Consider the following 65,569-nt stretch of genomic DNA (forward strand, 5'->3'; position numbering starts at 1 on the left):
GAGTACCTCGCACGGCAACGTCAAAGATTAGTAGATATATCAAGGACCACGACCTTAAAAATTTGTGTGCCTCCGACGAGCTATTTAAGGGATAAACCTAAATTATTAAATTTTAATTATTTAATTGCCGTAGTTTGTTTTTTTTTATTTCTTTTCGTCATCAACGGCCTACCGGCACACCAGCCAACCGTTTTTTTTTCCCACTTGATCAAATTTTTGAAAAAATTAAAGGAGCAAGAATTTCGCTATCTGAATAAACAAGCTATCCGGTCCATATGGAGGTTGAGTCGAAATAATTTTTTCCACGTCCGTAATTGGTGGTTTTCTTATCATTACTCGATAAATATTTTCAAAAAAAATTTTCAAACTCAGATCCAAAAACTAAACACTTAGAGCTACAATTTGCTTTTTATTTTTTTGCTGTACGACCATTTTTGTATAAGTTACAGCCTGTTGAAAATCCCCCAAAAATTTGGATTTTTTTTCTGCTCCCTTAATTTTTGTGCCTAGTATATTATATTATATATCTAGTGTAGTAGATTACGTGCGACTAATTAATTTTTGATAAGTGTTCAGTGCGTGTGCGAAGGAAATAACGGGAATTATGCGGGACAGAGAGGTACTTATAGGATGCGTTGGCGTATAGGAGTGAGATGGGAAACGTTAGTTTTGCGCGAACATAAGGATTTTATTAAAGTGAATAAGTCTAACTAAATAAAATTAAAACCCAAGTTTTTGAGTTATAACAATATGGCGCCCATAAGGCAACTATGACATGACAATTGACAGCAAACGTCAAATCGACTACTGCATTGAAAACGTCAACAATCCGCCATTACCCATAATTGAGTTGCATTTCTTGGCAGAAAATGAATATTATTTCGAAAGAATTAAAGTAAATACGTAGATTTGTATAATTAAAAATGGTAAAAAAATATTTTCTTTTATTTCCGCCAGGGTACAATGACTGATCCTGGGCTCCATACAATTTTGGACCATCTTCTTAAATATAAACAATTGTAGGAAATAGTAGTCTGAAAAGGATATGAAGTCGTTCAATCTCGTGTTGGCTAGTGCCGACACTAGGTGACGCGACTTGTTACCGTAAAGAGCGGGGAGTTAGTAAGGGGTAGCGAGCAGTTGGCGGGAACGACTTACGGTCGGCTTTACACGTAGGGGAGGTATGCTAAATTCAATAATAATTTTTCAAGATTTTATTTTACAACTTTATTCACATTTTTAATATGCATACTCATGCTAATTCGGCTTTCTACTAGTAAGTCTCTGCGCTAAACCGCGGACAGACATGACGAAACTATAAGGGTTCCTTGTGGACTACGGAACCCTAAAAAAGCACTAAATAAATGAGAGATTAACCGTGTTACTATCGAAGCTATGTAGTCAAATAAAACACACAAATAGTTAATACTATCATTTATTTATCATTATCAATAATAATAATTACATAACTAAAATAACTTAATTGCTATTCCTTTCTTTCTTTCTTTCTTGTAAGCGTGTAATAACAAAAAAATTAACTGCATTTCTGTACAGTTTGTGACGAAAAACACAGAATTTATTAGTGCAAGCAAAAAAATGCGTGTGAAGTAGTTTTTTATTACACTAGCGGACTAAATAAATTAATCGCTGATAATGTAGTTTTTATTTGTGATTTTTTTTTAAACGGTTTAATTTAGGCGTGGAAGTGCAAGAAACGTTACTCATTTTCACATTTTTTTAAATTTCATATAATACAATTTTTATTCTACTAATATTATAAACGCGAAAGTTTGTATGGATGTTTGGATGTTTGTTACTCTATAACGCCGCTACTACTGAAGCGATTTGGCTGAAATTTGGAATTGAAATAGATTTTACTCTGGATTAACACATAGGCTACTTTTACAAAACTTTTACTTTTTATACAAAAATATATACTTTTATATACTTTTTATGAAAAAAAATATGGTTTCCCGAGATTTGCGAAAACTGATGATTTTGATGATATGAATGTTTGTTACTCTTTCACGCCTCGACTACTGAACCGAATTAGCTGAAATTTGGTATTAAGATATTTTACAGCCTGAATTAACCCATAGACTACTTTTTATCCTGGAAAAATCCAAGGATCTGGAGGGATTTGTGAAAAACTAAATTCCATGCGTTCCAGGAATCCGAGGGATTTGTGAAAAACTAAATTCCATGCGGACGAAGTCGCGGGCGTCCGCTAGTTATACATAATATAGTGTAAGAAAAGAGTAGTCTCAGAAGGATATGACGACATTTGACTGTTTCGTGTTTACTCGTCCCGACGCTAGGTGGCGCGAGTTGTTTCCGTGAGCTGGTGATATAAGGCGCTCGCCGTACGGTCGGCATCAGTGTGCCTAGTGCGAGTTTTCAATATTTCCATACTGTTACTATCACGTTTACGTTAACCATTCGCTGCCCGCGAGTATTGTATCGGTGAGCCCGTCTGCGTTGAAGAAGCCGACAGTCAGGGAATGCGGTTTTAATCTACCAATCCTTGTAAGCCATTTAAAAAATCTTTATATTACTCTATCGCGCGGAGCGTGATACTGTGCTTCGTCTATTGCCCTTAGTTTACTTTATATTTTTTTACATGTCACGTAACGGATACGATTTAGGAGTCAAGTGGAAACTTATATGGGATTGAAACAGTTGTGCATTAGTGCCATTAGATGGCGCTGTTTCAATTTCTTAGAAATTCGCGTTTACGTTACGTGACAGTAACAGTATCAAACTGCCACTAGGACCTCTGTATTCCGCTGGCGGCCGTTCCGTCAACATCACATGTGGACAGTGATGTGCACTTCATACATGCAAAAAAGCACTGTCTACCTCAAAAGGACTCAATACAAATCTATCTTGGACAGAATACATAGTTGGACGAGGATTTTTCCAATTTTTTCCTTATAGTGCATACCCTAGTTAAAAACCTTATGCACGCCACTGCATGTGATCATTCTCGAATAACTTAGTGTTAGACTGTCTGTCTCGAACAGTGAACTCTATTGGCACTACTGCACAACTGTTGCAATTCTTTACCAATTCGCGTTTACGGTTACGCGATAGTCCATTGGAAACTGATCCTCGAGTGCGCCATTAAAATAGTTTGATGATCATGTAACACAGATCCCTAGTTATTATTGTGAGTAGTAGTCATAAATTAGTATTAGATGCGGGTGGTTAGTCATTATCCCATGCGCGGGCGGCCCATGCCTCGGCCTGGAGGCGGCATCTCCCCACCACCTTTCACATTCTTGATTGTCTCGTCGATGGAGAGGATCTGTCGATAGGAAAAAGTAATCAAAAATCAGTCTTATCCTATTTCATGAGATTAGATGAAGCAGAGTATGAAACGTGCATAACTTGACATTAAATCACTCGTGTCTCTATTATAAAAGTCACTTCGTTCGTTTTATAAAATGCAACTCGTGCTTTAATGGCCGTCATTATGCAACCGTTTCATCGTCGTCACCAACCCATATTCGGCTCACTGCTGAGCTCGAGTCTCCTCTCAGAATGAGAGGGGTTAGGCCAATAGTCCACCACGCTGGCCTAATGCGGATTTGCAGACTTCACACACGCAGATAATGAAGATAATCCTCTGGTATGCAGGTTTCCTCACGATGTTTTCCTTCACCGTTTGAGACACGTGATATTTAATTTCTTAAAATGCACACAACTGAAAAGTTGGAGGTGCATGCCCCGGACCGGATTCGAACCCACACCCTCCGGAATCGGAGGCAGAGGTCACATCCACTGGGCTATTACTGCTCTACTGCCGTTTCATAATATACTAATAGTAGGGGAGCCCGGGATGCTAAATTTGCAGTTACTCGAGCGTCATTGAGACCGATTACATTTGGTAGATTAAATTATAGGATGAATAAATGGTTATTTACTTTTTCCGCTTTTAGCGGTGGAAAAAAAACTACAGACTTTAAAAACAATTTTTATTACTTTGGCTTACTGAAATTGTAAGAAAATTTTAGCGATTAATTAGGAGATTATTTCCTTAAAAATAAGTAAAAAATTAATCGCACTCGTACCTCGAGCACTAAAATATAAGGGTTTCATTTTGTAATTTTGAAACCCTCCCATTCCATTACGTTACGCTCAAATCGTCAGATTTTCGAAATGTGCAGTTTTTAGCTATCAACTCACCTACCTTATCTTAATCTGACGTGCTGGTTGAGTATTTATGAAGTTAGTTTTTTTTGGTCGCCCTAAACGTACCCACCAATATTAAGGGCTCATACTCGGTGGAGGTACTCGACAAAGTGTAAGGTATAGTCCCTTATGTTTATCTGCCGCGCTCGAGTAACTGCAAAAATCCCCTCTTCGGCTCCTCTACTATAATATTATATAAGCCGACGCGAGCTCCTGCATACCTGCGCGGCCGCCTCGCACGCGGCGGTGATGGCGTTGATCTTGACGACGGCGGGCTCCCACACGCACGCCGCGTAGTTGTCCGCGATGTCCTCCTTCTGGATGTCCACGCCGTACCACACCTCGCCTGCGCACGACACGAGTTACTGCGGGTGCACGTCACGCGACGTCGCGTGAAGCTACGTTTGCCTATACTAAACGTAGCAATCACTACCACAGGTGTGGGAGAATCACTAGACTACCAGCTACCTTTGCTACGTCACGCGACATCGCGTGAAGCAACAATCACCTATACTAAACGTAGCAATCATCGCCACAGGTATATGGGTATCAGGGTGGGAGAATCACTAGACTTAGCTTTATGTAGCTTTGCTACATCACGCGACATCGCGTGAAGCAACAATGGGGATGATGACGAAATTTGAATATATTGATTTTCATGATACATTCGGGTAACTACGGTCAACGTTAACTAATTTATACATAAAAAGCAAAGATTGTCTGGATATTTGCAAAACAAATAATATTATAAAAATTTCAAAATCTGTTGAAAATCTTTTATCGCAATTAGAGGAAAACTCATACAGTTTTAGCTTCCTTACATTAAATGTGACATTTTTTAATAAATGAACTATAAACATAAACGCACAAAAATAACAAATCTTTGGACGCGCATACAAATGTAACGATCATTATACACCTACGACGTCATTAATTCCTGCCATTTTGTATGGGGCGTTTTTCAGGGATCCGCGTCAGCGCCGCAAATCTGACCCTTTAAATCCCTGTAGCTCCGAAAGTAAAGATCGCAGATACCTTGTTATTTTTGCAAAATTGATTAGTATACTCCAAATTCATATCCAATTTAAAAAACCGTCATCATCCCTATTACCTATACTAAACGTAGGAATTTCTACCACAGGTGTATGATGTCAAGGTGTGAGAATCACTAGACTACCAGCTAGCTTTGCTACATCACGCGACATCGCGTGAAGCAACATTTACCTATACTTCGAAACTTTGGACATATAAGATGTAAGAAAAGCAATTTTAAGATCAAATTACGTCGTGGCTTCTCTAGTGAGGTCGGTCAAATTACGGCAGGGTTTTTGTCGTGCAGGTACAGTGAGACACCTCCCTAGCACGACGTGTACCTTGGTGGTGCTTCTGGCGCAGCTTGTTGAGCAGATTGGTGGCGTCGAAGCCCGCGTTGTCGCACAGCTGGCGCGGGATGCTCTCGAAGGTACAGTGAAACACCTCCCTAGCACGACGTGTACCTTGGTGGTGCTTCTGGCGCAGCTTGTTGAGCAGGTTGGTGGCGTCGAAGCCCGCGTTGTCGCACAGCTGGCGCGGGATGCTCTCGAAGGTACAGTGAGACACCTCCCTAGCACGACGTGTACCTTGGTGGTGCTTCTGGCGCAGCTTGTTGAGCAGGTTGGTGGCGTCGAAGCCCGCGTTGTCGCACAGCTGGCGCGGGATGCTCTCGAAGGTACAGTGAGACACCTCCCTAGCACGACGTGTACCTTGGTGGTGCTTCTGGCGCAGCTTGTTGAGCAGGTTGGTGGCGTCGAAGCCCGCGTTGTCGCACAGCTGGCGCGGGATGCTCTCGAAGGTACAGTGAGACACCTCCCTAGCACGACGTGTACCTTGGTGGTGCTTCTGGCGCAGCTTGTTGAGCAGGTTGGTGGCGTCGAAGCCCGCGTTGTCGCACAGCTGGCGCGGGATGCTCTCGAAGGTACAGTGAGACACCTCCCTAGCACGACGTGTACCTTGGTGGTGCTTCTGGCGCAGCTTGTTGAGCAGGTTGGTGGCGTCGAAGCCCGCGTTGTCGCACAGCTGGCGCGGGATGCTCTCGAAGGTACAGTGAGACACCTCCCTAGCACGACGTGTACCTTGGTGGTGCTTCTGGCGCAGCTTGTTGAGCAGGTTGGTGGCGTCGAAGCCCGCGTTGTCGCACAGCTGGCGCGGGATGCTCTCGAAGGTACAGTGAGACACCTCCCTAGCACGACGTGTACCTTGGTGGTGCTTCTGGCGCAGCTTGTTGAGCAGGTTGGTGGCGTCGAAGCCCGCGTTGTCGCACAGCTGGCGCGGGATGCTCTCGAAGGTACAGTGAGACACCTCCCTAGCACGACGTGTACCTTGGTGGTGCTTCTGGCGCAGCTTGTTGAGCAGGTTGGTGGCGTCGAAGCCCGCGTTGTCGCACAGCTGGCGCGGGATGCTCTCGAAGGTACAGTGAGACACCTCCCTAGCACGACGTGTACCTTGGTGGTGCTTCTGGCGCAGCTTGTTGAGCAGGTTGGTGGCGTCGAAGCCCGCGTTGTCGCACAGCTGGCGCGGGATGCTCTCGAAGGTACAGTGAGACACCTCCCTAGCACGACGTGTACCTTGGTGGTGCTTCTGGCGCAGCTTGTTGAGCAGGTTGGTGGCGTCGAAGCCCGCGTTGTCGCACAGCTGGCGCGGGATGCTCTCGAAGGCGCGCGCGACGGCGGCGATGAGCAGCTGCTCCTTGCCGGCGATGCTCTTCGAGTGGTCGCGCAGGTGCTTGGACAGCTCCATGTCGATCGCGCCGCCGCCTGCGCACCGCATCGCCGATATTAAGTTTATGTAAGGGTGTAGGGTGGGTGTAGCGTAGAGGTAGCGTTGGGAAGGTGTAGGGTGGAAGTAGGGTAGGGTGGAGTAAGAATAGAATAGAGGTCGGAAACAAATCAAAGTGAAGCTTAACCAGGTTTGCCAGCAACAATTAAAATTATAGTTGTACGGCAAGTCGGTAATAATTATAGCCACGACACTACCTACCACCACCTACCACCACCTACCATCACACCAGTCCTGAGCCCAATCTAGAAGACCTAAACTGACCAAAACTATGAATCAAACCGTGGACCTCTTTTAAAACATCACTACCCACTACCCCAGAGAAGTCATCAAATCTAACTAACCAACATTGACACAGCATGGTGGGTCTACGCTCCATATCCTTTCGTACAACTCACCGGCGACGACGGCGTCGTTCTTGATGGTCCTGCGCACGATCATGATGGCGTCGTGCAGCGAGCGCTCCGTCTCCTCCAGGAACTGCTCGGCGCCGCCGCGCAGTACCAGCGTGCAGGTCTTAGCAGCCGGACAACCTGGAATCAGCATTTAGTTATATTAAAATACTACCGGACCCGCTCAAGCTTCCCTTTGACTTATTAATTTATTTATTTGCACTTCTTCCCTATCCCTACCTTACACTACCCTACTCCTACCCCTACCCTACAACTATACTACCGCTACCCTACTCCTACCCTTTCCCTATACCATAAACCTACCCTACCCCTACCCTACCCTATCCCTATACCATAAACCTACCCTACCCCTACAAAAAAAAAAGTATCCTATGTCCTTCTCCTGGCTCTAAACAACCTCCCTGCCAATTTTCAGCCAAATCGGTTCAGCCGTTCTTGAGTTATAAGTGGAGTAACTAACACGACTTTCTTTTATATATATAGAGACAAATAATTAGCAATAAATTAAAATTGCGACTATAATTTGAGATTTAGACTATCCTATCTCTCAAGTTGGATCGAACTGCACATGGTGTGCGAATTTTATTATAATCGGTTAAGTGGTTTAGGAGTCCATCGAGGACAAACATTGTGACACGAGATTTATATATATTAAGACTAGCAGACGATGCGTTTTACCCGCGTGGTTCCCGTTCCCGTAGGGGAACGGGAACCACGCGGGGATAATACGGGGATAAAATATAGCCTACAGCACACCGGGGATAGTGTAGCTTCTCAACAGTGAAACAATTTTTCAAACGGTAGTTCCAGAACCTATTCAAAACATATAAACAAACAATCAAATCTTTTCTATTCATAATGTTAGTATAGACTAGGACGACAACAAGCCTCAATAGCTCAATGGTTGGTGCCAGATTCATGATTGAGAGGTTGTGGTTTGAGCCTTGCATTCCGGCTACCCACTCCAGTATTAACGACTAGTTGGAGGGGAAATGTCATATTTAGAATGTGTAGCAATAATAGGGATGATGACAGTTTTTTAAATTGTATATAAATTAAGAGTATGCAAATAGTAAAGCAATTTTGTAAAAGTAACAGGGTATCTGCGATCATTACTTTCGGAGCTACAGGGATTTAAAGGGTCAGATTTGCGGCGCTGACGCGGATGCATAAAAAACGCTCCATACAAAATGGCATGAACTAATGACGTCGTAGGTACATAATGATCGTTAGATTTGTATGGGCGTTTAAACGAAATTACTAATATCTTTGTTATTTTTGCGTTTATTTTTATAGTTAATTTATTAAAAAATGTCACATTTAATGTAAGGAAGCTAAAACTGTATGAATTTTCATATAATAACGATAAAAGATTTTTAATAGATTTAGAAATTTTATAATCTTATTTATTTTGCAAATACAAATATCCAGTCAATCTTTGCTTTATATGTATAAATTAGTTAATATTGACCTCATTTACCCGAATGTCATAAAAATCAATATATTAAAACCTACTCACCATCCCTGTTAATAAAAAATAAACTACTCAATAGCTCACAGTTAATCACGAGAGGTTCAAGTAGTAGAGAGCATATATATGGCAAATATTTATTTTCAAAGAATGCTCATCTTATATATTTAACGTATGCCAGAGTTTATGTGAAAAATATGAAAAACTCTGACAAAGTACTACATCAAATTTATCTCTCTAAATACTTTCAACTTTAACTATAAATTTGTTGATCTATGTCTCAATATTACAATACATTTCATAATGTATGAATTTTTAAGGAATGTCCAAAGATAGTTCATAATAATATTTTATTACATACATTTAAATTCCAAAATAATATTTAATGAGAAATATGTCTACATGAATATGAATCTATTATTCTAGTGTTAGAGACAAACTCCGTAACTGAGTCCTGCACCGCGCAGCGTGAGCGTAGCCAGGATTGTATGTGGGGGGGGGGGGGGGCAACTATACTTAAATCATTGAAAGTTCTACCCTACCCTACCCTACCAAGTCTATATATCTTAGAAACATGCTAATTCGTAAGGAAAAATCCAGATTTTTTAAAAAATTAAATGAATTGCCACGAAAAAATAAATTACGGAGCGCGCGTAAATTGAACTTAGTACAGCCAAAGTCAAATTCAAAAATGCACAGTACTGGCCCGCACACAATGTGCCTAAAAATATATAATAAATTACCGCAAAACATTAAAGAAAAGGAAAATTAATGAGTTTTTATTAACAATAAAAAATTTTTTGCTTCAAAAAGTATATTATAAAATTAATGAGTTTTTGACCGAAAAACAATCAATCCACCTCTCTACTTATCTTATCTTAAGTTATGTTAAGTTAAGTTTTACTTATACTTTGTAGTTACAACATCCTCACAGGGTTCCATTTGTAATAATTATGACATTTTATCTATGACATGTGTTAAATATTATAATGGAAATGGAAATAAAGAAATACATTGACCGATGGGCAAAACCCCCCCCCCCCCCCCCCATAATTTGCTACGCCCAAACGCTAAACTGCCGGGTGGTTAGGGTAGGCTTGGGTCGGGTAAGGCCATTCCCCTTGTCCCCCATACAGTCATGATATCTATGCAAAAAACATTGCTGTATGGTTGGTTGGCAGGGGGGAACCCCCCCCCCCCCACCTCTTAGGGAAGGGAGTAAGTTACGCAGTCTGTCTAGCTACTATAGTATACATATTCATCTCACCGGGTGGAGCGTTTTCTTTCTCATAACCTGATAACAGGGAGGATCCATGTTAGAAGGATCCATGTTAGACTATGTATACACTTCGATTCATATTCACAGAAACACATAAAAGTGTGTGTGTGTGCCTGTGAATATATAATCTCTTCTCTCTTCCTGTTTGAATTAAAATTAGGATTAAGGTATAGGTACAGTCTATTTAAATTTTTCATACACCAAATCATTATTGGTAGAAAGTATCAGGGTCTTAATTATTCATAAGCTATCTTTGTAAACCTGCTTTCTAATGAATAAATAAATTATTATTATTATTATTAAATGTGTGCCATAAATACATTTATGTGGCGCCTTTGTATGAAGTACCAGGTTTTTAAAACAATTTTTTTGCCTATTGATACATGTAAATTAATTTTGGTCTATTGATTCATGAAAATTATTTTTTGGCTTCTTCAACGCAGACGGGTTTTTCGATAAAATACTCGCGGGCAGCGAATGGTTAACAAACTGGAAATGCGGCTAACCGCGCGGTTGACCGCTGGTGCGTTGTAGCGCTCACCGGTGAAGATGTTGTACCGCTCGCCGCCCACCTGGCGCTCGGCGAAGGCGGCGCAGCGGCCCAGCGCGGCGGGCGCCAGCTCGCGCACCGAGCTCAGCACGGCGCCGCCGCACGCGCGCTGCGTGCGCCGCAGGTCCTCGTCCGACACGCGCCCCGCGCAGAACATGTCGCTGCAACAACCAATTGTAATTTAATATTTTTTTTTTTATTCTTTACATATTTACATAGCATTTTTGCAAATCTCGGGAAACCGTAGTATTTCAGACGAAGAGTATCCTGGATAATACAGGTTATTATCTATTTTCATTTTAAATTTCAGCCAAATCGGTTCATTAGTTACGACATTAAAGAATAACAAACATCCATACAAACTTTCGCGTTTATAATATTTGTAAGATTTGTAAACTAGACAACAACGGGTGACAAAACTAGTGTTAATATAGATTGGAGAATCAATCGTTTCAAGGATAATATCAAGGAAGTACTGCAACAGGAAAGCAGTAAGTTATTTATCGTCACTATATGTTCCTACTTATTAATTATTTTGTCCAGTCATTGGTTTATTATACCTACTTATAAGTAGTCTTTACTTACCATAAAATTAACTGACTGACATAAAATACTCAGAGAAATACATACTAATATTATAGAGGTAGTTTGTGGTATTGTAAGGGTAATCTCTTTGTTTTATTCCCAGTTAGCCCTTGACTACAATCTCACCTGATGGTAAGTGATGATGCAGTCTAAGATGGAAACGGGCTAACTTGTTAGGAGGAGGATGAAAATCCACACCCCTTTCGGTTTCTACATGGCATCGTACGTCTTTGCCGGTAGGGTGGTAACTAGCCACGGCCGAAGCCTCCCACCAGCCAGATCTGGACAAATTATTAAAATCTCAATCTGCCCAGCCGGGGATCGAACCCAGGACCTCCGTCTTGTTAATCCACCGCGCATACCACTGCGCCACGGAGGCCGTCAAAACTTAATAAAGAATTGTAATTTAAGCAATGTGTTAAAAAACATTTACTTAGTCGAGGGTACTACAACATTGATGAGTTCCTTAAAGATAAAAGCGCTTGGAGGCCATTGGATCAGCTTCCACCTTCACACAGGAAATAAAACTATAAGAAATTGTAATTGTTATCAATAGGGATGATGACAGTTTTTTAAATCTATACTAATATTATAAAGAGGTAAAGTTTGTAAGTTTGTAAGTTTGTAACATTCTCTAAATGGGGTAATCTTCGGAACTACTGGTCCGATTTCAAAAATTCTTTCACCAGTAGAATGCTACATTATCGGGGAGTGCTATAGGCTATATTTTATATTGGTATCATATATATTAGCCGAGTTATCACAGTTTTTGTCATACAGGTCGGACCGAAAATCCTATTAAACAGACTTATTCGCGCTGCCTTAACTATTGTGTAAAATGGGTGGGGGTAGGGTATAGGTAAGGTAGGGATAGGTTTGGGGTGGGGTAGGGTAGGGTGGGGGCAGGGGTAGGGGTAGGGTAGAGGTAGGGGTAGTAGTAAGGTGACATCGAATTTGACGCGACGAAGTCGCGTAAAATTCGATGTCACTAGCGGACTAGTGAGATTATAAAATCTCAAAATCTATTAAAAATCTTTTATCGTAATTAGATGAAAATTCATACAGTTTTAGCTTCCTTACATTAAATGTGACATTTTTTATTGTTTGAACTATAAACATAAACGCACAAATAACAAAGATATTAGTAATTTTGTTTGAACGCCCATACAAATCTAACGATCACTACGACGTCATTAGTTCGTGCCATTTTGTATGGGGCGTTTTTCAAGGATCCGCGGCAGCGCCACAAATCTGACCCCTTAAATCCCTGTAGCTCCGAAAGTAATGATCGCAGATACCCTGTTACTTTTACAAAGTTGCTTTACTATTAGCATACTCTTAATTTATATACAATTTAAAAAAACTGTCATCATCCCTATTGTACTTGTAGGCGCGAGTGAGTTATTTGATCGGTCGGCTCGTGTCATGAGTCGAGATAGTACTAAACTAGGTGGGGAGTAGTGGGAAACCGAGTGCTGGCTATATAAGACCCCGCTCGGGCGGTCTAGCTTCTTGTCCACCAGCTTGGTACTCGCTCGCGAAGGAGAGCAACAGGCGGACCCTCAGAGCCAGGCAATCCCAGGCCCTGAGACAGGAACCGCACCATCGCCAGGGACCTGCGTATCGAGGACCTAGACTCGGAAATAAAATCCCAAGCCGTCCGAGTCTTTGCCAAAACAGACGCGTCGCAAATGACCTGAGAAAAGGGCGTACCCGAGGGACGTGCTAATTAAATAGCCCATATGAGGCCCCATGGCGAGGTTGCCGTCTAGGCAACCACACCACGAAAACCAAGAAAGGTCAAAAATAGGAAATACCAGAGGAAACCACAAATGCCCCCAACTGGAGGCAAAAGAGACCAAACTAGACCGCTCTATCTTCATAGAGCGAAGTAGAGAACCACGCGCAGAAAGCAAATGCTCTGGTCGCGTCTCCCCCCGCGCCTTACGGGCCCGGAGAGAAGATGTTCTTTAGTTTCTTGTCGAGACGTTAGATCCGTCCATGGATCTTAATAATTGTTTAATATTAAGATCCCTGGACTATTAATTCTGGATAATAATTCTGGGTTGTTATGGAATAGGTGGGGAGAATGATTTGAGTGGAAAAGGGGAGTGTTTGTTAACAGTCAAAGGCGCCTTTAACCCTACACACAACGTTCACAAGTGCGTGACTCCACTCAAGGTCATGCTCTGCCACTCTTGGTTTATGTGTAACATTCTTGGTGGGAATTGTTAGACCTGGCAGACTTAAATTTAATAATTGTGTTTATACCTTTTTTTTAAGATGTGACTCATCAAAACAATTTTTGGCAAATTGCTACTTGCAAACAAAACCTACTTGCGTTTTTATGTTCACATATTATAGAACTCTTTTCTTATTATTTAATTTAACGATATGCTTGCAAAATACGTATACATAAAACTTTGCCTAATGATGCATATGAACGTTTTACCTATCAATCGCACAAATTTTAGGCTACTATTTTTGTACACAAATTGTAACCTACTTGAGTTATTACGTTCACATATTACAAAACTCTTTTCTTATTATTTTATTACTGAATACTTGCAAAATACACATACATAAAACTTTGCCTAATGATGCATACTCAGACCAATTATTGTATAGGACCTGCCTCGCTAGAACTTACTTTTCTGTCGTATATGATCAACGATCTAATGCGATTATAAAAGCTGTCTCTATAGAATCGATGTTAAATTGTAATCGTGTTCGTCGGTTAAAGAGCTCCGTAAAAATACCTTTATGTGTAATTGAATTGTGTAAAAAACGGGCAAAAACTTCTAGTTTAGTATAAGATATATACAAAATCTAAGCTCGTTTTCCTCAGAAAATGACAGACAATTTTGTTCGTGACTATGAGTGCGATACAGGTCCTTCTATCATTGGTCTGAGGATGCATACGAACGTTTCACCTATGTGAACACACTGTGCCCCAGCACTCACCGGTCGGCGAAGTACTGCGTGGCGACGTCGCCGATGGGCAGCTTGCTGAGCACCACGTGCGCGCCGCTCGCGTGCAGCGCCGCCAGCTTGTCGTACAGGATCTGCCACTCCGCGTCCACCACCCGCTGGTACTCCTTCACGTTGTCCACTCGCACCTGAGCCAATCATACACGTCACGGGTGGAGGAAACATCTCGTGCAGGTACCAGGACTTGTGACATTGGGTGTAGGTTTAAGGGAAGGATATGTTCACCATGCCTCCGTGGCGCAGTGGTGTGTACGGTGGATTTACAAAACGGAGGTCCTGGATTCGATCCCCGGCTGGGCATATTGAGATTTTCTTAATTATCCCAGGTCTGGCTGGTGGGAGGCTTCGGCCGTGGCTAGTTACCACCCTACCGGCAAAGACGTACCGCCAAGCGATTTAGCGTTCCGGTACGATGCCGTGTAGAAACCGAAAGGAGTGTGGATTTCATCCTCCTCCTAACAAGTTAGCCCGCTTCCATCTTAGACTGCATCATCACTTACCATCAGGTGAGATTGTAGTCAAGGGCTAACTTGTAAAAAAAAAAATGCCCACACTAAACAATTTATGATCAACTAGCTGACGTCACACGGTTTCACCCGCGTGGTTCCCGTTCCCGTAGGGATAAAATATAGCCTTCCTCAATAAATGGGCTATCTAACACTGAAAGAATTTTTCGAATCAGATACAAACAAACAAACAAACACGCTCTTCAGCTTTCCGATTTCCGTCCGATTGGAAAAACTATGTCAGTGTTAGATAGCCCATTTTTCGCAAGCTATATATTATCCCCGTATTCCTGCGGGAACGGGAACCACGCGGGTGAAACCGTATGACGTCAGCTAGTTCTTTAATAAAAATTAATAAAAAATATTCAAGGAACATGTGTTCTACGATAAATATTTTCGGAGTAAATAATATTTCTATTGTAAATAGATCTTGTATCGCATTGGGCCAGCGTGGTGGACTATTGGCCTAACCCCTCTCAATCTAAAAGGAGACTCGAGCTCAGCAGTGAGCCAAATATATTGATGATAATGATGCTCTCACCTCAGCGTTGTCTCTCTCGGCCTTCAGCTCCAGCTCAATGTTGAGCAGAGCGATGTTGCAGTTCTCGTAGCTCTTCGGCTGCATCTCGAAGCCAGCGTAGGAGAAGGTCTTCTTGAAGGCCACCCCGGCCACCAAGAACGAGTCCTCCAGAGCGCCTCCGGTCACCTTCTTGATCCCTGGTACCAAAGATTTTTTTCTATATATTTTTTTTGGTACTTTTGTATTCTTTATTATTATTTTTTTTAATTCTTCGACATAGCCATTGACCTCTTAAAGGACGCACAATCATGTAGAAAATTTCACTTAAAAATGGCCAATTTTGCTTTGACAGTTTTAGAATTATTGGTAAAGAAAATTACACCTTTAAATATAGTCCAATATTTAATAAAATCCCAAATTCAACCTTAAGGATCGAGTTTAAGGTTGAATTTGCAAATGCAACGACTTGAATTGAGTGCCAGGAAGTTGTGTTTGGCACTCATTGAGCGGGGACGGTTTTTGGTCGCTGATTGTGCATCCACTTTTTAATTGGAGATAAATGGATATAGCCCAGGATCTGTATAACATTTTTACAATTGATAACTATCAAATTAACTTTCCGTGAGTAACTTCATCTTGATCTAGCTCAACTTTTTTATTTAAGAAAATTCATGATATGATCAAATCATATCATCGGTTTGTGATTCAATCACGCTGTTATCTCTATGAATGACGTCACTTACTAATGTGTTTTGTTTCGGCGGCATAAAATTTTACATAGATACTTTTTCGTTTATATTAAATTTATTTCTGGTTATCATTGACGGGACAAAATAAAATATAGCTTATAATACTTCCATAATTCAGTTTAAACACTGTTTACAAAAGAGGCAAGTAGACGGCCGCGTGGCGCAGTGGGTAGTGACCCTGCTTTCTGCATCCACGGCCGTGGGTTCGATTCCCACAACTGGAAAATATTTGTGTGATGAGCATGGGTGTTTTCCAGTGTCTGTGTGTATTTATACATTATATAAGTATTTATATGTAGTATATAATTGTATATTAATATTATAATATCAACTATCTTAGCACCCATAACACAAGCTACTCTGTATGCTTACTTTGGGGCTAGATAGTGATGTGTATTGTTTAAGTATATTTATTTATTTATTTATTATTTATTAAGTAGCCTACTTGTAGGACATTGTGGGTGTTGAGTTGTAACCAATGTAAAAATGTTCTGCAGATACTGGGCTAACAGTTTTGACGATTGTCATTCGTACGCCTCATATCTACTATCAAGCCCACATTCTTACATTCAGGATGACTGTTCTGTTATAATCATTGGCGTGCTGAGGTCATTATCTATTGCATTACATTTATGGTAGGCCATTATATGTACAGTACAAAATATAGCCTATGTTACCAGCTGACGATTTAGCTTTTTTAGATTGATAATGGTTTTTAAACAAGTTAGCCCTTGACTACTCACCTGATGGTAAGTGATGATGCAATCTAAGATGAAAGCGGGCTAACTTGTTAGGAGGAGGATGAAAATCCACACCTATTTCGGTTTCTACACGACATCGTACTGGAACGCTAAATAGCTTGGCGGTAGGTCTTTGTCGGTAGGGTGGTAACTAGCCACAGCCGAAGCCTCCCACCAGCCAGACCTGGACCAAATAAGAAAACCTCGGCCCAGCCGGGGATTGAACCCAAGACCTCAGTCTTGTAAATCCACAGCGCATACCACTGCACCACGGAGGCTGTAGCGGTGTAGAAACCAAAGGGAATGTGGATTTCATCCTACTCCAACGCTTCCATCATCACTTACCATCAGGTGAGATTGTAGTCAAGGGCTAACTTGTACAAAATTAAAAAAAAAAAATCTACTGACCAATCATGTCTAATGGCAGCAGCGGAGCGTCCAATGACAGTACAGCGTCCACCACCATTTTGGAGAAGTGATCCTTCTGCTGGTGGATCAGTTTCGAGGACATGGCAGTCGCAGCGCACTTCCGCAGCAGCTCTCTGGTTGGAACAACAAAATATTTGAGTTTCATCACAATCGGCTCAGCATTTACAGCATAGGAGCAAGAGCTCATTTGTTGAGGTTGTCCACAGATGTACTTTACGGAAATTGGATCCGAGTGTTTAATCATTGAATAACATAGATTGTATTTGGATTAATAATTATGTTTAAAATGTAATTATGTTTAAAAAAAAAATAAAAAAAAATAAAAAAAATATTTAAACAAAATGTATTGTATATAATGTTGTAATTTCTTAACACAGAATAAAGGGCTTATTATTATTATTATACATGCATTCTACTCTCACGCCCGGTACAAAATAAATATATATAAAAGCCAAAGGGAAAATAAATAAACTTACTTAAATACACAAAATAAATAAACTTAAATATATATTACATAAATACATATATGCACCGGGCGGAGGATTCACCCCGACAGGGAGACCAAACGGCCGGGGGTCAGGGCGACAGGTGGAGAAACCGGCGGACTATCCTAGCCGAGTCCAGCAAGACCGCTTTTTGCATCTTGCCTGCGAGCGAACTGCCACGGAACCCCAGCCGCCTCAGATGGTGAGCGAGGCTGACTGGGATCAAACCGTTGGCAGATATAACGATGGGGATGATTTCAGTGGACTCCACATGCCACATGGCGGTAACCTCGTGAGCCAGATCTAGATATTTACGTTTTTTCTCTGTCTCAGCTCTCACAAGGTTCTCGTCATATGGAATTGTGATGTCCACTAAAAACACCCTCGACTGTGCCCGGTCCAACACCACGATGTCAGGCTTATTCGCAAGAATAGTCCTGTCCGTGATAATGGACCGGTCCCAATTATATTATTATTATTATTATTATGTTTAAAATATGTCAAGTATTAAATAGATCAAATAAGGTAGAGTACAAAAAGCCTTAATATATAGGACCGGCTGTCTGATACTAAGCAACTAAGTATCTATAGAGCCATGTATTAATTGTTTAAAAATAAATGATTATTATTATTATTATCAACCACGTCATCATTACATGCATAAATCCTCACAGTAGAAAGAACAGACACTATTAAACCTACACCCGGTCACAAGTCCTGGGACCTGCTCGAGATGTTTCCTCTACCACAAGAACACCATTGTCACCACTACCTGCTGCATTATGCAACCACGTCATCATTACATGCATAAATCTTCACAGTAGAAAGAACAGACACTATTAAACCTACACCCGGTCACAAGTCCTGGGACCTGCTCGAGATGTTTCCTCTACCACAAGAACACCATTGTCACCACCACCTGCTGCATTATGCAACCACGTCATCATAACATGCACAAATTCCCACAGTAGAAAGAACAGACCTCTGCTCCTCGGGCGACTTGCTCTCCACTTTGACGGAGAGCTCCTTCACCTTCTCCACGGCGAGCCGGCCAGCATTACGCACAGCTCGGACTATGATGCGTGGATGTACACCTGTGAGTAAGACAAAAGTTATCAAACCAATCAGAAAACGTAGAATACACTACTAGCGGACCCGGTCAAGCTTCGCTTTGACAGACAGACAGACAAGAAAATTGGCTATCACGGGAGTGCAATTAGAAAGGTCAGATATTTGTGACATATACAGTTTTATAATAGACTAAAAATACTTGCCTTCCTCAACAAAAGGCTTCAACCTCTTCAACAGTTCACCGGCAATGATCACCACCGACGTGGTGCCGTCACCTACCTGAAAGTGTGAATGTCTTGTCACTGACAAACATAATAGTAACAAAATGTATGGCAATACATCTAGAATCATATACAGTGAATGTCCTCAATAATATTAGGAAATTGGATCCGTGTTTATAATCATTTAGAGCTTATTAACTAACTTAAAAAAAGGTTCTCAATTTGATGTGTATGTTTTTTTTTCAATGTTACCTCATAACTTTGTCATTTATTAACCAATCAAATAGGCTCGTAAAGTACATTTTGATTTTTGGCACCACCTTCAAATTGATCAATAGTACTAAACGAATTGATCAAACCGTTCAATTAATTTAATAGTTTCAGTGCTATGCCCGGTCAAACATAACGGACAGGAAGACAGACAAAAAATAAAAAACAATATTGACTTCAATATTGAATATACTAAAATACTCTAATAAAAAATGTGAGAACTAAATATGTGATGATAAAGTAATAAAATATTACGATTGTTTTCCAGATAACGATGACAATTTATTGAATAAACATTTATTTTCATTTAATTCAAAAAATTTACAAATTTATTTCAAATCCGCATGGCGACGCGTCGCCACACCGTACACACTACTGCATATAGAATGTATATATGTACCATCTTATAGCATGCGTCGCCACGCCAGACATCGGTTTTACATGCGGCTATAGATGTTTCACATCAAAAATTTTAAATGTACAGAATTTGATAAATGATTAGGATTAGTAGTTTTACCTCAGCATCCTGTGACTTAGCAATGTCCACCAGGGTCTTGGCCGCCGGGTGAACAATGTCCAAGAGCTAGAAACACATACACTTTACATTAAACCAGAAAACGGTCACACTGTTATATTTAGACTAATAAAATGTATATACAATACATTTACAATCATATACAGTGAGTGTCCTCAATAATATTAGGAAATTGGATCCGTGTTTATAATCATTTCAACTACTAGCTTGACTAACTAACTTAAGTAAAACTAGAAAATGGTCAAGTGCTAGTCGGATTAGTGCACTAAAATTATGTACTAAAGCATTGGTTCCCAAAGTGATCCAAGTCATAACAAAAATATGAGGGTTCACGGTTTGTAACTGGGGGTCCATGAAATTGTATCATGCTGAATCAGACGTTTTCTAGATAAAAAAAAATAAGAATTTTTCAGTTCTTGTACTGTGAGTACCTAGATTTTAAAAAGTAAAGTTTTTTGATTGGCCAAATTTGCTGTTTTTCATCCACCTACAATAAATTAATTAATTCAGCAATCAATTTTCACTTTTTTGTGAAAACTGATAATTTTGTTGTTAATTACGAGTAGATTGGAACTGATATTTTTTCAAAATCTGGGTAATGGTAGAAACCAGCTAGATTTTGAAAGTGATCTATGAGAAAAAATAGTTTAAGAACCTCTGTACTGAAGTATCCACAGTGAAGTGAATTTTTATTAACTGAAACATTTTACACCAACACGTCTAGCATGACAAAAAATGAAAATATACTGAGATTTTCCTCAAAATTAAATTAGTTATTTATTCAGTAACTTATTTTACTGCTACACAAAATTTAAGTGGCTACTGTTACTAAGTAATGTACTAGTTTCTAAGCTTGCCTTGTTGGACTGATCCAGATATGAAGAGAATCAGCAGATCAGCTATTGTCAACTTTGTGACCAAGTGTAGAAAATATCGAGTTGGACTCACTTTCATAATGGTGGCTCCGTCATTGGAGATGACAGCCTTGCCGTTGTGGTCCACAATGAGCTTGTCCATGCCACGTGGACCCAGCGTTGTGCGGACCTGGGGGTAATAATCAAATAAACTTCATTATCAAATACTGGTCTCTCCAGTTTTAACAAAGTAGTTCTTATTCCTGTGGTAAATTATTGTGTGTGTTAGTTAACTGTCAAGGACGTCCTTAACCACCCTACACCCAGTGGCGTGCACTTCATAGACGCAAAAATGCGGTGCCTACCCTTTCGACTCATTAGGAACTTAATTTGCAGAAGGAATCTTGCATATATAGTGCCGACCCTAGTTAAAAACCTTGTGCAGGCCGTTGCCTACATCTCACACATAATGGAGTCCTTTTGACACATGTTATATGGCTTTATAAGATCTTGATATGGGGTTGCAATAATACAATGCAAACTAATTTTATATTATGCTAAAAATGGCGAAATCTTTACTTACAGCATCCACAACTAGTTGGCAGGCATTGATGTTGGAGATGAGCTGCGGCTTGCCCTGCGACTGGTCCGTGCCCTCCTTCAGTACCAGGATCTGTGGTTGCTGGAACACGGAATGAACTGAGATGTAAAAGTGTGGACACAGGAAAGAAGATTAATAATGGTTGAATAATAAAATGGGCAGGCCACCTTGGCAGGCAAAAGGACAAACGGTGGACTAAGAAAATTACCTATTGGAAAGGTCCACTTGGTAAAAGGAAGGTAGGAAGGCCTATAGGTAGGTGGGTAGACGACATTACCGCAGTGGCCGGCCAAGGTTGGATGGAACTCACAAAAGAAAGGGACAAATGGAAAAAGATGGAGGAGGCTTATACCCGAAGGGGCCCATTATTAACTAGTACATAACATAATTCATTATTTAGATAAATATATAGATTAGTTAGAATAGTTTTAAGATATTGATAAGTACTATCTAAATGGGAAAAAAAAATAAAGCTTTATTATTATAATAAAAAGTGTGTGACCTCCTAACACTTTTGTTCTTCTCTGTGGTGTAGTGGAATGTGTGGTGGATATACAAGTTGAAGGTCCTGGGTTCGATCCCCAGCTGGGCAGATTAAGGTTTTCTTAACAGATCTAGGTCTGACTGGTGGGAGGCTTTGGCTGTGGCTAGTTACCACCCTACCGACAGAGGCGTACCGACAAGCGTTTTAGTGTTCCAGTGTGATATCGTATAGAAACGGAAAGGGGTGTGGATTTTCATCCTCCTACTAACAAGTCAGTCCACTTCCATCTTAGATTCCATATCAGGTGATATTACAGTCAAGGGAAGTTAGCCCTTGATTACAATCTCAACTGACGGTAAGCAAATGTAAATTTCCAGTGAAAAAATACTCCATCTTATTTCTTTAATTTTTGTGAGCCCGTGTCCATCTTAGACTGGATTGTCTATTAACATCAAGTGTGTTACCAGGTTTAATGCCCCCAAAATGGAGCCCTAGCATCAGTCACAGAATTGGTTTACGTTTGAAGTGGAAATTGTTAAGTGTTGCGGGTCTATAGTCTAAGACCCAATATATTAAATATTGGCTACAATTTGTAAGAACATCTGCAAATACTTTCAAGTTTTTCTAACACTAATAACAATTCATTCCGAAAATTTTCATGTCGGACACTTAGTTATGACTAAAACAGGTATTATCGAGAGATAAATCGTAGTTTAACCAAATAAAAAAGGTTATAAATTCAATATCAAATATAATTAGTCACCAAACTAAGAATAAGACAGGAACTGCAACGTTATATGTAAAAAGAAACTTAAACTGTGTGCTTCTACTAATATAAGCCGCCTAAATATCAATAAATGTAATGTTTTAATTAATAAATATTTTAAATTTAACACGGAAATTTGTCAAAAAAATAACCATTTTTTTGAAACCTAGTTCTAGCTTAAAACACGGCGATTCTAACTGAAATATGTTTTTGCATTAAATATTTATACGACATACAATACTTTTAACGTATTTCATGAAAATAAATACAATGGATTATGATAGAATAATTCAATTTATTTACCATCTTGAAATCTCGAATTTGCGAACCAAAACAAACTTAGACCACAAACAATAAAAATTATATAGACTAATGTCAAAGTCAAATGACTTTTAAGTCTCTATCTCTATGGAGTTAAAGATCTGTGGTAGCAAGAAAATAGAGTATCGACAGTGGTAGAGAGAAAAAGTATGTATGAGAAAGAAAGGCCAAAGTAAAGATTTATGAGTCGGTAGGGAGTGCAGAAAGCATCTTTCTAACTTAAATATTCCTTCAAAAAAGAAAAAAATATAATATGCTTGAACAAAAGAGGGTGAGTTGAGATTTAGCGTACGTAATAATGCGTACCATGCACAACGATGGTCCAACCATAGTCCAGCCAAGAATAAAAGTATGAATAGTTATTAGATACAAAATTATAGCCTCTCAAATTTATCAAATCTTAATAAATCACTGTTCAGTCGTTTGACTTGCACCAGCTAGTTGAATTGAATCCTACTCGAATCTAAAGCCGAAGCAAAAATCAGTTTAAAAAAAATAATGACTTTTAGAGAATCCGATTTTATTTTTTACTCTGTGGATGCATCAACTACAAATAAAACGAAAGTAAAACTACGATTATTTCCTTTTCCCACTAATATTAATTAAAATTTATTAAAACATCCATGATAATGAATAGGCAGGTTGATGTAAAGGCTCTAGTGTCGCATGTAATTCGCGGCGACGGTGCAAATAAATGCCGAATATGTATGGGAGAAACTACAGAAGGACAAGTGCATTTAAGTGATACAGTTTTAATGGAAGGAGATAAACCCCTAACATTATCCGAAGTGCTGGAAATCGTCACAGGAATTCAGGTAAGTTTACCATCTTACATTGTTTTTTTTTTAATCCCAATCATTTGACTTAATTCTGCGACGAACGGAACGGCACGCGGAATTTCCAAAATGGCCGACGTTCCAAATATGAAATTATATTTTGAATTTTTTTTTGATTAAAATTTTTTTTGATTTTGAAAAAACTTCTTAAACCTTTGTATTTTAAATATTGTTTTTCACTTTATCAAATTGTTTTAAAAGTATATTTTTGCATTTAGTTTCTTTATACAATTTTATTTATCTTAAAGTAATTTAGAAGTAGGCTACTGCTTTCTATAGAATATGGAACTAAATACTATAATATTATAAAATAAAAATACAGTACAGCACACCCTATAGACCTATTTTTATAAAAACTTCATAAAGAAGTTCTTTTTAAAGTTCTGTAATCTCAGTCTTCACAGGCCGAGAAAAAATTACAGAGGCAAATGAATTTTTCTTCCAAACATCGCTTCACAGGCTTCACATATGACCAACACTGTATCAAAGATTTTATGGTGGACAAATGCAGCTAATTGACCGCATTTGCTGTGATAGCCCAGCGGATATGACCTCTGACTCCGATTCCAGAGGGTGTGGGTTCGAATCCGGTCCGGGGCATGCACCTCCAACTTTTCAGTTGTGTGCATTTTAAGAAATTAAATATCACGTGTCTCAATCGGTGAAGGAAAACATCGTGAGGAAACCTGCATACCAGATAATTAGCTTAATTCTCTGCGTGTGTGAAGTCTGCCAATCCGCATTGGGCCAGCGTGGTGGACTATTGGCCTAACCCCTCTCATTCTGAGAGGAGACTCGAGCTCAGCAGTGAGCTGAATATGGGTTGATGACGACGACCGCATTTCATTGAGTCACATAGTACAACAAAAGTTATTTAAATACACATTTACAATAACTCTATATAAATAAATATACAGGATGCTCAGGAGTATTTCCCATAACGTCAAGGTGTTGACAAGTCCACTTATGGGAGCCGAACTGCAAAACTAATTTTTTTTTTACTGAAAAAAACTTTGTATATTTTCATACAAAGTATTTAATTCAAATAATTCCATGTAACACACACCTTTATCTATCCTTGCATTTTAAAATACATGATCGTAGTGGTAAGACTGTCAATATCAACAAGATATTGCAACTAGCACTCCGCAATGCTACTTCATGATATTTATCAAATGTTTGGCTAGGTTGTAATATAAGGATGCAATATAAGGGACACAATTTATAATCTATTTACAAAAGAAATATTTTTTTTACTAATATTCATTTTAGAGCACATGTTCCTTAGACATTTTAAATTTATTTTCCTTAAAGAATATAACCCTAGAGTTATGGGAAATACCCAGCACCCTGTTTATTGGATTTAATCTATAACATGTCTATAGTATAAAATGTTGTTGCTCTGTATTTTTTTTTTATATTCTCTTATTATATCTGCTTATAGTCTGCCGACTGATTGCATGAGAAAAACAGAACAAAAAAAAAAAAGTTGAGACCTTGACTACAATCTCACCTGATGGTAAGTAATGATGTAATCTAAGATGGAAGCGGGCTAACTTGTTAAGAGTTAGAGGGAACGCTAATTCGCTTGGTTGGTAAGAAAACCTCATTTGGCCCAGCCTGGGATCGAACCCAGGACCTCCGTCTTGTAAATCCACCATACAAACCACTATGCCATGGAGGCTGTCAAAAGTATCATAACAAACACAGCATAAAGGAGAATGCTGAGTGGAATCATTTTTAAATTATATTACACTGTATTTTATACTGATACACAATTTTGCTGTATTTATTTATATCTTTATTTGCTTTGCGAATAAGAAATTGTAATGAGCAGTTCAAACGAAGGCCAACTTTCAGAAAATGCCTACTAATACTGTAAGATTGACTGTAAGATTTTTTATTTTTCTTTCTTTCTAAATACAATAATTAATTCCATGGATCATGTAGCCACTCCAAATACAAAAATAAAAAAGTAATACATTCTCAACTCAGTACGACATGAACCCGTCGCATCAATAATTTTCAATATTATTTAAAATAAAAAATGGCGTCTTGTATTTTTAAATATTTTAAAAACTGTTTACAAAGACTAAAAAATTAAGATGGAGTATTTTTTTATTGATTATTATATTAATTTACGTAATTGTTGTTGTGTTAAATTTACAAAATTTTGATACTTTAAACAAATTAAGATATTATATTAGTAGTATACAAACTTTTTTCAAAATTTAACAGCAGTCGTCAAGGAGACGCGTTACGTTTGTTTTTTAATTGGTTTCACCGGGTTCAGTATGTTGCTTGTAAAGACTCACTATAGTTACTCTGTACTGTCGAACTTAAAATAAGTACTCCAGTTTTAGTGTGAGTATGATTTGAATTGATACAGGGGTAGGGTGAATACCAAAGATCTAAAAGGCTGAATAAGTATATGTTCATCATCATCATCAAATCATCATCATCAATAGATATCCACTGTAAAACAGGTCTTGAGTCGTGACTTCCAAATATCACGATCCTGAGTCCCCTGCATCCAGCAAATTCCTGCAACTCACTTGATGTTGTCAGACCACTGGAGGTCGACCAACACTGATTTCTAGTGCAGGGTTGCCTAAGGGCAACCACAGCATATATTACTCGCTGTGGTTTTGACGTGTAAGGGTAACACGGTCACATTTGCAATTATAATATGTATAAGTATGGATATTAGTCGTATTGTGACAATTTGACAAGAGCCGTGGTTACAGGTGCCGCTGGATGGTGACCTGCCATCCGGTGTGTGTGTGGACTGCTACTCCTGCGCTCTGAACGCTGCTAACTTCAGAACGATGTGCTGGCAAACGTCCTACAGATGGGACACGACCCTGCAGGTTCTGCACGAACTACCCTCACAGCACATTGGAAACAACAAACTGATGTTTGCTATACTTGACGATGAGCAGTTGTTTGTTGTCATTGATGAGGAAGAGTTAAATACAGACACAGCATTCGAAAGATTGGGAAAGCATTTGAGTACTAGTGATGCGATAAATGAAAGCCATGAAGAAATAAGCAAAAATGTGTCTGACAGCCATAATGAAATTCATCCCACTGTGGAAAAAAATGAATCTGAAGTCCATGATAAAGGTCATCCCATCAAGGATGCGTTAAATAAAAATATTCAACAATTAGAAGATCTGACAACACAATCAATTGGAAGCCATTTGGACATCCGAGGCCGAATGGAATGTCCGAATTGTGAAAAAAATTTTGATAATCCATTGAATTTTTATCAACATTTGAATCGTTCAATGGATATGAAAAGAGCGTGCCATGTTTGTGGTAAAGTGACGTCACGGGACGCGCTGGTCTCCCATCTCGTTGACGCTCACAATGTAAAGGTCCACGAATGCAAGAAGTGCTCCGCTCTGCTACTAACTGCTAACGCATTTAACAAACATTTAAAAAAAGCGCATTCGCCCGGCGCCTTCGCGTGCGTCGACTGCGGACAGTCGTACCAAACGCAAAACGCCTTCAGAGTCCACGAGTCTATACATAGACAAAAAACTTGCCGAAATTGCAAAAAAATATTCCGCAACCTTAAGTGTTACATGTATCACGTTCAGAAATGCAAATTAAACGATCCAGTTGACATTAAAGATAAAACAGAAATGAGGTCTACCCTCGAAATGGAAAATCGTAAAAGGACCAAAACAGGCACACGAGGTAGCTTTGAAGGGACTTTCATTTGTGATTACTGCAATAAACAGTTCGCCAAAAAGAAGTACATCACATCACACATACAAATAGTCCATTTGAAGAATACTCACAGTCCATGCGTATATTGCGGGAAGTCCCTAGCGACTGCCCACATGACTGAGCATTTGAAAAAACACGAACTGGACTTGTCGTTCAAATGCCAACAATGCGGCATAGTCCTTAAAAGCAGGTTAGGTTACATCCAGCATTTGAGGCTGCATACCGGAGAGCGTCCGTACGCATGTGAAATATGCAACGAGACCTTCTGCGCATCGTCCCGCCGTTCGGAGCATATGCGTAAATTCCACAAAGCGCCGAGGGAATTGAAGCATGCATGCAAGCTTTGCCCTGCCAAATTCCGATTACCATACAGGTTGAAGAAGCACATGAATGCCTTGCATACAAACAAAAGTGAGGAATCAAACTTTTATGAGTGCAAGGAATGCCGTGAGAAGTTCGGCTCCTGCCGGGGATTGCTGCATCACAGCAGAGTACATCAGAAAATAGCGTTTATGAATAAGAAACCAGAAAAATCTATTATACTAAAAGTGTTTAATGAACCTGATTGTGATGAATAAAACTTATCTTTACCTTTAATAAAGCAAAAACCATTACCATGTTAGTTCCCTAGTACCGAAGTGTCAAGTGTATAGTCAATAGTCAATATTCATTTATTGCAATTAGGCTTATATTACAAGCACTTTGAAAACGTCAGGTAATAATATTTTAAGTGAATGGTGATAATAAATAGTCGAAAACTTAAGAAAGGAAGTTTGGTGTCTAAGTGGTCTAGTAGACCACCATAGGTTTAATAACGAAATCTATCATATTTCTTGATGTTTTTAACAAATATCTACTAGGTATTGTTTATATATCTAACTTGTATAAATAAAACAAAATATAGAAGTTTATAACATTAATAGTTAATAACATTTACATTGCAGCTTCAAATTATTTGGGCGAAAAAAGAACTCTTAGCATTATAATTATTTATTATCAAATAAACAATTGTTTTCCTGACTATACTTTTTTCTTAGTATTAATAACTACGAGTATGTTAACATTTTAAATAAAAATTTAAGAAACAGTAAACCAATTTTTGGAAAATCACAAGTCACCAGATAGTAGAAACTATCAAAGATAATTTGTTTGATCTCATTTCTTCTTTTTTGATGCTATATTATGGTTACTCTCAATAGAATGAAAAATTTGGCTCTATACCATCACATCTCATTGCGCCATTCCGTTGAAATGTGTTCATGGTCTCAATTTTGAGGCTTCTTGTTGTTTTTTTTTTTTTTTTAAAGAATTATGTTTATTTGCCTTGAAGAAAAACGTTATAATCTGAAAAAGCTGTGTCCAAATAAGTACCGACGTGTGGTCTGAGAGACCACTCGCGATCTTGAAAAAATTAAAACTCACCGAAATCGCACGCGCTGATACACTCATTCTCCACTAACGCTTCCGGACGTCAGCCCGAGGGGTAAAACGGAGAGGGAGAGGATTATCGCTAACTTATGTAAATAGACTTTTCGAACAGTCAAGGTGTCTGTCAGACCACACGTCGGTATTCAAAAGTTAAGATCAGTAGTGATACTCGTATAATTTATTAATAATAATAATAATAATAATTTATTTGCTAAAACATGGGTTATAACAGATAGGTACAATGAATACAATTCACAATTATTAATGGGCCAAACAAACATAATTTGTTAAATTAAGAAAACAGTGCCGTTTATTGTTATAAAAGTATATACTGAAGTACGAATTTAATATGTTTGATTTGTTTTTGAATGTTCATTTAATCATATTAGTAAATTTAAAAATTGAGGTAACATTCTCTATTTCATGATAAGTTTGAAATAAAGATTTGTTTTAAAGATGTCCAAAATTAGCAATCTATCATCACTTAATTTTTTCTCTCATAATTATAATCAAATTAAAACATGTTTCTCAATAAATTTAATTGACACAACATTCATCTAATTTATTTAAATGTTCTAAAACTACAATAAAAACAAAGCATACATTAACGATTTAACGAACCAACCAAAATGCGATATCGACGTTATGAAAACTGCCTTGTATAAAATGTATTTCTGTCTGCCGATAAGACAAATAATAATACTAGTCATCAAAATTAGAACTTCTCAGCTTGAGTTAATGAATTCCCATTAACATTTATATATCTTAAATATCTGTGAATAACAATTTTAAATTGAAACGATGAGGGAAGAGGTAGCTTCCTTTTCAGAACAAGTTCACGTAGTTTTCAAGTCTATAATTAATGAATAATCCCGAAAAATAAAAGAATTACTCTCCCATAGAAATGAGATGAAGATGGATGAAGATTGATTGGTGCCGTGGTTTCAGGTCTTGCCGGAGACCGAACTGCCAGTCGTACTCTGCAGGGAATGCACGAACAGTGCATTTTACGCATGGAACTTCAAATCCTTGTGCAGCAATTCCGAACTAGAATGGAAGGAGGCAGTCAACGTCCTATCCAATAACGCAGAATTGATAAAACCAAATACAGAAGACAAGATATTTTACATGCGTTTCGATAAAGAAGGAGCCGTTTTCAAAGACCACGTGGCCAAAATATATTCATTGGCAGAGGCCGCCAACAGATTCGCTGACGTCCTCAAGAGCAACAGAAAGCTGGAACGAGAAAAATCGAAAAAGTTGATTGAACCAAAGATACGGTTCTCAACCAAATGCCATATGTGCGGAAAAGATTTCAACAACCCCCAACATTTGAACCAGCATTTGATGAGCACGGCCAAGGGTGTTTGCTCGGTTTGCGGAAAAATTATGCCGAAGGAAAAGCTGCAAAAACACTTGAAAAGCCGTCACAATAAATACGTGTTTCCCTGCGAGATTTGTCTCCAAATTTTCGAGGACCAATCGAGTTTAAGCCATCATTCAGAACTCCACGCATCTGGTATGCCTCAATGCAAAGTGTGCAAACACGGTTTCAGGAACGACAGAGCGCTGTTAGCACACATGTACGCCCACACACTGTTCGTCTGTTCCAATTGTAGCAAGAGTTTCGAGAACCGCAAATGCTATATGTACCACAAGGAAAGTTGCTCGGCGACCAGACCACAAGAAGTTGAAGTTGACGGGGTTTACGAATGCGATGAATGCGGAAAGAAGTACACCAAGAAACCGTCGCTGAGGATCCACATAATCCAGAAGCATCTGAACGTGCTGCCAATAATTTGCCAAATTTGTGGGAAACGCAGCGCCACTAAAAACCATCACAAATCTCACGAGCTGGTGCACAAGAAAGAACGTGAGATGTATCAGTGTTATTGCGGAGCCAAGATGAAGACCGCCATCGGTTTCCACATGCATCAAAGGATTCATTCTGGGGAAAAGCCGTACGAGTGTGAAGATTGCGGCGACAGGTTTCTCTCTGCGTCTCGAAGGCTGGATCATATAAAAAGAAGGCACCGGAGCGGCAAACCCTCTCATAGTTGTAAAAAATGCGGCGCAGGTTTCATAAGACCGTTCGAATTGAAGAAACATCATCTGGCTGTGCATTTTATAAAAAGGAATGAATAGAATTATTCGCATTTCAGTCAGTGTTTGGAAGAATCGATTTCGTGGTAATTATGTTTATAATGGGCTTAGTTGTACAGGGTGCTGGGGAGGGAAATACCCACAGCTCAGGTGTTATATTCTTTACCGAAAATTAATTAAAAATGTTCATGTGTTCTAAAATTAATATTTTCGTAGTAAATAAATATATATTTTGTAAATTGATCTTAGAATGTGTCACATCCTTATAATTATAACAATTATAATCATAACGTCATCATCATCATATAATTATAACAATAAATAGATAAATTTTAAAATGCAATGATAGATAAATGTGTGTGTTACGTTGTTAGTCGGAATTATTTGAATTACTGTATGACATAACATAAAAAAGTTTTTATTTTTTAGATAAAAAAATATCAGTTCGGCTCCTATAAGTGGACTCGTCAACACCTTGAAGTTATGGGAAATACTCCCCAGCACCCTGTATATATATATAAATTACAGTCTGTCTGTCGCACTGTCTGAAAAAGGGCTGAAAATGTCTTCTTGCTTTCTTTCACAGATATATACAGATAGATTCTGTCATAGCGTCCCAAAGATTTTATTATAAAGATATTATGTAATTAGCGCGTCAAAACTGAGGCAAACAAAAGCGGCTAATTGACCGTATTTCATTGAGTCGCATAGTAAACAAAGAGAGTTATTCAAACAAATAATACCTATATTATGATGTAACATCCGGTCAATGTCCCGGGCATCTTGCTAATAAACATTTCCCGGAAATATATGACATGGATGAATTTTAACAAGCTTTCAATAGCTTCGCTTGTAACTATGTAAGAAAATCAAATCTTGGAATCTCAATTTGACCCACTTTCCGGTCCCGGTTTAATGAAATTTTGCATAATTTCTTTTTTGCAATCTTCAATCATTGAGATCTGATGACAATACGTGACTACCTAAGAAACGTCATTACAAATCCAATATGGCGGCCTCCCCAAGATTGCAGACTGGCTGTTTGAAATCATCCCCCATGATATGGATATCAAATGAAAAGGTTTGCTGTCAGGAATACGAAAAAAATAATCACGTGATTTAAATCCAATATTTGTAATGTGCGTGCGTGTTTTTTTAGTTTTTGAAACTATTTAAAATCCTATTCCTCTTGTTACAGATAGAGGATGAGCCGACATGTCCAAAGATGCTCTGCGTGCCGTGCACCCACTACGCTGTCTCTGCTTACGAATTCCGTCTTTTCGCCAGGAACTCGCAGAAACTGTGGCACAATTGCGTCTCATCCATAGACAACCTCTTCCCTTTGACCACCAACAAGTCTTTCTACGTCATCATAAAGGAAAATCTACTATTGCAAAGTTTCAACAACTTTGAGGGTACTTCGAAAGATTTGGCGCATCATTTGACCAATCGTTTTAAGAAGAAACCGATAGCTACTGAGAAGAAGCCTCGTCATCCGCGTAGCGGGCCGTCTTGTGAATGCACTGATTGTGGCAAGGCGTTCCTGAGTCCTTACTACCTTAACACTCATTTGAGGAACAGTGGACAGAAGGAGGCGTGCTGGTTATGCGGAGCTGTGCTCATACGGGGGCCACAGATGAAGCAGCATTTAGAGGACGTTCACAACACCGTCATGCATCTGTGTTCAGAGTGTCCGGTTCTGTTGAAAAGTGCAGTAGACAAGAGGAAACACGAGAAAAAGTGCCACGGTCCAGGCAGGTTGACTTGCAACGATTGTGGCAGAACTTTCCAGAGGAAAAACTCCTTCGAGGTGCATTCTCAAATGCACACGGTGAGGACGTGCAGAGCGTGCGGAATGCAGTTCACGAACCGAGGATGCTATAGAGAACATAGAGCAAAGTGCGAGCCGGACGCTAAGCCCAATTTGAAACTGATACCCAGAAGTCGACGCTCGAATATTAGGGACCCTGCGACTTTTACCTGTGACTATTGCAACAAAACCTACCACTCTAGACCGCAGTTAAAAAACCATATACAATGGATCCATATGGATATAAGACCTCATCAATGTCAGTGGTGCGGAAAAAGGTTTTATACTCCAGCGCGTTTAGCCGAACACACGGTCGTCCATACGCGCGTTAGAAATTTCGAATGTGACATTTGTGGCGCGAAACTCGTATCCAAGATGGCCGCCGTGTACCATAGACGACGCCACACTGGAGAGAAGCCTTACGAATGTCAAGACTGTGGAGAAAAGTTCATATCCTCCTCGAGGAGGTCCGAGCACGCCAAACGTAGACACAACAAAGGGTCCAGGTTTCAATGCACTCTCTGTCTATGCAGTTTTGTCAGAACTCACGAACTGAAGAAGCATGTGCTTAAAGTGCACAACCCAGAAAGTCCGATTATGGTCAAAGTTAAAAAGGTCAAGGAGTTTGTTAAAGCTAATGTTTAATATACTGTAGACAAATATTTTTTAATAAATCTAAATTATAAAACATAGAAATAGTTATTATTTAAACCATTACATTTGGAACGGTTAAGCCGATTTTTATGGGACTAACTGGAGAATAGAGGAGGTTATTAAGCAACATATTGGTTACTTTGTTCGGAAAGAACCATGGTTCCTGCGGGGTGTGAAAAACTGAACTTCACGCGTAGAAGTCGCGGGCGTCTAGGTATAATAAATTTTAATATAATTATACTTTAAAAATATACATGAAATACTAGCGGACGACTTCGTCCGCGTGAAAGTCGATGTAAACTTTCAACTACCCCTACCCTACCCTATCCATACCCTACCCCTAATTTCTTTCTTATTATATAAATCTAATATATTATAAATCTTTGCAATAAATCTCACGGAGCCCGAGACCTTTCCAACGAATGCAAAACCGTCGAAATCGGTTCGTGCGTTCTGGAGTTATAGCGTCAGGAAGGAAAACCCGACTTATTGATATATATAGTAGAAAATATATTTTGCAAGCACAAAAATGCGCTTTTTTGAATAGACTTAAGAGTCGGTATATGTATGCTTTTACGTATGTTTTTTTGTTTATGTACGGTTTCATTTCTAAATACACCCAGTTAATGTCAAATTGACAATACGAATGTGAAAATTGAAATGAAATGTCAATGTCAGTCCGCTGCTTCATTTGTGGTCTGTGGTCCGCTGTGATCATGAAAGGAACGATATTTATTATTTTTACATTTTGACGAAAATATTGTTAATTTATAATAAAAATGAGGCGTGAATTCATCTTACTGCTACTAAGTATAATAAGTATCTCGACGTTGTCTTCCTTTTTGTCGAGTTACGTGCAAATAGAAGCTGATAAGCTGTTATTAGACACAGTTGTGGGAGCAGTCGGGGCTGGGAACTTTTCTTACTGGCAGCTTGGACACACGGGGCCTTTATTAATTGAATTGTCTTCATTAACCGGTGATGCAGACCTATATGTGTCGGATTCTGTGCGGTGAGTTGTTATGAAAGTGGTTTTTTAGTGTTAAAAATAAGATTTTCATTATACATGTTTGATTGGCAAAGTTAAGTGGTTTTTCGATGTTTTCGCGGATTTACACGAAGGGATTAACTCGTCACCCGTTTTTCCAATAGCTAGCATTCATTCTGTCGGATTGGTTCTAAGACAAACTCCGATAGAAACCAAAAAAGCAGGTAATAAAAGACCTTCTACTTCCAGACCTAGTAGTTAGAGGAAGCACCAATAAAATAATGGCGTAGAGACAGGGATGTCGATGCATAATAACTAATTAAGTGTTAGAGTGTATGAAAATAAATTTAATATATAGCTAAAAATGTCTAATATATATGAATACATATGATAGATAATTGTAACTATAACACTTTTAATCTGAATAAAGGACTTTTATTATTTTTAAAATTCCTTAGTGATAAAGTTGTTTGGAGGGCAGAGGCCATTGAATCACCTTTATAAAGAAAGTAAAATAATTTATAATAATTTTAATAATTGTTAATTATCAATATTAATATGTCAAAGAGGTAAAGTTTTGTGGTATTGTAGGGGGTAAGGGTAATCTGAATCTACTGAACCTATTTTGAAGAATCTTCTACCACTAGAAAGCAAAGTCTTTTGCCAGTATTATAGGCTATATTTTATCCCTGTATTCTCACAGAAACAGGAACTATGTGGGTGGGTAAACTGTTGGATACTGGGTAGAAGATGTTTCAAAAGAGCAACTGTTTTTTCCTGGTTTCGGTGGTCTTCTTTACAAATAGTCAAACTTGATGTTTCAAAAGTGCTTGTAAACAAAGCCTGCTTGGTTGGTGGGAGGCTTCGGCTGTGGCTAGTTACCACCCTATCGGTTAAGACATACCAGCAAGCGATTTAGCGTTTCAGCATGATGACATGTAGAAACCGAAAGCGGTGTAGATTTTCATCCTTCTCCTAAAAAGTTAGCCTGCTTCCATCTTAGATTGAATCATCACTTACCATTAGGTGAGATTGTAATCAAAGACTAACTTGTAAAAAATAAATAGATTTTGATTAATTTATTATGACTTCCAGACCCAGCTATGAGGTGGACAGGAACAACTTCAGCTCTGCCACCTGCGGCACCGACCTGGTCAGCATACCGTCTGACTTCCCCAGACCTATAGGTAAACTTCTTCTGTTAGTGTCTACTGTTATCGGAACTTAGCAATTAAGACTTTTATTGAACAATTGGCTTAAGTTCTTGACTTCTTGAGCTAAGTTGTACGTCAATTACCAGCTGGCCTATTTACTATTTTGGTCTTCATTATCAACCTATTAAAATAAACATTGAATTAATTGACAAAATGTCATCTACCCAGTTCAGTGCTTATTGATACCCATCAATAAGCACTGGATGACATTTATTACATTGTTGATGCTGTGAACTTTGAAAAATGAGCAGGCAACATAGTGGCGCGCGCGCGCTGCGGCAGTTGAAGCAAACGCGGGTCGTTTTGCCGGACCTTTTGTTGCATTGAGACAAGTTGTTGTAGCCTATTAGCCTATTAGGAGTGGGTTTGACAATAATCCAACGGAGCGGGGGTCGAACCAGCACCCCTTGGTGATGAATCTGACCGCTATACCGTTGAGCTATTGAGGCTCTTGTGCATTATGTGGCTACCTTTAAATAAAATAATATGTTTTGCATTACCCTACTTTTTAGGACAATTTATTTCTGTTTACATACAGGAATTGGTGTGTTTGGTGCGTGGACCCACACAGTCTCGGAGTACAGCATACAAGTCTTCCTAGATGGTGCCAAGATGCAGGCTCTGGCCATGGAGTTCCACCATGCCAACGCTGACAGGACTGGTGAGAACAACTGCATATACTAACTAGCGGACGACCGCGGCTTCGTCCGCGTGAAACCCTACTACTACCCTACTCCCACTCTTCAGTTACCCTATCATACAGGGGATGAGTAGGGACTCAACCCTACCCCTACCCTATCAATCAATCAATCAATATATTTATTTGCAGATACAAGTGTACAGGTTGATGCAAATTGTATATGTAACCTACTCCTACCCTACCCCTAACCTACCCCTAACCTTACCACGCGACAGAAGCTTAAAAAATAGAACAACTTCTCCCGTTTTCCCAACATTTCCCTTCACTGCTCTGTTCCTATTGATCGTAGCGTGATGAAAAGTATACTATAACCGGCCCGGGAGTATGTAGAATAATTGTACCAAGTTTTGTTAAAATCCGTCAAGTAGTTTATATTTCTATATTACATACAGACACACAGACAAAAAAGGTACAAGACAAGACAAATTAATTAACAAATTAAACTGTAACCAAAATAAGACCCTAGAATGGCAGAGAATGACATTGAGTGGAGTCACGCACTTGTGAACGTTGTGTGTAGGGTTAAAGACGCCTTTGACTGTTAATTAACACTGCCCTTTCTTTTACGGGGGGGGGGGGACGGGGGGAGTTACTTTCCACTCAAGTAACTCCCCCCGACTATCGCAAGTAACCCATAAAGAATTACAAATCAAGAAATGTGGGCGGCTCGAACGCCACGAACATACTGAAGCCGACCGGACGACGAGTGTCAGGCGTCTTATATCCCAATTCGTTCACGCCAACTGATCGCTACCCCTCTCTAACTCCCTACTCTTTAAGTCGTGCCACCTAGCGTCGGTACTAGCCAATACGAGATCGAATGACGTCATATCTGTTCCCAGACTTCTATTTCCTATTATATAGTACTAGCTGACGCCGCGCGGTTTTACCCGCGTGGTTCCCGTTCCCGTAGGAATATGGGGATATTATATAGCCTATAGCCTTCCTCGATAAATGGGCTATCTAACACAGAAAGAATTTTTCAAATCGGACCAGTAGTTCCTGAGATTAGCGCGTTCAATCAAACAAACAAACAAACAAACTCTTCAGCTTTATTATATTAGTATAGATAGTGTAGATTTTTATTTTTTTCAGACAATGGTCAACACAAAGAAAAGTCTGTCCCCAAGAAAGTGGATGAGGAAAAGCCGCGGTTTTTCCTCAGGTTGCTGAACATACTGGAGATGGTCTTCGAGATGGTTGTCTTATAGTTGTATCGACACAGCAGTGGCGTGCTGAAGGGTTATAATTAGGGTAGCCACTAAACATGGACTATGTGAAATGTAAATTTCTTCTTTTATATGGATAGATGAAATCTCTGGCACAGTGGGTAATTCAGTTTTTACAGGTCGTGGGTTCGATTCCCAGCATGGATCAGTTTACCATTTTAAAGTGGAATGTCCACCGGCCCATACAACGTTAACCTCAGGTACCCAGTTTTACCCCCGTATAAAAGTCGCCACGCGGTTTTACCCGTGTGGTTCTCGTTCCCATAGGAATACGGGGATAATATATAGCCTTCCTCGATAAATGGGCTATCTAACACTGAAAGAATTTTTCAAATCGGACCAGTAGTTCCTGAGATTAGCGCGTTCAAACAAACAAACAAACACTTCAGCTTTATGTTAGTATAGATAAGTATGGAGATGATAATGTGTTGTAAAAATAAGGATTTGGTTAAATAATTGACTTAATAAAAGGTTGTTTCTTGAAGAAACAAACTTAAGATATTTGAAAAAACGCATTTCTGATTGTTGAATTTAAAAAAAAAATATTTTTTTTTGAAAAAATATTAATCTTATCTTCCATTTGAAATTAAACAATAAAAAATCAAAGTGACTTTACAGAACTTTGAAGTCTCAATAGCTCAGTAGTAAAACAGTCGGAATCATCGCCGAGGGGTGGTGGTTCGATCCCAGCCCTGTTTGTCTACATATTTAAAAGATATGACAAAAAAACCTTTTAAAAATAACAAAAAGAACAATAATAATTTCTTATTTTATATTAAGTAATAATTTCGACAAAATTATCGATAATAATTATAGATATTCTCCTTTTGGTTATGTTAGTTGTAGTGGTAAGGTGTACAAAAACCGGCCAAGTGCGAGTGGGGCTCGTGGAGGAAGGGTTCCGTACCATCTATATAAATAAAAATGGATCTCCGATATGTATGTAGGCCTATAACTTTCGAACGACTGCACCAAAATGATTTTTGGTTTTATGTATTCATTACTGATAGAACAAGGTTTGCGTAATATATAGATATTAATAAAAAGATCTTAACTTATTCTGCGCACCTTTCACCGTGCGCTGTCTGCGGGACAACATACACTATTTAGATCGATTAGATACTCCTAACCCGCTTCCATCTTAGATTGCATCATCACTTACCATCAGATGAGATTGTAGTCAAGGACTAACTTGAACAAAAAAAAAAGTAAATTCCATTTATGCGTCGGAGCTGACATACATTTTTTTTTAAATACATACTTTTCATCAAAAAAATCGAAACAGACATGTTTTAAGTTGTTCAAGCGATTTTTTTTGCGTTTTTGGTGAGAAGTATAATTTTTTTTTTTTTAAGTACTGATAATAATAATTTAACAATACGATTCTGTTTTGCTAACGTTCCTTTAGTAAAGCTTATGACGGCCGCGTGGCGCAGTGGGTAGTGACCCTGCTTTCTGCATCCACGGCCGTGGGTTCGATTCCCACAACTGGAAAATATTTGTGTGATGAGCACGGGTGTTTTTCAGTGTCTGTGTGTATTTATACATTATATAAGTATTTATATGTAGTATATAATTGTATATGAATATTATAATATCAACTATCTTAGTACCCATAACACAAGCTACTCTGTATGCTTACTTTGGGGCTAGATAGTGATGTGTATTGTTTAAATATATTTATTTATTTATTTATTAAAGCTAAATGGTTTTTTTAATAATAATAATAATATAATAATATTATTATTATAATTTTTTTTAAGTAGAACCCATGTATCTACCCATTACGTGATTGTCGTATTCGGTATTATAGTATTTTTTTTTTCTTGTTATTAAAATCGGTGTTTTTTAAATAAAAAAAAATATTCTAGTCATGTCATGAGTTTTATTTATTACTAGCAGACGCCTAGATTTCACCCCCATAGTTAGAATACTGGGATAAAATGTTTTTTTTTTAATATTTTCATCCTTCTAACAAATTAGCCCGCTTCCATTATAGATTGCATCATCACTTACCATCAGGTGAGATTGTAGACAAGGGCTAACTTGTAAGAATTAAAAAGAAAAGAATAAATATTACGTTCACATTTCAGACTAATAAGGAGGTTCATATGGATAATTTAAGACTAATTGGGTCATTCCACGTCAAATCGACCAATAGTTGGACTCGACCCCTTTCGATTTGGATAAATTTTGGTCAGAAGTTTTCTTTTATCCTATAACGAAGTTCTGCCGAAGAAAAAAAATTAAAAAATTTTTTTTCAAAAGTTATGCAAAATCCAAAATTTCACTATTTTCCATATTTTTTAAATTTATGTTTTAAAAATCTCGAAAACTATTGCAATTAAAAAAATCGATTATGGTAAACTTCAAAGGGGATACTTGGGGCTATTAAAAAAAAAATTCCAAAAAAAAATTTTGAAAAATCTCCAATTTGTGAAATTTTGAATTTTTGAAAATTGTCAAAATTGACCGTCGACAATAAATTTTTGGCTCAAATTTTTTTGTGTACTACCTTGTACCAATCTTAAAAGATCCTGAAATTTTTGGAACTGTGTTTTTTGTTTTTTCAAAAATATGAATTTTTGAAATTTGTTAAAAAAAAATTTTTTCTTAATTTTTTTTTTTTTAATCAGTTTGGCGAATCGCGTAATTTTGATATTTTGAACAGTTGAAATTTCATTTAGTGGCATAATGATGAGAAAAGAAACATTAATGATATTTGTTTATTATTGGTTATCAATTTATTTAATAGGGCTTTTTACGTGTAAGTTTACTTGACATTCTGTTACGAAAATTTTTTTTTCTTCAATTCTTCAGTTACTGTTGTTGCTCCTTTTCTTTTTCTTAACCTGAAAAATGTTAATATGACTTAAATCTTTAAATCCAAACTTAAAATAGATAAAGTACTAACACAGAAATTTCAGATTTTTACCTGCTTTTAATATCTGGTTCTTCAACGAACTCGTAGATATCTGTATTTTTTAACCGGAAATCCTTTCCTTCCTCAGATGAGGATGAGGTTTTTACTCACATCACATCACTTGAAATGGGAATAGCGGCATGACAATTTCGGATTCCTTGTACTGGCAGAGCATTTTTAAATCTCTGGTTAAGTTTTTTTTGAGTACGCTGAATCTGCTCATTTGAAACAAAGTCACAATTGATTCCGTGAACATTTTCTTTTGCCCATTGGAATAGCTCATCAGGTGTTTGAATTTGGTCGTCAATTTTTTCTCATCATTATGCCACTAAATGAAATTTCAACTGTTCAAAATATCAAAATTACGCGATTCGCCAAACTGATTAAAAAAAAAATTTAATAAATTTTTTTTTAACAAATTTCAAAAATTCATATTTTTGAAAAAACAAAAAACACAGTTCCAAAAATTTCAGGATCTTTTAAGATTGGTACAAGGTAGTACACAAAAAAATTTGAGCCAAAAATTTATTGTCGACGGTCTATTTTGACAATTTTCAAAAATTCAAAATTTCACAAATTGGAGATTTTTCAAAATTTTTTTTTGGAAATTTTTTTTTTAATAGCCCCAAGTATCCGCTTTGAAGTTTACCATAATCGATTTTTTTAATTGCAATAGTTTTCGAGATTTTTAAAACATAAATTTAAAAAATATGGAAAATAGTGAAATTTTGGATTTTGCATAACTTTTGAAAAAAAAATTTTTAATTTTTTTTCTTCGGCAGAACTTCGTTATAGGATAAAAGAAAACTTCTGACCAAAATTTATCCAAATCGAAAGGGGTCGAGTCCAACTATTGGTTGATTTGACGTGGAATGACCCAATTGTGTAAGAAGTTAGATCCCCGGCTGGGCCGATTGAGGTTTTCTTAATTGGTTCAGGTCTGGCTGGTGGGAGGCTTCGGCCGTGGCTAGTTACCATCCTACCGGCAACGTACCGAAATGGGTGTGGATTTTTATAATTTTATTAACAAATTAGCCCGATTCCATTATAAATTGCATCATCACTAACCATCAGGTGAGATTGTAGTCAAGGGCTAACTTGAAAAAATATATATTCCTGAAAACTATCGGAAGTGACTTAATTTGATACTAAGGAATGATATAGCAGTGATGCCCAGTGGATATCTCTTTCACCTCTGCCTTCGATTCGCAGGGCGTAGGTTCGAATCCGGTCCGGGGCATACACCACTAACTTTTCAGTTGTGTGCATTTTAAGAAATTAAATATCACGTGTCTCAAACGGTGAAGGAAAAAGATCGTGAGGAAACCTGCATACCAGAGGATTTTCTTAATTCTCTGCGTGTGTGAAGTCTGCCAATCCGCATTGGGCCAGCGTGGTGGACTATTGGCCTAATTCATTCTGAGAGGAGACTCGTGCTCAACAGTGAGCCGAAAAGTGAGTATCATAAAAGGTAAATGAAATTAAACAAATTACTTACACTTAATCCATTTATTCCTATACTTACACAGTGATAACTATATTATCAATAAATAATACATTAATTAAATATTTTGAACACATTCCAACAACATCTAGATAGTACTAGAAATATACATATTTTAATAATAAGACAATAGAGTTTGGCTTTTGAAAATAAACTAAAACCGCCCAAATTACAAAAAGAATCTACTAATGATAATAATATTTGCTAAATTCCACTCTCTTTTTGCGGTGATTTTGTAATCACGTAACATGTCTACAGTATAGAACCAGTGGCGTGCATAAGGTTGTCGATCTGGGTATGCACTAGAAATAAAATTAAACAAAGTGGAAAAATCTGTATATAATAAACACTAAGAAGACAAGTCTTAGGGTATGCAGTACTTTTATGCATGTATGAAGTGCACGCCACTGTATAGAACGGAGTTTCTCAAAGGCTCCACGAACCCCTGTTAAAATTTCCAAGTGACAGCGAACCCCTTACTAACTCCCCCCCCCCCCCAAAGAAAAAATTTATTTGACTGTTGAATAAAAATAAAATAAGGCTTTTATTTGAATAAAAGTTAACACAAAGTACCAAAAGAAATGTCTTTGTAATATTAATGTGATGGGTGTGCTTGTCTCTTGTCGCAAATGAATTCAATACTGAGTTATTTTGGACAATTTTAACCTTCTTTCTGACTTCTCACTCGGGATCAGTCATCAAGCCACCATTTCGTAAATATTGTCGCGAACCCCCTGCCGTCGAATAGCGAACCCCTAGGGGTTCGCGTACCCCACTTTGAGAAACACTAATATATATAGAATGTCGTTGGTGAGACATACATTTCCTACAAATAGACACAAAACCGATTGTGGGCCCGGCAAATTGTACAAACAAATAAAATGACGGGAAATTCTTCATTTATAGGTAAATCAGAATGGGGATGATGACTAGGTTTGAATATATTGATTTTTATATTACATTCGGGTAAATAGGGTCAATGTTAACTAATGTATACAAAAAAAGCAAAGATTGTTTGGATATTTGCAAAATAAATAAGATTATAAATATTTCAAAATCTATTATCGTAATTAGATGAAAATTCATACAGTTTTAGCTTCCTTACATTAAATGTGACATTTATTTATTAATACATGAACTATAAACATAAACGCACAAATAACAAAGATAATTGTATTTTGTTTGAACGCCCATACAAATGTAACGATCATTATGACCCATGACGTCATTAATTCGTGCCAAATCTGACCCTTTAAATCCCTGTAGCTCCGAAAGTAAAGATCGCAGATACCCTGTTACTTTTACAAAATTGCTTTACTATTAGCATACTCTTAATTTATATACAATTTAAAAAACTGTCATCATCCCTATTATAACAATGATTACAATGAAGAGTTACGCACCAGTAAAACAACAATTTATTACTATTGTCTTATTATTAATATACACTTAAACAATAGTAAATTATAATATAATTATAAAAAAAATCAGATCTTTAGTAAATATTTGGTGCCAGTATTAAATGTGCCATTTAGTATTACGTCACCAAGAGTAACCTAATTCCACAACATTGAGAGTCTGTTCTGCGGGGTTATTGTGTATCTCGGTGTACCACTCATTTAATTAGTCACTACACACACACTACGGAGGTCCTGGGTTTGATCCCCGGCTGAGCAGATTGAGATTTTCTTAATTGGTCCAGGTATGTCTGGTGGGAAGCTTCGGCCGTGGTTACCACCCTACCGGCAAAGACGTACCGCCAAGCGATTTAGCGTTCCGGTACGATGCCGTGTACAAACCGAAAGGTGTGTGGATTTTCATCCTCCTAACAAGTAAGCCCGCTTCCATCTTATGCATCACCACTTACCATCAGGTGAGATTGTAGTCAAGGGCTAACTTGTAAAGAATATATATAAAAAAAAAAAAAAAAACTGTGGTGGGAGGCTCCGGCCGTGACTATTTACCACCCTACCGGCAAAGACGTACCGCCAAGCGATTTAGCGTTCCGGTACGATGCCGTGTAGAAACCGAAAGGGGTGTGGATTTTCATCCTCCTCCTTACAAGTTAGCCCGCTTCCATCTTAGACTGCATCATCACTTACCATCAGATGAGATTGTAGTCTACTAACTTGTAAAGAATTAAAAAAAAAAGTTTAAATCAGTGGTACACCGAGTTACATAATAAGCCCACTGGTCAACGACTGAGACACGACTAATGATTAATATATGTTAGACGGGTAAAATATTTCGTGGCCGGAATCATATATACAGGGTGTCCCGTAATGAGCCATTTTCCTCTAAAAGTATTAAAAAAAATCCGCTAGAAGCAGCACTTGGGGAGGGTTTTTTTTTTTTTTTTTCAAATGTGTTGAATTTTCTATTAAAATCATTGATGAAGATTTTGTTTTCATTACCGTTTGCAATTTATTCTGCAATTTCTTGTATTTTTTTAAGTATTTTTTCAACACCACCACCACCTCAAAAAGAAAATGGCTCAAAAATGGATACAACGCAAATGGCAGATACACCATCCAATTATCCAAAACGGATTTAAATCCTTAAAAGAGTTGCTTTTTTGCAACCTAGTGTGATGTGGAACTATTTTATATTTATTTCTGACATTAATATCACAATCACACCTTCTTTTAAAGTTACTTACGATTTTATGAGTATACACTAAATTCTCAAATATGTAGTGATTAAACATTGTTTATTAAAATAGTATAATAAATAAATATTATATACTAGCGGACCCGGTCAAGCTTCGCTTTGACTTATGTGCAATTCTTCCTTACCCCTACCCTACCCCTATCCTACCCCTACCCCTTGACTCTTAAACGTTTGTATGGGAAATAGAAAAGGGTCGTTTTCATGGTTTTCCCGCCAATTAATGAAATTTTTCTCACCTTTTAAACCTTCCCTATACCTCCACAAACATTTCAAGACCAAGATAAATCCGTTCAGCCGTTCTCGAGTTTTAGCGAGACTAACGAACAGCAATTCATTTTTATATGTATATATAGATAAATAGGTATAAATATTATATATATATTAGGTAATTTAATCCGTAATGTTTAACAATAATCAGATCTTTAAAATCATAATAAGCAGCTACAGCATTGAAAAAACTAATTCAAAATCGGAAAATTGGAAAATTTGAAAATCCAAAAAAAACTTGGTCACCCTAGGGATTTTAACAAATTAGTTTTAGATAATTATTTGTATGTATATTTTGCATTTTATCCATTAATTACGGGACATCCTATATATATACAATATATTGTAGTGCATTGTCTTCTGTTCTATTCTGTCTTCTTGCTGGGTTTGGCCGCCAACTTCTTTTTGCACTGCTGGTATATGCCGTCCAGGTCGAAGGCTGCCTTCATGTTGTCTTTTGAAAAGTGGAATCTAAAAATTTAAAGCAAATGAGAACTCTATCTGTTAGCGTAGCATGAGTCAACGATATCTCGTTAAGAAAAACAAAATTTTTGACATTTGACTTTCTTTTGTAACTTTCGTCGATTTTTACATATTATTCATTGATGACATAATTAATTAAGTCTGCCAATCCGCATTGGCTCAGCATAGTGGACGACCACTGTGAACAGAATTTTCTTAATTCTCTGTGTGTGTGAAGTCTGCCAAGCTGCATAGGGCCAGCGTGCCGGACTGACCTAACCCCTCTCATTCTGAGAAGTGACTCGTGCTCAACAGTGAGCCGGACATGGGTTGATAATAATGATGATGGATGGGAATAATGGTCATATTTAAAAGAAATATGTATTCCTTTTTTAAAAAAATGATGATTTCTACGATTATCACTCACTTCTGCAGCTTGCCGCTAGAGTCAGCTTGGGGTCGTCTCATCTTCTCTTTGCCGTCCACCATCAGGAGTACGGTGGGCAGCTGCCGGCTGGTGGGGCCGTCGTGGACGCGATACTTCTTTGCTGCTTCTGGGTATCTGGTATCACATGTAGGCAAAGATTTTATACTCAAAATCAAAATCAAAAATCATTTATTTCAAGTAGGCTCAGTTTACAAGCACTTTTGACACGTCAGTTGACTATTTGTAAAGATTCTACCACCAGTTCGGAAGGCAGGTCCTGCTGAGAAGATACCGGCAAGAAACTCAACAGTTGCTCTTTTGAAAAAGTCATACAGTATTATAATTTACAATTGATAACAATTACTGTTTACATTTCTTATAGTTTTATTTCCTGTGTGAAGGTGGAAGCTGATCCAACGGCCTCCAAGCGCTTTTATCTTTAAGGAACTCATCGATGTTGTTGTACCCTCGACTAAGTAAATGTTTTTTAACACATTGCTTAAAGCTATGCATTGGCAGGTCCATCACAGTCTTGGGGATCTTGTTATAGAAGAGTACACCCAAACCTACAAAAGATTTTTTAACTCTTTGGAGACGATGTGCTCGACAGTGAGCCAATTAAGGGTAGTTAATAATGATAATAATAAAAAAGATTTACCTTCCAATATCAAGTTTGCCGAACTTGAAATTTTCCAAATTATAGCTCGCCGACAGCTCAGCAAACACCGGTGCGAAGTTGGCACACGCTGGATGCCATGCAGCGTACAGGCAGACTAGCCAGGTGGTGCTGGAGTGGCTGAGCTCTTGGTCCAGGGTCTCAATGCCTCGGAAGTAGATGATGTGTTCAACGCCAGAGTACGACGGCTCGGGCAGCAGCAGAGTGCTTAGGACTGTTATGGCTCCGAATGGCAGACCGTATCTGAAAGTTAGCATTTGTGTGCCTATTTACTTGTGCCCTTTACTGTTACAAAGCAGACCCAACATAGCACTGGTAGCAGGCATGACAACTGGACATTGTCTGCTTAATAGACAAGATAATGAAAATCATAGAAGATTCATCATGTCCAGGTTGTGGTGAGGAGACCAGCTATCACTTTATAGCTGAGTGTCCCATGTTCGCGCTGGTAAGATGGGAGTTACTAGGTAAGGATATATTAAATGAAGTAGACCTGACAGATCTCAGTATAGGGGATATTGTTAGGTTCACGAAGGCTACAGGAAGATTTGAGGGGGGAACACTGTCGAGACACCAGTGAACCTGTGTCCTTTTACCACGGGAATTGGGTGGAATGGTCCCTAATTAGGACTGATCACCCGTCTGGCCTCGTCAGAAGTCCCCTCTATAAATATATATATACTTGTGCCCTTGACTAAAAACCTTACTTGATGTGTGTGTTTAGTATTAGTGGAAATGACCTCTGCCTCAAACATTGTGAGGAAACGTGCATACCAGAGAATTTTCTTAATTCTCTGCGTTTGTGAAGTCTGCCAATCCGCATTAGGCCAGCGTGGTGGACTATTGGCCTAACCCCTCTCACTTTGAGGAGAGACTCGAGCTCAGCAGCGAGCCGAATATGGGTTGATAACAAACGAACGAAACATCTAAGTCAGTAGGGTGGTAACTAGCCATGGCTGAATCCTCCCACCAGCCAAAAAAATATTAAGAGAAAGTATTTTTTTTTAAAAAAAGAATATTTGCCATATCTTCTTCCCAAAAAGACCCAGGAAGTCTTTTTCTGCACTTGGCTACTAGGGGTTACCCGTTGTACGTTACCATATCTTTTAAATATGCCCAATATTCCCATTCCCCTCCAACTAGTCGACAAAGACTGTGCTAGGAGTGGGTACGACAATAGACCAACGGGGCGGGCATCTGGCCACCACCCCTCGGTGATGAGTCCAACTGCTCTAATACTTTTTGAACATGTTAATAACAAAACTAACCTTACATCAGCGTACATCCACAAAATCCAATTCGCGATTTTTGTATACACGAATGACGAGGACAAATAATTCACCATGGTGACGCTGCCGGCCTTCCGTGTCCTCAGCATCACCACTATCAGTAAGAAGAACAAGATCTCAGCCTCTCGACTGTCTAATTCACAGTCGGACTCAGGGAAGAGGATATTGCAAATTATCACCGTCCGTTTGCACACTATGTACGTAACACTCAGCAGAATGTTCACCCAGTAGTAGGGTTTTAGCAGCTGGCGCAAATCTTTGCTGATAGACATCTTTCTGTTATAATTTTTTTCCTTTTAATTTACGAATTTATTCAGCTCAATAAAAATTAAAAACCCCGACCCGCCCGACGCGACACCACAGGTAAAAAAAACTTAACGTCCAGTCCAATATGTTCCTTGGTCCAGTGTCCAGTCGTCCACCATAGAGTATGTCCACTTTCAGTTCAATGTCACTGTCACTGTCACTTACCTTGATGTTAAATTGACACAAAAAGTTGTGTTCAGAAACTGTAGATATAATAATGTTGATTTTTTAATAGCAAATCCGTTTTGAATTGATTTTGCAGTAATCGTTTCATAGAAGATTAAACTAATTAAATTTTTACATTTAATATACGAATAATACTCAGCTCAATTAAAATTAAAAACCTCGACCTGCCCGACATGACCCCACAGATATAAAAAACTCATCGTCTACTGTCAGTTCAATCTTTTAGCCGTTTGTGGTCACCAGTGGTCACCAGTCACTTCAATTCATGTTAAATTGACACAAAGAATTGTGTTCAGAAACTGTAGCTAATGTTAAGTTTTCTTTTGTAAATTGTAATAGCAAGTCCGCTTTGAATCGATTTTGCAGTAATCGGTTCATAGAGGATTTAACTAAAAAGATTACAGCATAATATTAATGTAAAAACGAACTTGTACATATTTCTGTGGCTGTATCCAGAGTCCAGGACTTCCCCCCACGCCCAGGGTTCACCCCACGCTTAGAACATCCTACGCGATCATGTTCTATGGGACTACCGTTGAATTTAATCTTTTCCTTCTGTCCTATTAAATATTACGTTTAATAATAGTAAAAAAGAGTGTGCCTAACCAAACGAAGTAATACTTCTTTATTTAGCCTTGTCACACAGTAGCGTGCACTTCATAGAGACAAAATGCACTGCCTATCACAAGAACTCAATGCACACCTATGATGAACCACAGAACACATAGTTGGACTAGGAATTATCCAAGTACTTACAAACCTTATGCACGCCACTGCTTTCAACGTCCGTTTGCCTCACCGGATTACACTTTTCGTAAAACACACTCCAGCTTACTTTCCAAGTCAATCGTATTTATAAAAAAATTACTTCAAAAATGAGATGAGACCCCTAAGTAAATTGAACCAAAATTACAGTTGACTGACTGCGTTTGATGCTCTGTGGTTGCCCAGTACATAGATGTCTTTGTGAATGTGAACTGCCCTTTAAATTAATTTACTCTTTGGTGAACTGGTTGCTATGGTTACCTACTTGAGGCACCCTTCGCCAACACCCAATCATGTTTCTATCAACGATATTTTATACTATAGATATGTTACGTGCCTACAAAATCACCGCAAAAAGTGATCCGAAATTAGCGACTCCACTGAGCGCACAATAGGTACGTATTGTAGACGACTAGTATTGTAGACGATATTTAGGTATTATTAACCGACTTCCAAAAAGGAAGAGGTTCTACGTTCGGCTGTATGTATGTTTTTTTTTGTTTAATTAATGTTCGTTATTCACCACAACTAACATTGAGATGTGGAAATTTCCTCTTTTGAGCGCCTCACTTTTCATCATATTATCACATCTAACAGTGTTTAACATAATTGCCTACACTATACCAGAGTAAAGAGTGACTATACCTAAAGATACGTTGTTTTGTTTTCATATAATATCAATGATAAAAGTTCAACCAGTCATTTGTTATCTCACTGATTAGGAATGACTCAATGTAATACCTAACGTACTTATTGGAAATTTTATAAAACAAATACGTCAATATTTTAATCTGGTGACGAAATGGATTGGATATAAATCTACTTATCGTATTTTGATTTAAAGGTTTTTCCAGTACTACGCATAAAAATGACGATTATCTAATGGACAACAACCACGAAAACCCACCGGATGCGATGGTAGAAAGGAGAAAGAATTTATGATTCAATCCAAATCCATCCATCCATGAACCCAAAATAACTATCTATCAGCGGGTGATTAGTGATTGATAGTTATGCTGACTGCCTGTATGTTCGTTATAGAAATAAAAACTACTCGATGGATTTTAGCGAAACTTGGTACAATTATTCTTCATACTCCTGGGCAGGTTATATATATAGTATACTTTTCATCACGCTACAATCAATAGGAGCAGAGCTGTGAAGTGAAGGGAAAAGGGAAAGATGTTTGGAAAACGGGAGAAGTTACTCCATTTTTACAGCGATACTGCTGTGAGGGCTGGATTAAAGAGGTCTAAGTCGCGGGCGTCCGCTAGTGGTTAATTATAGTTTGGCCAATTTTAACGCAACCTACTAATTTTTTTAAAGTACTTTTAATATAAAACACTTTACATCAAAGATTTTATAAGATTAGATATGTCACGAGCGCGTCGAAACTGAGACGAACAAATGTGCCTAATTATCTTAATTTTAATTAGTGGCGTACTAAACAACGAAGTTATTAAATACCTATTGTCTAGAATATCGAGCTGTGTGTAAAAACTATTTACAAATAAATATATTATAATGTAAAGTAAACAATATGGTAGCTAAATTCGGATCACTTTTTGCGATGATTTTGCAGGCACGAAACATCCACTAAAGGATGGGTCCTTTTTAAATCAGATATGTTATCTATGGATCTTCTACTTAATCACTCTGAGTTTTTTAGAATTTCAACATTTTACACTTCCGTGGCATGTCTATTAATCTGTGATCTTTGCCCTCCATGCTTGTGAGAGCACTCGTTAAAATATAGTGTTTGATTTTGGAATAGCATAGACTGGACCTCAATGATTTAAGGTTGTTGCTGGACCTACATCAAAAATGGGCTGATGATTTATTAAATTTACGCTCATCTCAAGTTACTGTTACATGAAACCTTTTAAGGTGCTTCTTATTTTTAAATCAGGTTGCAAGAGAACGACAAAAAATCTACATCCCGGACGCTCAGCTGGGCACTTTAACAACCTGTTTTGTAAAAGTGGGTTGAAAAAACACCCACTCAAGATGGCGGCGGCGGGAACAGCTGACGCATTCCATAAACAACAACACGGTCTACTGGATTAACAAACCTACATTCAAACATTAAAGCGAGACAGCTGTTTAATTTTCAACTAATCTCAAACTATAAATCTTCTATCTCTTTCAGTTTTGTATATTTGCATGTAACACGAATTTCACAGAACGTGGTATGTATATTTAATTCTATAGTTTTTTGTTTGTAAAAGCTGTCTCGCTTTCTCTAATGTGTATATGCGTTGGTTTGAGAGAGATAGGCGCGTGAATAATTTTAGGGATACGATTTTCTATGCGTGGGAGAACAGAAAGTTAATACTCAAAATACATAACCAGATGTTTTTGTAAATATTCGTTTACATTTTATTTGGTTATATTCTCATAATATTTGTCTCAGCCGACAGCCTGCCATAGTTCTTTATTTCCAATTATTATCTATACATAATATAGAAGAAAGTCGTGCTAATTGCACTATTTAAAACTCAAGAACACCTGGACCGATTAAGAGTATGCTAATAGAAATGCAATTTTGTAAAAGTAACAAAAATTTCTGCGATTATTACTTTCGGAGCTACAGGGATTTAACGGGTCAGAATTGCGGCGCTGCCGCGGATCTCTGAAAAACGCCCATACAAAATGGTACGAATTAATGACGTCGTAGGTACATAATGATCGTTAGATTTGTATGGGCGTTCGAACAAAATTACTAATATCTTTGTTATTTGTGCGTTGAAGTTTATAGTTCAAATATTAAAAAAAAAAACAAATTTAATGTAAGGAAGCTAAAACTGTATGAATTTTCATCTAATTACGATGAAAGATTTTTTTTAATAGATTTTAAAATTTTATAATCTCATTCATTTTGCAAATATCCAGAAAATCTTTGATTTTTATGTATAAATTAGTTGACATTGACCTTATTTAAATCCGAATGTATGATAAAAATCAATATATTCAAAACTAGTCATCATCCCCATTCAGTTTTTGACAAATCCCGCGGGAACCATTGATTTTTCCGGGATGAAAGGTAGCCTATGTGTTAATCCAGGGTAAAATCTATTTCCATTCCAAATTTCAGCCAAATCGCTTCAGTAGCCGCAGCGTAAAAGAGGAACAAACATACACACAAACTTTCGCCTTCATAATATTAGTGTAATACCCGTGCGAAGCCGCTATGTTTTTATATACAACGTTTACAGTTTTTCTGTAGTATATTAGTATCAGCATTGCACCCGTGCTAAGCCAGGGCGGGTCGCTAGTTATACATATAAACCTGCCTCTTCAATCACTCTATCATTTAAAAAAACCGCATCAAAATCCGTTGCGTAGTATTAAAGATATAAGCATACATAGGGTCAGTGTTACCAACTCTCCAAAATATTTATCCCTATTTATGCCTAAAGTTTGTGTCAAAAGCCCCTAAAATCGCCTTAATTATTTAGTTGTCCCCCTAACAAATATTAATTCACAATAATTTAGAAATAGTATGCTGTGGAACTGGGACTCTCTGACGAAGACGCATACCAGCGTTCGAAGTGGTGCCGATTGATTGGGAAAACAGACCCCGTGTAACGAATATGCGTGGAATAAGCGAGGTGAAAAAAGAAAAAAAAAAGCGACCGAATTGAGAACCTCCTCCTTTTTGAAGTCGGTCAAAAATTGTAGCCAGTTGCCTCAGAGTGGTTGTAGAATAACGTTTTATATGTCGTTATAAGTCGCTAGGTCAAGAAAGAAATATTAAAATTATCATCAACTAGCGGATGCCCGCGACTTCGTCCGCGTGAAACTCGATGTAAACTTTCAACTACCCCTAAAAACCATCCTTGAACTTCAACGAACATTTTAAAAAAAGATTTGGCCAAATTGGTCCAGGCGTTGTTGAGTTATGCGCTTACCAACACATTTTGCGATTCATTATTATATTATAGATTTAAAAATATTAAAGAGTCAAAAAATCCCTGAAAATATCCCTAAAAATTTCAGACCCCTAAAAAAATCCCATTTCACTTATTTTCACCTAAATCTCAGGGGAAAACCCATAAGTTGGTAACCCTGAGGGATATAGGGACAGAGAAAGCGACTTTGTTTTATACCATGTAGTTATAGTGATTTTCAGTAACTATTCTCAGCCTTTAGTTAGGAAGTTGATGGTAATACAGCCCCGTGTCTCGAGGAGCAAATTCAGCTGTCTGTCCGTCATTAACAAGGCGTAACATCAAATTTTATTTTAACTTAATCGTCAACATCCTAATCCAACGATATTTTACACTATAGACATGTTATGTGACTAAAATAAAACACCGCAAACAGTGATCCGAACTGAGCCATTCGAATGAGCAAATTTTGTGTTTACCTACTTATCTATACTAATTTCACAACTCGACTTCAAATAACTTTCGTTGTTTACTTTGCGACTAAATGAAATTAAGACAATTAGCCACATTTGTCTATTAATCGTAGATGTCTATTAATTAAATAATAGATTTTCTATTAATCATATGTATATTTGTCTATTAATCGTGGATGTAAAATGCCTTTATTAATCATAGATGTACCTACCTACCTACTGATAATCTCGTAGTACTCGGCTTACACGCCTATGAGGCAGATTGTGTATGCACATTAAAATGTAACAATATCTGTATATGACCGTAAATAATTTATGATAATGATTAAAAATACAGATTGCAAAAATTTTATAATAGAAATATGGTCACTAGTCCGTCAAAACTGAGGCGAACAAAAGTGGCTAATTGTCTTAATTTCATTGAGTCTCATAGTAGGTCCACAACGAAAGTTATTTATACAAAATAATACCTAAATATTGTATACAATGTAGCGTTGTATGTCAAGAACTTTAAAACTGTATACATAAAACATTTAATGCAATTAAACGCAATTTTGTGCATTTCAGTTGAATTCGGCTCACTTTTTGCGGTGATTTTGGTGGTAAGTAACATGTCTATATAGTATAAAATGTCGTTGGCTTATGGAAAGATGGAGAATTCGTGTAGATAATTAAAAAATCATAAAAGATTTTTAAACTCCAATAATATCTGGTAACAACAATCACCAAGACGAGAATTTTCTAAACATGGACACTGGATGGAAACAAACATCTCGAGCTCGGAGTAGTAACTAGTAACTGTGCTAACCGACCGAGTTGAAAGATTTGTTTTTCTCAATACAAAGTGAATTGCGAAACGGCACCTCCTCAATCTGTTTGCGTAGCACTACATTTGTAAATGCGCAATAACTGCCCGTAGCGATAACAGCTTGTTATTTAGAACGAGTATTAAAACATATATATAAATACTACGTCGATAACATTATCTGGGATACAAATTATGTAAAAATGTAAACAAATACAATGTTTCCATTGGTTTCCATACGAAATCTATAATAAGGCCGACGCCATTTATAAAAATGCTACAAAATTGTATTGTCATAGTAACGTACAGTAGAGCTTTGTGTTTAGGGACCACTTAATACGGTCGGGTTATGATCTCAACCTCCTTGTTTTTGTCATTTCTTTTTTTTTTCACGCAACTCGCTACGCGGCGTTCGGCAGGGCACGTACGTAAAGCTCCCCATTCACCACACGCCTCGACATTCATGCGACGTCTTGTCTTACTCGTTTAAAGTTTTAAACATATGCCCATAATTATTATTTTTTTTACTTATATTGACTATTAGAGTTAAAAATTTTGCTGATGATATAAACTTGCATTTATTTTTACTTAAATGCATTGCATTGCATATTTCTTAATTTATATACCCACTATTTTAATAATAGCTCATTTTTAATAATAACTACTAGTGAAAATTTTAATCAGTTAATTTAAATTTAAATTTTGTAGTCATGGAATAGCGGTAACTAAATTACACTAACGACATAACAATGGAGCTATATACAAAATATTACAACATCTATACTAATAAAGCTTAGTAGGTCATTAGCAATATGGCAGATTATTTGCTAATCACGGATAATTATATTGGTACAATAAAAGTTCTTTTTGAAAGCACTTTCTCGTAGTTATAACACCGTCACAAAAGACAAATTTTATTGTACTCGTACCTATACGCGAGCATATCCGCAGACAAATGAAAAAGTTAGCTAAGATTTTAAAAAACAATACAACTTCTTACATGATTATTACAAATGGTTTGCAAAATGGCAGGATAACATTAACTTCGTTACGATAAAACTTTTTAGCGTTTCTTTAAAAATAATATTTTGGAGAGATTTGGAGTGATTCATTAATTACTACATCATATTCCTATAATTATTAACATCGGTATACATTAAAGTATTGCTAGGGTTTGCGGATTAGAATTTGGATTGTGGGTGAAAGTCATCAGACGATAGCTTTAAACCACTCTTTAATAGGAGATTCAAATACATACTTCTAAAACATAAGTCTGCTTCAAAGTCTAAAATGATAGCCAATTGGGCCAGCGTGGTGGACTATTCGCCTAACCCCTCTCATTCTGAGAGGAGACTCGAGCTCAGTATTGAGCCGAATATGGATTCATAATGATTCTTGCTTGTTGAATAATCTTCTTGCTAAAAGCAATTGTAATCTTTAAGAAACTAGTAGTAAGGTTCATCTTTAAGAAACTAGTTGTACCTTAAAAATAATTCAAAGAAATCGATAACAACGAAGTACCTACGTAGTTTGCAAACATAAACTTTATAATACGATGTTTTGCAAATGTAAACCTTAAACTCTTGCGACTTAGTTATTTTATAAAAAATCGCGTTCAATTGTGTATGAAAATCTAAATAATTAAAAATTACTGTGCTTTAGACCACACGACTGATGTAAAACGTCTTTAGTTCTCACTCTCAATATCCGTCCGGCTCGCCCGATTACACTTTTCTAAACGCGTTAACAAACACTCTTCCGAAGTATCAGTAGCAGATTTAAAGAGCAAAGCACTATTATTGAATGGGAACCTAAACAATAATCTAACAATAATAGAACTCCCAGATTTCATTCTCATATTATCTCAGACGTTTCTAATGACACCCATACGTTGAAATTCGTCAAATGGCTTTGTATTGGAAATTGATATCTATACCATGAAAAGCATAATCTTCTTTAAGAACTTGGTATAAAAAGAATACATTGTAGAAAATAGTAGTCTGAGATGGATATAATGTCGCTTTATCTCGTGTTGGCTCGTGCTGACGCTAGGTGGCGTGACTTGTTTCTGTAAAGAGTAGGGAGTTAGAGAGGGGTAGCGTTCAGTTGGTTGGAACGACTTGCTATTTAACGCGCTCGTCGTACGGTCGGCTTCAGTATATGCACGTGGCGTTCGAGCCGTCAACATTTCTTGTCGTTTAATTCTTATTAGGTTACTATGGATAGGCGGGGAGAGTGGCTTGAGTGAAAAAGGGGAGTGTTTGTAACTGTCAAAGGAACTTTAACCCACACACAACGTTCACAAGTGCGTGATTCCACTCAAGGTCATATTCTGCCATTCTAGAGTCTTATTTTTGTTACAGTTTGATTTGTTAATTAAGTTGTCCTGACAAATAAACGTTGTTCAACATTGGTTTTCTTGTATTTTAAATCCACCTATGAAGCCTTCTGCTGAAAATATTTATTTAAATATAATTTGTGTCGGCACGCGAATAGCTTGCTTTAAATCCCCACTGCGCATTCAACTCGCGCAGCCGCCATTACGGTATATATACCACAAGCGCCACCGACGTCACGTAGTCAAGATCGAGAGGCGAAGGTGCGAATAATGGAAAGGTGGCGTCCATGTTTAGTTCAAATAATCGATTATCACCGGAGCTAGCAGTGCGAGCGACGTCGTAACGTGAAAGTGAAGTTGAAGTGTTTCGACGTGTCATCCGTAGATCGACAGCGGTTCGAGGCCGGACAGTGCAGTTCGAGGAACGGCGACCATCTTGTGCAAGCTACCGAGTCACGCGACGCGCAACCGAGACGTGAGTCGAGTGAAGTAACTGAAGTAGAATATTATCTGTTGCGATGAACCAGTGGCAAGCGCAGCTCCGAGGGCGAAGGCGCGCGACCCGCGGGCCCGCGCCGCCGCAGGGGCGCGCGCAGCGCTTCGCCGGCAGCAAGTGGGGCGCAGCGCCCGCCGCGGCCGCGCTGCCGCCGCCGCCCACGCACTGGTGGCGCGAGGGCCGCTGCCGCCCGGAGCCCGACCGCGCGCTGCCGCTGAAGCTGCTGCTCAACGTGTCGGCGTAGGCCGTCGGCTCGGCGCCGCCTCTCTCGTGCTAAGTTTTTTATTTCGTAACGCGATGCGCAAGAGCGGCGGGCGCGGACGCTCGGCTGCGGCGTGGACTAAATTCCGGCGTTAGGTATTATTTTGTGAAAATTTTAGTAGTTAAGTGTCTGGCGCACCGCGAGCGCCGCGCCGCTCGGGCCTTTCCCCTCAAAATACGAGAAAAACACAAAAAAAATATCGGGGCGGGCTCGTGCGGCGCGGCGGTCGGGGCGCGCGCCCGGCGTCTCGTCTGCCGCCTCCGCCTCGCGCGTCGACGGCCGACGGCGCTCCTGTGATTTTTATTAGGGCTCCCGCGCGCGTCCGCGCCGCCAGCGTCCCGAGCTGCCGCCGAGGACGCGCGCGCGGCCCGCGCCGACCGCGACGGCGAGGCGAGCGTTCATTTTGTTTTGTAAATGAAGCGTTATGTTATGTTGGAGGCGACGGCGAGGCTCGGCCCCCTAGTCGTATCGTTTTATTTAAATCGAGACCAATGTATTTTTATTTGTGCGAGCGGCGAGCGCGGCGCCATCTTGAGCTGACCGAGGGGCGCGCGCTCGGCGCTCCGCTAGTTGTAGATTTTAAAATTGAACGATACTTGCGGCCCAGCGCCGCTAACTGTTGACATCGGATGATATATGTATAGAGTATATTGATCTCGCGCTGCGGGCGGCTCTCTGCCGCACTCGTAGGAGCTTCTGTGATGTACAAAATGAAACGAGAATATTTGGAATTTTACAAGTTTTTTATAATATTAGTTTGTAAAGTATACTTTTAAGTGAAGATGGTGACGCGTCAGTTGTCTGGCGCGCCGGTTCGCTCGCAGCCCCCCCCCTGTCCTCCCCTGTCCCCACTCCTGTCCTCCCCCCTCGTCCTCCACCACTGGGCTCCCTCAGCCCTTCTCGTCCCACCATAGACGTCCACCACTGAAGTGGTTTTCTATTTTGTACAACCAGTCCCCTAATACTGCAAAATCAGAGGTCTTCAACTTTCTTACAACAGAAAAAACTGCGCACTAAAAATGTTGACTCCTAATTTTACATTATTGGGGATTAACTAAAGACAGAGTATCAAATTGTACAATCTACTTATTTGATTTGTTAGTAAAATAAAATATTACATTCAGTTGTATGATTTAAAAAAATGAAATCAAATTTATGCAAGTTTTACCGTGAAAGCTCAAAAATATCCTGCGATGAGCTGAAAATGTAAAAAATAAAAATCCATCCTATCGATATTCAATATTGAAAACTATTTGGTTAGATTTGTCATTTTAAAGGCTGATGTTTACTTTTAAAAACCGAGCAACACTCTGGTTAAGTTTTAGTGATGTCTACCAGAAATTCTTATCAAATACTTATCAATTTTGGATGAATTATACATTTGTAACAGAAAGGTACTTTTGAGTTTTCAGAAGCTTGTATTTTTATTGTAAATTTTACATATTAATTAAATTGATAAACGTTTTTTATTTGTATAACCTCTAGCAATGGTCACAGATTACAAACGAATATATTATTGTAAAATTATCAAAATGTTACACAGTACTAATTTGGCTAAATTTCTTTTTAAACATTTTTTTTTAAATATGTATGTAATATTGAACTAAGTATGTATGTAGTTGTCAAAAAAGGTATATTGTAGAATTACATTTTGTTACAATATTTTGAAATATGTGTCTAAATTAAATTCTATTCAATTTATTTGCAGTTGTATAGTTAGGTACATTAGCTGGTATACAATAAATGTTGAGATTACTGGATTACCAAGTAAATTATATCTGGTAATCCAGTAATCTTGCTAAAGTACATTAAATTAAGTTAGTACTGTGAACATATTTGATGTTGCATTTCGCACATTTTGGAACACAAGTAGTACGTTTGAGTATTCCAAAACTTGTTTTAGTAATTTTTACATGTTTATTTTCCAAATATTTTTTTTATGTAAAGGTCAGATAAATGTTATTAATTTATGAAGTAATTAACTATATATTTCTGAACAATGCCTAATTGTTGACCTTTCACATTTGTTAACTAACATGGTTATGTTGCAAGCAAAATACTCTACACCACAAATGGTAAATGTCTACTAAATCTGGTAAAAGTGTACCACTTTTAGTAAAAGAGTACCACATCTGCCAGAAGTGTACCACATCTGACAAAAGTGTACCACATCTGATAAAAGTGTACCACATCTGCCAGAAGTGTACCACATCTGGCCGAAGTGTACCACATCTGTTAGAAGTGTACCACATCTGTCAGAAGTGTACCACATCTGTCAGAAGTGTACCACATCTGGCAGAAGTGTACCACATCTGGCAGAAGTGTACCACATCTGGCAGAAGTGTACCACATCTGGCAGAAGTGTACCACATCTGGCAGAAGTGTACCACATCTGGCCGAGTGTACTACATCTGGTAGAAGTGTACCACATCTGCATAAGTGTACCACATCTGGTAGAAGTGTACCACATCTGTCAGAAGTGTACCACATCTGGCAGAAGTGTACCACATCTGGCAGAAGTGTACCACATCTGGCAGAAGTGTACCACATCTGCATAAGTGTACCACATCTATTAGAAGTGTACCACATCTGGTAGAAGTGTACCACATCTGTCTTCATACCATAGCAGTTGTCTGACTCCAATAACTCTGTGCTTGCGATTGACATTTATCAAAATAGTGGAAAATGTTTACTGCTGACCATTTTCATTCATATATAGATTTATATGTATCATAGATTTCACATACATAAGGGCCACATTAGACAATGATTGCAGAGTTAGCATTGTGATGCGCTGCCTTTGTTTGGCCTATATGGCTCTTGCATTTGTCAAACAAAACACTGACATTCTCAACAAAACGATTACTTAGCTTAGCATTGACAAATGAACAAAGATTGCTTAGTTATTGTTGACAACTAAACAATTATTGCTTAGCTAGAGTTGACAACTAAACAATGATTGATTAGTTAGCGTTGACAAATAAACAATGATTGCTTTGTTAGCGTTGACAAGAACAATGATTGTTTAGTTAGCGTTGACAAGAACAATGATTGTTTAGTTAGCGTTGACAAGAACAATGATTGTTAGTTAGCATAGCCAATGGTGTGAACTGTCTATAATTAACATTTTTAACAATTTGTTTATTCAATATATTTTTCGTACCTTCTATTTAAATACTAGTCCTTTCACACTGATATTCAAAGTATATGTGATAACTGTGTTAAAATATAAATGTTTAGTTAACATTGCCAATAGAGTGAAAGGTCTATAATTAGCAGTGTAAAAAATATGTTCTCATTTTATATATTTCTCAAAACTTACTCAATTTAAATTGTAGCTCTTTCACACTGTTACTCAATGCAATGATCTCTGAATGAGTGTGGTGACGTCAGCACTGTGCTCTTACCTCAACTTTCAGAATAGTGTGAAGGCTATACAAAAGGTATACTATAGACTATAACATTCTTGAGAGAAAATCTAATTTGGCCATGAATTATCTTGCTTGAAATTGTAATGCCTGCACACTGGTTTAAGTCTTTTTCCACTTGTATTGCTAACTTACAGATCATCACAAATATGTGACCAACATATTTGTTATGATCTGTAAGTTAGCTTTGCGGACAGTTCAGTGCTTGCGTTTGGTAAATCTTCAAAATTGTGTATGAGTTATACTATTGACTATTCTTATGACACATTCTCATTTAGATATATATTTCTGGATAGTTAAAAAAAAAATAGTCTCTTCACACTAGATGATGCTAAACTATGGCCATTAAGTTTGCATCACCAAAAATGTCTGGACTCTATAAATGGTTGATGTTAAAATTGATTATGTATTTCTGAAACATTTTCTAGTGTGATTGCTGAATTAGTGTTGCTACAACAGCTTTGTGCTTGCGTATGACATACTTTCAAAATAGTGTAAAAGGTCTACATACCAAAAGAACACTTTTTGGCTATATATTTTTGAAGTTTGTACTACAATTTTTTACCAAAGATTGTAGTACCCTTTCACACTATGTCTGCAAATATGTTGGATGCTAGCACAAAACAAATTATCACCTAGTTTTTCAAAAGTAAGATAACTGGCTATTTAAAAGAATGTTCTTGTTTGGTTATTTATTTTTCTGTCAGACATTAAAAACACTAAAAAGTGTGATATGAATATAACTGGCCACTGTAAAAATGAGTGAATGAACAATGCCTAACTTACGTTGTAACCTTTTCACACTTTCTGCAATATATATATGCTAAAACTGATCAAGAAAGTTAGTGTCAACTGAAGTGTGAAAGGATTATCTATCATTCGCTACTGTAAAAATGTTCTTATTTAGTTATATACCTCTGGAACCTTGCCTAATTTTTATAAATTGTAGTCTTTTCACACTTTCTGCAACATATGTTGCAACTATAATCACTAAGTTAGCATCACAAGTGTGAAGAGTTTGTTGCTATATATCCAAAACCTCATTTTAAATTGTAGCCGCTTCACACTTTCTGCAATACTGCATAAGAATAAATTAATTTAGCATCTGACATTACATATGTCACAGTATTGTAATTTTATAGTTAGATTATAATCTATCTCACGAGATTGTCGACTGTCGATGGATTGTTAACCACAACATGCTGCTTACAATTTAATGTGTTATTCAGTAGATTGTAAGGATTTTTTTATTTGTATGTTCAACAAGCGACAAATAGAAAAATACCTAACCTAACTATTGGTTTCTGAGCCACAAAGTTCCTGTTCTTAACAACCTATCAACAGTTTACAATCTCGCGAGATAGATTAAAAATGAACAGTATTTACAATTTTACAGTGACATATACATGTCAGATGCTAAAACTAGTCGAGTAAGCGTTGCTATGTGTGAAGGGTCTATAAGTGGCCATTGTTCTTATTCGTTATTCACTTCAGAAAACTTGTTTGATTTAATTTAAATTGTTGTTCTTTCACACTTTTTGCAACATATGTCAGACGCTAAAACTGTTCACTAAATTAGCATCACAAAGTGTGAAGAGTTTCTAACTATATATCCAAGACATTGCTTTATTTTGAATTCAGCCAATTTACACTGTCTGCAATACTTAATTAATTAATTAAACATCAATGTCTTAGCATCTGACATAATTATGTGTCGGATGCTAAAACTGATTGTCATCTAACATATATCTGAGTCAAATGCTAAAACTATGATTGCCGAGTTAGCGTTGCTATGTGTGAAGGGTCTATAAATTATCATTGTTCTTATTTGGTTATTCACTTCAGAAAACTTGTTTTAATTTAAATTGTGGTCCTTTCACACTTTCTGCAATATAACTGATGCTAAATGATCCTTAAGTTGGCGTCAAAAGTGTGAAAGGATCTGTGAATGGCCGTTAAACTAAGTTCTTAATTTGGCAGATGTATTTTACGGTTGAGATAAATTATATTGTGAAGAGGACTAGGCCTCCCGGGGACACCTCTATAAAAAAACGCACTCGCAGTTCCTACCTCGTGGGTGGTGTGGAAAGGGAACTTTTTAAACTACCCTCAATTTATTTACATTGAAGTACTGTAATGGCAGAATTTTTTTTTTATTTTTTCCAGGTATAAGATTATATTTTTTGATTATAAGCGGCCGTGATAGCCCTGTGGATATGACCTCTGCCTCCGCTTCCGAAGGGTTCGAATCTGGTCTGGGGCATGCACCTCCAACTTTTCAGTTGTGTGCATTTTAAGAAATTAAATATCACGTGTCTCAAACTGTGAAGGAAAAACATCCTGAGGAAACCTGCATACCAGAGAATTTTCTTAATTATCTGCGTGTGTGAAGTCTGTCAATCCGCATTGGATCAGCATGGTGGACTATTGGCCTAACCCCTGTCATTCTGAGAGGAGACTCGAGCTCAGCAGTGAGCCGAATATGGGTTGATAATGGTGATGATGATAAGATTGTATGTGTTTATGTTAGTTTCACTAAAAATATATATGATTTTTTTTCATAGATATGAAATAATTTTGATAAAAAGTATCTAAATTGAGGATAGTTTAAAAAAATGTGTTTTTTGAATCTTATGTAAATTAGTGAACATGCTTTAATTAATGCATTTTGTAAATATTGTGGTAATAATAAAATTGTTAAATATTATTTTTATTTTTTATTTATTTAAATTATCATTTCAATAAAAAAAATACTTGTGCTCTAAAATAATATATCCTAAAGCAGAACGTCATTAGCAAAGGGGAATAGATATTCTCGGTCCAGACCTACCATAACCACCCGGCAGTTTACTTATAATTAAAAAAAACTTCATAATTCTATTTCCCCTTCTCGTGAGAATACAGACATGCAATGTATAACCTACGATACTTACAAAGAACATGGCCTACTAGTGGTACAAGAATTTTTAAAATCGGTTCAGTAGGTCTTCTTTTTGACGGCCTTCGTGACGCAGTAGACAAGACGGAGGTCCTGGGTTCGATCCCCGGCTGAGCGGATTGAGGTTTTCTTGATTGGTCCAGGTCTGGCTGGTGGGAGGCTTCGGCCGTGGCTAATTAACCGACAAAGACGTACCGCCAAGCGATTTAGCATTCCGGTACGATGTGTAGAAACCGAAAGGGGTGTGGATTTTACATCCTACTTCTACCAAGCCCGCTTCAATCTTAGATTGCATCATCACTTACCATCAGCTGAGATTGTAGTCAAGGGCTAACTTGTTAAGAATATAAAAAAAGAGATTACCCTTACAATACCACAAACTACCTCTTTAATATTAGTAAGTATTTCTCGTGAGTATTTTATGTCAGTCAGTTAATTTTATGGTAAGTAAAGACTACTTATAAGTAGGTATAATAAACCAATGACTGGACAAAATAATTAATAAGTAGGAACTTATAGTGACGATAAATAACTTACTGCTTTCCTGTTGCAGTACTTCCTTGATATTATCCTTGAAACGATTGATTCTCCAATCTATATTAACACTAGTTGTGCCACCTGTTGTTGTCTAGTTTACAAATCTTACAAATATTATAAACGCGAAAGTTTGTATGGATGTTTGTTATTCTTTAACGTCGTAACTAATGAACCGATTTGGCTGAAATTTAAAATGAAAATAGATAATAACCTGCGTATTCTTTGTCCCGAAAACTTTACGGTTTCCTGAGATTTGCAAAGAACTGAAGGTAATTATGACAATAATGTTTGTTACTCTTTCACGAGGCGTGATAGCCCAGTGGATATGATCCCTGCCTCCGATTCGGGAGGGCGTAAGTTCGAATCCGGTCCCGGGCATGCACCTCCAACTTTTCCGTTGTGTGCATTTTAAGAAAATAAATATTACGTGTCTCAATCGGTGAAGGAAAACATCGTGAGGAAACCTGCATACCAGAGAATTTTCTTAATTTTCTGCGTGTGTGAAGTCTGCCAATCCGCATTCGACCAGCGTGGTGGACTATTGGCCTAATGCTAGCCACAAACGTGAGAATAATAGACCGTCAAGGGCAACCTTAACCCCTCTCATTCTGAGAGGAGACTCGAGCTCAGCAGAAATATGGGTTGATAACTCAGACCAACTATTCTATAGGACCTGCCCCGCTATACGTTAATTGTCTGTCAAAGTACATGATCAACGATCTAATGCGATTATAAAAACTGTCTCTATATCATCGATATTTCATAGTTGTAATCGTGTTCATCGGTGAAAGAGCTCCGTAAAAATACCTTTTTGAGTAGTTGAAAAATAAAAAACGGGCAAAAACTTATAGTTTAGTAAAAGATATATACCAAATCTAAGCACGTTTTCTTTAGAAAATGACAAAACATTTCGTTAGTGAATATGGGTCTGATACCGGTCCTTCTATAATTGGTCTGAGGTTGATAATGATGAAGACTCTTTCACGCCGCTACTGTTGAACCGCATTCGCTGGAATTTTGAGTGGAGATAGACTTAAACCGGATTTCACAAATAGGTTACTTTTATTCCGGAAATATTAAGTTACGTACGCATATAACTTTTTTCCGCGAGTTACACCGCGTGGCGCAATTAATTTTGGTATATTTTGTATGAAAGAACATGGCATTATTTGCTGGGACACTTAAGTAGACTACTTTAGTATTTTAAACCAACTTCCAAAAAGGAGGAGGTTCTACGTTCGGCTGTATGTATGTATTTTTTATGTAAGTCCAGCGATAATTCCGTCATTTCATGGACCGATTTCAGTCGAGTACGAACAATTTTTAGATTTACCGTCCAAAAATAGTTCGTAGGTACTCGACTAAAATACTGAAGTAG

At 37.9% G+C, this 65,569-nt stretch overlaps 4 protein-coding genes across 4 annotated transcripts; 2 read left to right on the plus strand and 2 right to left on the minus strand.

Annotated features, from left to right (window-relative positions):
- Positions 1–1,419: 1,419 nt before the first annotated feature.
- On the minus strand, positions 1,420–22,957 carry LOC112056355 (T-complex protein 1 subunit eta). The gene is made up of 14 exons (XM_052889950.1): positions 22,832–22,957; positions 21,261–21,359; positions 20,772–20,867; positions 19,806–19,871; positions 19,001–19,076; positions 18,709–18,820; positions 17,221–17,354; positions 15,345–15,520; positions 14,271–14,425; positions 10,713–10,882; positions 7,407–7,541; positions 6,798–6,986; positions 4,416–4,540; positions 1,420–3,307 (listed from the first exon to the last, which is right to left on the minus strand). The coding sequence occupies exons 1-14, from the start codon at positions 22,832–22,834 to the stop codon at positions 3,215–3,217; spliced, it is 1,629 nt and encodes a 542-aa protein (XP_052745910.1). The 5' UTR covers positions 22,835–22,957; the 3' UTR covers positions 1,420–3,214.
- Positions 22,958–23,358: 401 nt separating this feature from the next.
- Positions 23,359–33,460, plus strand: LOC112056353 (zinc finger protein 850). The gene is made up of 4 exons (XM_024096774.2): positions 23,359–23,664; positions 26,433–27,981; positions 29,798–30,938; positions 32,158–33,460. The coding sequence occupies exons 1-4, from the start codon at positions 23,473–23,475 to the stop codon at positions 33,407–33,409; spliced, it is 4,134 nt and encodes a 1,377-aa protein (XP_023952542.2). The 5' UTR covers positions 23,359–23,472; the 3' UTR covers positions 33,410–33,460.
- A 651-nt stretch (positions 33,461–34,111) lies between these two features.
- LOC112056354 (UPF0669 protein C6orf120 homolog) lies at positions 34,112–39,423 on the plus strand. Its single transcript, XM_024096775.2, has 4 exons — positions 34,112–34,430; positions 35,502–35,593; positions 36,159–36,281; positions 37,416–39,423. The coding sequence occupies exons 1-4, from the start codon at positions 34,198–34,200 to the stop codon at positions 37,529–37,531; spliced, it is 564 nt and encodes a 187-aa protein (XP_023952543.2). The 5' UTR covers positions 34,112–34,197; the 3' UTR covers positions 37,532–39,423.
- Positions 39,424–44,444: 5,021 nt separating this feature from the next.
- On the minus strand, positions 44,445–48,144 carry LOC112054430 (thioredoxin-related transmembrane protein 2 homolog). Its single transcript, XM_024094218.2, has 4 exons — positions 47,747–48,144; positions 46,461–46,721; positions 45,803–45,937; positions 44,445–45,384 (listed from the first exon to the last, which is right to left on the minus strand). The coding sequence occupies exons 1-4, from the start codon at positions 48,037–48,039 to the stop codon at positions 45,279–45,281; spliced, it is 795 nt and encodes a 264-aa protein (XP_023949986.2). The 5' UTR covers positions 48,040–48,144; the 3' UTR covers positions 44,445–45,278.
- Between the last annotated feature and the right edge of the window lie 17,425 nt (positions 48,145–65,569).

The sequence above is a fragment of the Bicyclus anynana genome, chromosome 26 (genome assembly GCF_947172395.1).
Source record: "Bicyclus anynana chromosome 26, ilBicAnyn1.1, whole genome shotgun sequence".
Classification (NCBI taxonomy): Eukaryota; Metazoa; Arthropoda; class Insecta; order Lepidoptera; family Nymphalidae; genus Bicyclus; species Bicyclus anynana.

What these genes read in the sequence shown, in the direction of transcription:
- LOC112054430 (XM_024094218.2), bottom strand. Translation starts at nt 48,039, where the DNA reads ATGTCTATCAGCAAAGATTTGCGCCAGCTGCTAAAACCCTACTACTGG. An exon ending in GGCAAACTTGATATTGGAAG is followed by an intron (nt 45,938 to 46,460) that starts GTAAATCTTTTT and finishes ATGTGATACCAG; the next exon opens with ATACCCAGAAGCAGCAAAGA. An exon ending in TCTAGCGGCAAGCTGCAGAA is followed by an intron (nt 45,385 to 45,802) that starts GTGAGTGATAAT and finishes TTAAATTTTTAG; the next exon opens with ATTCCACTTTTCAAAAGACA.
- LOC112056353 (XM_024096774.2), top strand. Translation starts at nt 23,473, where the DNA reads ATGATAATGAATAGGCAGGTTGATGTAAAGGCTCTAGTGTCGCATGTA. An exon ending in TATACTAAAAGTGTTTAATG is followed by an intron (nt 27,982 to 29,797) that starts AACCTGATTGTG and finishes TGCCGTGGTTTC; the next exon opens with AGGTCTTGCCGGAGACCGAA. An exon ending in TGCGGCGCAGGTTTCATAAG is followed by an intron (nt 30,939 to 32,157) that starts ACCGTTCGAATT and finishes GTTACAGATAGA; the next exon opens with GGATGAGCCGACATGTCCAA.
- LOC112056355 (XM_052889950.1), bottom strand. An exon ending in GCCAACTAGTTGTGGATGCT is followed by an intron (nt 20,868 to 21,260) that starts GTAAGTAAAGAT and finishes TATTACCCCCAG; the next exon opens with GTCCGCACAACGCTGGGTCC. An exon ending in CTAAGTCACAGGATGCTGAG is followed by an intron (nt 19,077 to 19,805) that starts GTAAAACTACTA and finishes TCACACTTTCAG; the next exon opens with GTAGGTGACGGCACCACGTC.
- LOC112056354 (XM_024096775.2), top strand. Translation starts at nt 34,198, where the DNA reads ATGAGGCGTGAATTCATCTTACTGCTACTAAGTATAATAAGTATCTCG. An exon ending in TATGTGTCGGATTCTGTGCG is followed by an intron (nt 34,431 to 35,501) that starts GTGAGTTGTTAT and finishes TATGACTTCCAG; the next exon opens with ACCCAGCTATGAGGTGGACA. An exon ending in TGCCAACGCTGACAGGACTG is followed by an intron (nt 36,282 to 37,415) that starts GTGAGAACAACT and finishes TATTTTTTTCAG; the next exon opens with ACAATGGTCAACACAAAGAA.